This window comes from Rhinatrema bivittatum, unplaced genomic scaffold, assembly GCF_901001135.1.
Source record: "Rhinatrema bivittatum unplaced genomic scaffold, aRhiBiv1.1, whole genome shotgun sequence".
Classification (NCBI taxonomy): Eukaryota; Metazoa; Chordata; class Amphibia; order Gymnophiona; family Rhinatrematidae; genus Rhinatrema; species Rhinatrema bivittatum.
This window is the reverse complement of record NW_021820279.1, coordinates 1-52,443: the sequence shown is the minus strand read 5'-3', so window position 1 is coordinate 52,443 and position 52,443 is coordinate 1. Positions and strand designations below refer to the sequence as shown.

General features: G+C 48.6%; 1 protein-coding gene across 1 annotated transcript; it reads right to left on the bottom strand.

Annotated features, from left to right (window-relative positions):
* Positions 1 to 9,558: 9,558 nt before the first annotated feature.
* On the bottom strand, positions 9,559 to 49,989 carry LOC115081331 (tonsoku-like protein; the record flags this gene model as incomplete). Its single annotated transcript, XM_029585813.1, has 7 exons — positions 49,772 to 49,989; positions 47,881 to 47,976; positions 32,619 to 32,761; positions 15,729 to 15,912; positions 11,851 to 11,980; positions 10,003 to 10,174; positions 9,559 to 9,673 (listed from the first exon to the last, which is right to left on the bottom strand). Coding segments are annotated over exons 1-7 (1,024 nt in total), but the record flags the coding sequence as incomplete, so codon positions are not given.
* Between the last annotated feature and the right edge of the window lie 2,454 nt (positions 49,990 to 52,443).

The window sequence follows — 52,443 nt, the reverse complement described above, 5'->3', positions numbered from 1 at the left end:
GTGTATATTTAAGTGTAGACATGAATATGTTTCAATTAAATTATGAGGCGTTATGGGCTCGAATATCTCTTGATCTGGAGGAGTGGAACAGATACCGGATCTCATGGCTGGGACGCATTGCGGCAGTTAAAATGATGGCGTTACCTAGGCTATTGTACTTATTCCAATCTCTACTATTCCAGTACCGAAACAGTTTCTCCTTAAATGGCAAAATCGGATCTTGAAATATATATGGGGAGGTCGGAGACCGAGGGTTGCAAGGTCCACCCTATATCGGTTTAGGGGACAAGGAGGGTTGGGAGTTCCTCATCTGGAACGATATTATTTAGCGGCTAAGTTTAAACTGATTGTAGACTGGCATAGAACACAAGAAATAAAACCTTGGATACAACTTAGTCAGCAACTTTTAGCTGATATCCCCTCACTAGCTTTATATGGCAACCATCCACCACATGGCGGCTGCGCCCGGGAGAGGTGTTACCGCCCTCCATGAGACTTCTGTTGCAGGTATGGGAAGCTAATCGACACTTATTAGTGGGTACCAAGGCTTATCACCAGAGAACCTATTTATATGCGAATAGTACGTTCCCAGCTGGATTTACTAACCCAGCATTTAGGGAGTGGAGACAGAAGGGAATTCTTACTTGGAGTTCCTTATGGGGTGGAAGGGCTTTTTTATCCTTCTCAGAGTTGCAGACTAACTTTGGTTTACCATCGGGGTATCTTTCCATACCTACAATTGCGACACTTCGCACTAACTCATATGTTACCGGCTGTGTTTCTCCAAGGTAAATCAGCTTTTGAGGAATTGTGTGTACAAGCGGACAACGCTCCGCATTTGATGTCTCAGATTTATTCCTTATTGGGTACTCAGCTGTTCAGCAAAACAAAACAAATGCTGGCTTGGGAAACTGATCTCCAATACCCACTTACGCAGAAGGAATGGGAGGGGATTTTTGGGAGATTAGGTAAGGGTTAATAGCGGCCTCCATGAGGGAAAATGCTGTTTAAGTTATTATATCGCTGGCACTACTGTCCGCGTACAATTACATAAGATGAAACGTCTACCCTCTGAGATATGTTGGAGAGGGTTGCCAGCAGAGGGGTGATTATTTGCACATTGTGGTGGACCTGTCCGAGGATTTGTCGATTACTGGCGAGAGATTGAGAGTGGCTAGGGAAGCTTTTCTCGGTGCCGATACGACTGACCCCGGGCCATGCGCTTTTGGGGCAGGAGGTGTGGATACTGGGTGGGCTAAGACAATCGCCTGCTCTCCTTCATTTAACTGCAGCTAGATTACATCTTGCACAATTGTGGAGGGCAGAGCACCTTCCCACGCTTCGGGGAGTACAAGACAAACTGCAAAAAATATATACCCTAGCTAATAACGGCGTTTATACACAAAACATATGGGACATTCCTACGAATATGGCGTAACTACAGGCGTGGCAATTATCTACTTCGAATACCATAGTACTAGGTGGCTATTTAGACTTTTGCTCAACAGAGAACTTTATGTGGTCACAGACGATGGAGTGGTGTGGGGACAGGGGGGATATCATGGGTAAGGGGGGGGGGGACGGAGGTGGGGGGGGAGGGAGGGAACAGATCAGTAAAGAGACGCATAGCTGGTGTTAAAAAGTTTTATTGATTGTTTACTCTCGAGTACAACTTATAAAAGTCTGAATTGTATGTAATGATTACACCTACTGTTGTCATTTTTCAAGCATTGCTCTGTAATTATCATATATACAATAAAATTTAAATTAAAAAAAAATAAATAAATAAATAAACAGAGAGGGAAGAGAGAGCTGCAAGTGTCCCCTTCGGAAAGCAGGATAATAAACAGAGAGAGAAGAGAGAGCTGCAAGTGTCCCCTTCAGAAAGCAGGATCATAAACAAGAGGGAAGAGAGAGCTGACAAGTGTCCCCTTCGGAAAGCAGGATAATAAGTAGAGAGGGAAGAGAGAGCTGCAAGTGTCCCCTTCAGAAAGCAGGATAATAAGTAGAGAGGGAAGAGAGAGCTGCAAGTGTCCCCTTCAGAAAGCAGAATCATAAACAGAGAGGGAAGAGAGAGCTGCAAATGTCCCCTTCGGAAAGCAGGATCATAAACAGAGAGGGAAGGGAGAGCTGCAAGTGTCCCCTTCAGAAAGCAGGATCATAAACAGAGAGGGAAGAGAGAGCTGCAAGTGTCCCCTTCAGAAAGCAGGATCATAAACAGAGAGGGAAGAGAGAGCTGCAAGTGTCCCCCATCAGAAAGCAGGATCATAAACAGAGAGGGAAGAGAGAGCTGCAAGTGTCCCCTTCAGAAAGCAGAATCATAAACAGAGAGGGAAGATAGAGCTGCAAATGTCCCCTTCGGAAAGCAGGATCATAAACAGAGAGGGAAGGGAGAGCTGCAAGTGTCCCCTTCAGAAAGCAGGATCATAAACAGAGAGGGAAAGAGAGAGCTGCAAGTGTCCCCTTCGGAAAGCAGGATCATAAACAGAGAGGGAAGAGAGAGCTGCAAGTGTCCCCTTCGGAAAGCAGGATCATAAACAGAGAGGGAAGAGAGAGCTGCAAGTGTCCCCTTCGGAAAGCAGGATAATAAGTAGAGAGGGAAGAGAGAGCTGCAAGTGTCCCCTTCAGAAAGCAGGATCATAAACAGAGAGGGAAGAGAGAGCTGCAAGTGGTCCCCTGCGGAAAGCAGGATCATAAACAGAGAGGGAAGAGAGAGCTGCAAGTGGTCCCCTTCGGAAAAGCAGGATAATAAGTAGAGAGGGAAGAGAGAGCTGCAAGTGTCCCCTTCGGAAAGCAGGATAATAAGTAGAGAGGGAAGAGAGAGCTGCAAGTGTCCCCTTCAGAAAGCAGAATCATAAACAGAGAGGGAAGAGAGAGCTGCAAATGTCCCCTTCGGAAAGCAGGATCATAAACAGAGAGGGAAGGGAGAGCTGCAAGTGTCCCCTTCAGAAAGCAGGATCATAAACAGAGAGGGAAGAGAGAGCTGCAAGTGTCCCCTTCAGAAAGCAGGATCATAAACAGAGAGGGAAGAGAGAGCTGCAAGTGTCCCCTTCAGAAAGCAGGATAATAAGTAGAGAGGGAAGAGAGAGCTGCAAGTGTCCCCTTCGGAAAGCAGGATAATAAGTAGAGAGGGAAGAGAGAGCTGCAAGTGTCCCCTTCAGAAAGCAGGATAATAAGTAGAGAGGGAAGAGAGAGCTGCAAGTGTCCCTTCAGAAAGCAGAATCATAAACAGAGAGGGAAGAGAGAGCTGCAAATGTCCCCTTCGGAAAGCAGGATCATAAACAGAGAGGGAAGGGAGAGCTGCAAGTGTCCCCTTCAGAAAGCAGGATCATAAACAGAGAGGGAAGAGAGAGCTGCAAGTGTCCCCTTCAGAAAGCAGGATCATAAACAGAGAGGGAAGAGAGAGCTGCAAGTGTCCCCTTCAGAAAGCAGGATCATAAACAGAGAGGGAAGAGAGAGCTGCAAGTGTCCCCTTCAGAAAGCAGAATCATAAACAGAGAGGGAAGAGAGAGCTGCAAATGTCCTCTTCGGAAAGCAGGATCATAAACAGAGAGGGAAGGGAGAGCTGCAAGTGTCCCCTTCAGAAAGCAGGATCATAAACAGAGAGGGAAGAGAGAGCTGCAAGTGTCCCCTTCAGAAAGCAGGATCATAAACAGAGAGGGAAGAGAGAGCTGCAAGTGTCCCCTTCAGAAAGCAGGATAATAAGTAGAGAGGGAAGAGAGAGCTGCAAGTGTCCCCTTCGGAAAGCAGTATAATAAGTAGAGAGGGAAGAGAGAGCTGCAAGTGTCCCCTTCGGAAAGCAGGATCATAAACAGAGAGGGAAGAGAGAGCTGCAAGTGTCCCCTTCGGACAGCAGGATAATAAGTAGAGAGGGAAGAGAGAGCTGCAAGTGTCCCCTTCGGAAAGCAGGATCATAAACAGAGAGGGAAGAGAGAGCTGCAAGTGTCCCCTTCGGAAAGCAGGATAATAAATAGAGAGGGAAGAGAGAGCTGCAAGTGTCCCCTTCAGAAAGCAGGATAATAAGTAGAGAGGGAAGAGAGAGCTGCAAGTGTCCCTTCAGAAAGCAGGATAATAAGTAGAGAGGGAAGAGAGAGCTGCAAGTGTCCCCTTCAGAAAGCAGGATAATAAGTAGAGAGGGAAGAGAGAGCTGCAAGTGTCCCCTTCAGAAAGCAGGATAATAAACAGAGAGAGAAGAGAGAGCAGGATCATAAACAGAGAGGGAAGAGAGAGCTGCAAGTGTCCCCTTCAGAAAGCAGGATCTTAAACAGAAAGGGAAGAGAGAGCTGCAAGTGTCCCCTTCAGAAAGCAGGATCATAAACAAGAGGGAAGAGAGAGCAGGATCATAAACAGAGAGGGAAGAGAGAGCTGCAAGCGTCCCCTTCAGAAAGCAGGATAATAAGTAGAGAGGGAAGAGAGAGCTGCAAGCGTCCCCTTCAGAAAGCAGGATCATAAACAGAGAGGGAAGAGAGAGCTGCAAGTGTCCCCTTCAGAAAGCAGGATCTTAAACAGAAAGGGAAGAGAGAGCTGCAAGTGTCCCCTTCAGAAAGCAGGATCATAAACAGAGAGGGAAGAGAGAGCAGGATCATAAACAGAGAGGGAAGAGAGAGCTGCAAGTGTCCCCTTCAGAAAGCAGGATCTTAAACAGAAAGGGAAGAGAGAGCTGCAAGCGTCCCCTTCAGAAAGCAGGATCATAAACAGAGAGGGAAGAGAGAGCTGCAAGCGTCCCCTTCAGAAAGCAGGATCATAAACAGAGAGGGAAGAGAGAGCAGGATCATAAACAGAGAGGGAAGAGAGAGCTGCAAGTGTCCCCTTCAGAAGCAGGATCTTAAACAGAAAGGGAAGAGAGAGCTGCAAGTGTCCCCTTCAGAAAGCAGGATCATAAACAGAGAGGGAAGAGAGAGCTGCAAGTGTCCCCTTCAGAAAGCAGGATCTTAAACAGAAAGGGAAGAGAGAGCTGCAAGTGTCCCCTTCAGAAAGCAGGATCATAAACAGAGAGGGAAGAGAGAGCAGGATCATAAACAGAGAGGGAAGAGAGAGCTGCAAGTGTCCCCTTCAGAAAGCAGGATCTTAAACAGAAAGGGAAGAGAGAGCTGCAAGTGTCCCCTTCAGAAAGCAGGATCATAAACAGAGAGGGAAGAGAGAGCTGCAAGCGTCCCCTTCAGAAAGCAGGATCATAAACAGAGAGGGAAGAGAGAGCTGCAAGCGTCCCCTTCAGAAAGCAGGATCATAAACAGAGAGAGAAGAGAGAGCTGCAAGCGTCCCCTTCAGAAAGCAGGATCTTAAACAGAGAGAGAAGAGAGAGCTGCAAGCGTCCCCTTCAGAAAGCAGGATCTTAAACAGAAAGGGAAGAGAGAGCTGCAAGCGTTCCCTTCAGAAAGCAGGATCATAAACAGAGAGGGAAGAGAGAGCTGCAAGCGTCCCCTTCAGAAAGCAGGATCATAAACAGAGAGAGAAGAGAGAGCTTCAAGCGTCCCCTTCAGAAAGCAGGATCTTAAACAGAAAGGGAAGAGAGAGCTGCAAGCGTCCCCTTCAGAAAGCAGGATCATAAACAGAGAGGGAAGAGAGAGCTGCAAGCGTCCCCTTCAGAAAGCAGGATCATAAACAGAGAGGGAAGAGAGAGCAGGATCATAAACAGAGAGGGAAGAGAGAGCTGCAAGCGTCCCCTTCAGAAAGCAGGATCATAAACAGAAAGGGAAGAGAGAGCTGCAAGCGTCCCCTTCAGAAAGCAGGATCATAAACAGAGAGGGAAGAGAGAGCAGGATCATAAACAGAGAGGGAAGAGAGAGCTGCAAGCGTCCCCTCAGAAAGCAGGATCATAAACAGAAAGGGAAGAGAGAGCTGCAAGCGTCCCCTTCAGAAGCAGGATCATAAACAGAGAGGGAAGAGAGAGCTGCAAGCGTCCCCTTCAGAAAGCAGGATCATAAACAGAGAGGGAAGAGAGAGCTGCAAGCGTCCCCTTCAGAAAGCAGGATCATAAACAGAGAGGGAAGAGAGAGCTGCAAGCGTCCCCTTCAGAAAGCAGGATCATAAACAGAAAGGGAAGAGAGAGCTGCAAGCGTCCCCTTCAGAAAGCAGGATCATAAACAGAGAGGGAAGAGAGAGCTGCAAGCGTCCCCTTCAGAAAGCAGGATCATAAACAGAGAGGGAAGAGAGAGCAGGATCATAAACAGAGAGGGAAGAGAGAGCTGCAAGCGTCCCCTTCAGAAAGCAGGATCATAAACAGAGAAGGAAGAGAGAGCTGCAAGCGTCCCCTTCAGAAAGCAGGATCATAAACAGAAAGGGAAGAGAGAGCTGCAAGCGTCCCCTTCAGAAAGCAGGATCATAAACAGAGAGGGAAGAGAGAGCTGCAAGCGTCCCCTTCAGAAAGCAGGATCATAAACAGAGAGGGAAGAGAGAGCTGCAAGTGTCCCCTTCGGAAAGCAGTATAATAAGTAGAGAGGGAAGAGAGAGCTGCAAGTGTCCCCTTCAGAAAGCAGGATAATAAGTAGAGAGGGAAGAGAGAGCTGCAAGTGTCCCCTTCAGAAAGCAGGATCATAAACAGAGAGGGAAGAGAGAGCTGCAAGTGTCCCCTTCAGAAAGCAGGATCTTAAACAGAGAGGGAAGAGAGAGCTGCAAGTGTCCCCTTCAGAAAGCAGGATCATAAACAGAGAGGGAAGAGAGAGCTGCAAGTGTCCCCTTCAGAAAGCAGGATCATAAACAGAGAGGGAAGAGAGAGCTGCAAGTGTCCCCTTCAGAAAGCAGGATCATAAACAGAGAGGGAAGAGAGAGCTGCAAGTGTCCCCTTCAGAAAGCAGGATCATAAACAGAGAGGGAAGAGAGAGCAGGATCATAAACAGAGAGGGAAGAGAGAGCTGCAAGTGTCCCCTTCAGAAAGCAGGATCATAAACAGAGAGGGAAGAGAGAGCTGCAAGCGTCCCCTTCAGAAAGCAGGATCATAAACAGAGAGGGAAGAGAGAGCTGCAAGCGTCCCCTTCAGAAAGCAGGATCTTAAACAGAGAGGGAAGAGAGAGCAGGATCATAAACAGAGAGGGAAGAGAGAGCTGCAAGCGTCCCCTTCAGAAAGCAGGATCTTAAACAGAGAGGGAAGAGAGAGCTGCAAGTGTCCCCTTCAGAAAGCAGGATCATAAACAGAGAGGGAAGAGAGAGCTGCAAGTGTCCCCTTCAGAAAGCAGGATCATAAACAGAGAGGGAAGAGAGAGCTGCAAGTGTCCCCTTCAGAAAGCAGGATCTTAAACAGAAAGGGAAGAGAGAGCTGCAAGTGTCCCCTTCAGAAAGCAGGATCATAAACAGAGAGGGAAGAGAGAGCTGCAAGTGTCCCCTTCAGAAAGCAGGATCATAAACAGAGAGGGAAGAGAGAGCTGCAAGTGTCCCCTTCAGAAAGCAGGATCATAAACAGAGAGGGAAGAGAGAGCTGCAAGCGTCCCCTTCAGAAAGCAGGATAATAAGTAGAGAGGGAAGAGAGAGCTGCAAGCGTCCCCTTCAGAAAGCAGGATAATAAGTAGAGAGGGAAGAGAGAGCTGCAAGTGTCCCCTTCAGAAAGCAGGATCATAAACAGAGAGGGAAGAGAGAGCTGCAAGTGTCCCCTTCAGAAAGCAGGATCATAAACAGAGAGGGAAGAGAGAGCTGCAAGCGTCCCCTTCAGAAAGCAGAATCATAAACAGAGAGGGAAGAGAGAGCTGCAAATGTCCTCTTCGGAAAGCAGGATCATAAACAGAGAGGGAAGAGAGAGCTGCAAGTGTCCCCTTCAGAAAGCAGGATCATAAACAGAGAGGGAAGAGAGAGCTGCAAGCGTCCCCTTCAGAAAGCAGGATCATAAACAGAGAGGGAAGAGAGAGCTGCAAGTGTCCCCTTCAGAAAGCAGAATCATAAACAGAGAGGGAAGAGAGAGCTGCAAGTGTCCCCTTCAGAAAGCAGGATCATAAACAGAGAGGGAAGAGAGAGCTGCAAGTGTCCCCTTCAGAAAGCAGGATCATAAACAGAGAGGGAAGAGAGAGCTGCAAGTGTCCCCTTCAGAAAGCAGGATCATAAACAGAGAGGGAAGAGAGAGCTGCAAGTGTCCCCTTCAGAAAGCAGGATCATAAACAGAGAGGGAAGAGAGAGCTGCAAGTGTCCCCTTCAGAAAGCAGGATCATAAACAGAGAGGGAAGAGAGAGCTGCAAGTGTCCCCTTCAGAAAGCAGGATCATAAACAGAGAGGGAAGAGAGAGCTGCAAGTGTCCCCTTCAGAAAGCAGGATCATAAACAGAGAGGGAAGAGAGAGCTGCAAGTGTCCCCTTCAGAAAGCAGGATCATAAACAGAGAGGGAAGAGAGAGCTGCAAGCGTCCCCTTCAGAAAGCAGGATCATAAACAGAGAGGGAAGAGAGAGCTGCAAGTGTCCCCTTCAGAAAGCAGGATCATAAACAGAGAGGGAAGAGAGAGCTGCAAGTGTCCCCTTCAGAAAGCAGGATCATAAACAGAGAGGGAAGAGAGAGCTGCAAGTGTCCCCTTCAGAAAGCAGGATCATAAACAGAGAGGGAAGAGAGAGCTGCAAGTGTCCCCTTCAGAAAGCAGGATCATAAACAGAGAGGGAAGAGAGAGCTGCAAGCGTCCCCTTCAGAAAGCAGGATAATAAGTAGAGAGGGAAGAGAGAGCTGCAAGCGTCCCCTTCAGAAAGCAGGATAATAAGTAGAGAGGGAAGAGAGAGCTGCAAGTGTCCCCTTCAGAAAGCAGGATCATAAACAGAGAGGGGAAGAGAGAGCTGCAAGTGTCCCCTTCAGAAAGCAGGATCATAAACAGAGAGGGAAGAGAGAGCTGCAAGCGTCCCCTTCAGAAAGCAGAATCATAAACAGAGAGGGAAGAGAGAGCTGCAAGTGTCCCCTTCAGAAAGCAGGATCATAAACAGAGAGGGAAGAGAGAGCTGCAAGCGTCCCCTTCAGAAAGCAGAATCATAAACAGAGAGGGAAGAGAGAGCTGCAAATGTCCTCTTCGGAAAGCAGGATCATAAACAGAGAGGGAAGAGAGAGCTGCAAGTGTCCCCTTCAGAAAGCAGGATCATAAACAGAGAGGGAAGAGAGAGCTGCAAGTGTCCCCTTCAGAAAGCAGGATCATAAACAGAGAGGGAAGAGAGAGCTGCAAGCGTCCCCTTCAGAAAGCAGAATCATAAACAGAGAGGGAAGAGAGAGCTGCAAATGTCCTCTTCGGAAAGCAGGATCATAAACAGAGAGGGAAGAGAGAGCTGCAAATGTCCTCTTCGGAAAGCAGGATCATAAACAGAGAGGGAAGAGAGAGCTGCAAGCGTCCCCTTCAGAAAGCAGGATCATAAACAGAGAGGGAAGAGAGAGCTGCAAGTGTCCCCTTCAGAAAGCAGGATAATAAGTAGAGAGGGAAGAGAGAGCTGCAAGCGTCCCCTTCAGAAAGCAGGATAATAAACAGAGAGGGAAGAGAGAGCTGCAAGTGGCAGCTTACAAAGGCTGTGACCTCAGGGTCAATGAGCGGTGCCATTAGAGCTCGGGGGCTGGGTACGTAGGTAACTGACCGCATGCCCTGATGTTCACGGGGGTCGGCGGTGGCGATTCCTACCGTATTTCAGGTTCCTGCGCACGACCTGCCGCTCCTCGGTCCGCTGAGATCCCAGCAGGTGCGCCTTCTTCAGGGAGCGCTTCGCTGCCACCAAGTCTCCCAGGCTGAGCAGCACCTGAGGAAAAGCAGGAATTCCCCAGAGCTCAACTACAGCGTCCATGGAAGAGAGAAATCCCCATCCCAAGAGGCAGACAGGCAAAGAGGAACTCCCCGGGTCACGGTAACCTTTTCATGACATTCCCGTCTCCACAAAACCTCTCTCTCCTCTGCCTTCACACACCCACGGCTCCCCCACTATTTCTGCACCATGCCAAATCCCCCCTCTCAGCCCTGCTTGCCTCACCCTGGCTCCCTCTCGCTCGTCCTTCGCCGAATCAGGCGACACAGCCAATCAAGCCAGCAAAGGCCACTGAGCTGCAACACTGACTTCCCGGAGCCTCTCACCTGTCCTATCACGGCAAAGCACTCGCTCTCCATCAGCTTCTCCTTCATCTTGCGGGCGCTCTCCTTCGCCGCCTCCAGGCAGCGGATAGCTCGGGAGGGCTCCCCTTGGCGCAGGTGAATGCAGCCCAAGTTAAAGTTGGCACGGTAGAGGTCCTCATACAGGTGAGTCTTTCTGAGAGGAAAAACACAATCCCCCCCCCACACTGCCTTCAGCACCCAGGAAGCTTTAACCCCCCGTCGGGGGGTAAGGAATACCTTGCACCACTCTCACACCGAACAACGCCAGCACGTCTGGAACGTTTTACAGACCCAGAACCACTGGGATTAAGGGCACTGCCCACCAGTCACATCCACCACCTCCAGGACCCTCAAGAGCCTTTCCAGACCTACACGTAACCTAGAGAGACAAACTAAGCCAGAAAATGCAGAGCGAGGACTATTCCATCAGGGCAGCACATTAACAGATACAGCAGGCAGGGGATTAATCACAGGACAGGGACACATTATATGGATGCAGGAAGGAGAGGGCCAGGATCAGCCAGCGAGAGAGCAGAGGAGGAAGGAAAGGGCCAAGATCAGCCAGCGAGAGAGCAGAGGAGGAAGGAGAGGGCCAGGATCAGCCAGCGAGAGAGCAGAGGCGGAAGGAGAGGGCCAGGATCAGCCAGCGAGAGACCAGAGGCGGAAGGAGAGGGCCAGGATCAGCCAGCGAGAGAGCAGAGGCGGAAGGAGAGGGCCAGGATCAGCCAGCGAGAGAGCAGAGGCGGAAGGAGAGGGCCAGGAGCAGCCAGCGAGAGAGCAGAGGCGGAAGGAGAGGGCCAGGATCAGCCAGCGAGAGAGCAGAGGCGGAAGGAGAGGGCCAGGATCAGCCAGCGAGAGAGCAGAGGCGGAAGGAGAGGGCCAGGAGCAGCCAGCGAGAGAGCAGAGGCGGAAGGAGAGGGCCAGGAGCAGCCAGCGAGAGAGCAGAGGCGGAAGGAGAGGGCCAGGATCAGCCAGCGAGAGAGCAGAGGCGGAAGGAGAGGGCCAGGATCAGCCAGCGAGAGAGCAGAGGCGGAAGGAGAGGGCCAGGATCAGCCAGCGAGAGAGCAGAGGCGGAAGGAGAGGGCCAGGATCAGCCAGCGAGAGAGCAGAGGCGGAAGGAGAGGGCCAGGATCAGCCAGCGAGAGAGCAGAGGAGGAAGGAGAGGGCCAGGATCAGCCAGCGAGAGACCAGAGGCGGAAGGAGAGGGCCAGGATCAGCCAGCGAGAGACCAGAGGCAGAAGGAGAGGGCCAGGATTAGTCAGCGAGAGACCAGAGGAGGAAGGACAGGGCCAGGATCAGCCAGCGAGAGACCAGAGGAGGAAGGAGAGGGCCAGGATCAGCCAGCGAGAGACCAGAGGCGGAAGGAGAGGGCCAGGATCAGCCAGCGAGAGACCAGAGGCGGAAGGAGAGGGCCAGGATCAGCCAGCGAGAGACCAGAGGCAGAAGGACAGGGCCAGGATCAGCCAGCGAGAGACCAGAGGCAGAAGGACAGGGCCAGGATCAGCCAGCGAGAGACCAGAGGCAGAAGGACAGGGCCAGGATCAGCCAGCGAGAGACCAGAAGAGGAAGGACAGGGCCAGGATCAGCCAGCGAGAGACCAGAGGCAGAAGGACAGGGCCAGGATCAGCCAGCGAGAGACCAGAGGCAGAAGGACAGGGCCAGGATCAGCCAGCGAGAGACCAGAAGCAGAAGGACAGGGCCAGGATCAGCCAGCGAGAGACCAGAAGAGGAAGGACAGGGCCGGCCTTAGCCAGCGAGAGACCAGAGGAGGAAGGACAGGGCCGGCCTTAGCCAGCAAGCCATGGAAGGTGGAGACAGGGCTGGAATTACTCAGCAATGAAGATGCTCTTCCGGATATAGGAGCTGCACTTGGCTGGATCCTTCTTGCTGTCAGACAGGAAGCCCAGGTTCAGGAACAGCCTGGCTCTCATTTCACTCAGCTCCCGTGAGGACACCTTCCCTGCAACCAAACCAAAACTAGAACAGACAACAATCCCCAGAAACAAGAGAAACCCAGATTCACACCCACATCACCTGCTGGGTCCCTCCTGTGGCCTGTGATCTAGCATGGCTGGAAAAGTCTCTCTCACTTGTAAATTCAGAAATCGAACAGGGCCAACAGCAGGATCAACCCACGTACGGAAACAAGAGCCTGGCATGCCCAGGACCAGAGATAAAACACGCCAAACAGCGGCAGCCTGGGCTCACCGGTTCTGCTGCTTTAGAAATGCATCATGTACTATCACCTGCTCTCAGCACCAAGCAGCACCTCCACCTCCCAGCCGTACCTCCTCCTGCTCTCAGCACATCCACCTCCCAGCCGTACCTCCTCCCGCTCTCAGCACCAAGCAGCTCATCCACCTCCCAGCCGTACCTCCTCCCGCTCTCAGCACCAAGCAGTTCATCCACCTCCCAGCTGTACCTCCTCCTGCTCTCAGCACATCCACCTCCCAGCTGTACCTCCTCCTGCTCTCATCACCAAGCAGCACCTCCCCCTCCCAGCTGTACCTCCTCCTGCTCTCATCACCAAGCAGCACCTCCCCCTCCCAGCTGTACCTCCTCCTGCTCTCAGCACATCCACCTCCCAGCTGTACCTCCTCCTGCTCTCATCACCAAGCAGCACCTCCCCCTCCCAGCTGTACCTCCTCCTGCTCTCATCACCAAGCAGCACCTCCCCCTCCCAGCTGTACCTCCTCCTGCTCTCAGCTCATCCACCTCCCAGCCGTACCTCCTCCCGCTCTCAGCACCAAGCAGTTCATCCACCTCCCAGCTGTACCTCCTCTTGCTCTCAGCACCAAGCAGTTCATCCACCTCCCAGCTGTACCTCCTCCCGCTCTCAGCACCAAGCAGCTCATCCACCTCCCAGCTGTACCTCCTCCCGCTCTCAGCACCAAGCAGTTCATCCACCTCCCAGCTGTACCTCCTCCTGCTCTCAGCACATCCACCTCCCAGCTGTACCTCCTCCTGCTCTCATCACCAAGCAGCACCTCCCCCTCCCAGCTGTACCTCCTCCTGCTCTCATCACCAAGCAGCACCTCCCCCTCCCAGCTGTACCTCCTCCTGCTCTCAGCACATCCACCTCCCAGCTGTACCTCCTCCTGCTCTCAGCACATCCACCTCCCAGCCTTACCTCCTCCCGCTCTCAGCACCAAGCAGCACATCCACCTCCCAGCTGTACCTCCTCCTGCTCTCAGCACCAAGCAGCCCATCCACCTCCCAGCCGTACCTCCTCCTGCTCTCAGCACCAAGCAGCACATCCACCTCCCAGCTGTACCTCCTCCCGCTCTCAGCACCAAGCAGCACATCCACCTCCCAGCTGTACCTCCTCCTGCTCTCAGCACCAAGCAGCACATCAACCTCCCAGCCGTACCTCCTCCTGCTCTCAGCACATCCACCTTCCAGCCGTACCTCCTCCCACTCTCAGCTCATCCACCTCCCAGCCGTACCTCCTCCTGCTCTCAGCACCAAGCAGCACATCCACCTCCCAGCCGTACCTCCTCCCGCTCTCAGCACCAAACAGCTCATCCACCTCCCAGCTGTACCTCCTCCCGCTCTCATCACCAAGCAGCACATCCACCTCCCAGCTGTACCTCCTCCTGCTCTCAGCACATCCCCCTCCCAGCTGTACCTCCTCCTGCTCTCAGCACATCCACCTCCCAGCCGTACCTCCTCCCGCTCTCAGCACCAAGCAGCACCTCCACCTCCCAGCTGTACCTCCTCCCGCTCTCAGCACCAAGCAGCACCTCCACCTCCCAGCTGTACCTCCTCCTGCTCTCAGCACCAAGCAGCACATCCACCTCCCAGCCGTACCTCCTCCTGCTCTCAGCACATCCACCTCCCAGCTGTACCTCCTCCTGCTCTCAGCACATCCACCTCCCAGCCGTACCTCCTCCTGCTCTCAGCACATCCACCTCCCAGCTGTACCTCCTCCTGCTCTCAGCACATCCACCTCCCAGCCGTACCTCCTCCCGCTCTCAGCACCAAGCAGCACATCCACCTCCCAGCTGTACCTCCTCCTGCTCTCAGCACCAAGCAGCCCATCCACCTCCCAGCCGTACCTCCTCCTGCTGCTCTCAGCACATCCACCTCCCAGCTGTACCTCCTCCTGCTCTCAGCACCAAGCAGCACATCAACCTCCCAGCCGTACCTCCTCCTGCTCTCAGCACATCCACCTTCCAGGGGTACCTCCTCCTGCTCTCAGCTCATCCACCTCCCAGCCGTACCTCCTCCCGCTCTCAGCTCATCCACCTCCCAGCCGTACCTCCTCCTGCTCTCAGCACCAAGCAGCACATCCACCTCCCAGCCGTACCTCCTCCCGCTCTCAGCACCAAACAGCTCATCCACCTCCCAGCTGTACCTCCTCCCGCTCTCATCACCAAGCAGCACATCCACCTCCCAGCTGTACCTCCTCCTGCTCTCAGCACATCCCCCTCCCAGCTGTACCTCCTCCTGCTCTCAGCACATCCACCTCCCAGCCGTACCTCCTCCCGCTCTCAGCACCAAGCAGCACCTCCACCTCCCAGCTGTACCTCCTCCCGCTCTCAGCACCAAGCAGCACCTCCACCTCCCAGCTGTACCTCCTCCTGCTCTCAGCACCAAGCAGCTCATCCACCTCCCAGCTGTACCTCCTCCTGCTCTCAGCACCAAGCAGCACATCCCCCTCCCAGCTGTACCTCCTCCCACTCTCAGCACCAAGCAGCACATCCACCTCCCAGCTGTACCTCCTCCTGCTCTCAGCACATCCACCTCCCAGCTGTACCTCCTCCTGCTCTCAGCACCAAGCAGCACATCCACCTCCCAGCTGTACCTCCTCCCGCTCTCAGCACCAAGCAGCACATCCACCTCCCAGCCGTACCTCCTCCTGCTCTCAGCACCAAGCAGCACATCCACCTCCCAGCTGTACCTCCTCCTGCTCTCAGCACCAAGCAGCACATCCACCTCCCAGCTGTACCTCTTCCCGCTCTCAGCACATCCACCTCCCAGGGGTACCTCCTCCTGCTCTCAGCACATCCACCTCCCAGCCGTACCTCCTCCCGCTCTCAGCTCATCCACCTCCCCAGCTGTACCTCCTCCTGCTCTCAGCACCAAGCAGCACATCCCCCTCCCAGCTGTACCTCCTCCTGCTCTCAGCACCAAGCAGCACCTCCACCTCCCAACCGTACCTCCTCCTGCTCTCAGCACATCCACCTCCCAGCTTAACCTCCTGCTCTCAAGCACATCCCCCTCCCAGCTGTACCTCCTCCTGCTCTCAGCACCAAGCAGCACATCCACCTCCCAGCTGTACCTCTTCCCGCTCTCAGCACATCCACCTCCCAGGGTACCTCCTTCTGCTCTCAGCACATCCACCTCCCAGCCGTACCTCCTCCCGCTCTCAGCACATCCACCTCCCAGCTGTACCTCCTCCCGCTCTCAGCACCACGCAGCACATCCACCTCCCAGCTGTACCTCCTCCTGCTCTCAGCACCAAGCAGCACATCCCCCTCCCAGCTGTACCTCCTCCTGCTCTCAGCACCAAGCAGCACATCCCCCTCCCAGCTGTACCTCCTCCTGCTCTCAGCACCAAGCAGCACATCCCCCTCCCAGCCGTACCTCCTCCTGCTCTCAGGACATCCACCTCCCAGCTGTACCTCCTCCTGTCTCAGCACCAAGCAGCACATCCACCTCCCAGCCGTACTACCTCCTGTCTCAGCAAACAGCAGGACGCCCACCTTCCAGTTTGTCATCCACAATAGCCAGACTCTTGAGGAAGGCGCTCTCTGCCTGCTCCAATGTCCCATCGGCTTGGCTGCTTTCATGCATGTACAGGTAGGTGCGGCCAATGGTGGCCAAGGCCCTCTGCTCCTCGATGTCATCTGAAACAGAGCGAGCGAGGTCCAGGTGTCTGCGCTGATGCTACAGAGAGAGAGAGAGAGAAGAATCGCACGTGAGTCTGAGGAAGGGCATGCATGGGACACGGGCCGCTGACTCTCTGGGACAGAGGAAGGGGACAGAACTCTACTGAGCTCTGAGAAGGGAAGCAGTAACACGGGGCCATGGCTCTGAAGAAAGATAAGGTCATAAAGAGATGCTTTCAAGACCCTAGGAACACAATCCAATATTAGCTCTCAAAATGAAGCTGATGAAACGGTACGGAAAGGCTTAAATGAATCGGTGAAGCAGCACGAAAAAGCTTGGATGAATCGAGGGAGGAAGACCATGGATGTCTGAAACGTGGCCTCATTGGGAGGGCAGAAAGGTTTTTATTCAAGTCGAACATTACATTTGGAGTTATGAGTTTGAGACATTTTGAGAGCTAGTTTTGTCTTTAGCATGAATATATAACATTTTTGATAGCGTGTTTAAAAGTTAAGGTTTTAAAATTATGTGCACATTTTTTAGTGCCTAAAAAAAAAATACTTTAAAAAAATTTTTTTTTTCACAAAAAATGGATTACCATGCTCACAGATATTAAAATGGACGGAGGTTGGGTGGTTGATGTATAAAGCCATTACTGGGTAGCAATGCTTACAATTACATGAAACCTACCACCTCATCCACACACACTTGTTAATAATCAACTTTATTGACTGTTAGAGCACAGTTTGCAACTTTAGTTTTTTGAATCCTAGAGAAGACAGTTACTGTAGGTGTTGTAATACTGGGTTGTACACCTTATACTGGGAAAACGGCGGTGTTTCAAGACTCTAGAAGGGAAGGGAATGAGAAGGCAGCCGGAGGACTGCAGAGTTGCCCATCCCCTAACCAAGGCCTTTGCAACCTCCACCGAACAAGGACTGGTAGCAATTAAGTGTTAAATTGCATCCATTGATTTTTTTTCTGCATACGCACCTATGAAATTTCTTTTTTTTTTTGGCAGAATCAGAATTTTCCCACTGATGTATGGATATCTGGTCACTTTTAGAGCTCATCTCTATAACCAGACAATTTTATGGACCTACAGCATTTCCCAGTAACAAGAGAAGTCTATAAAATCATGAGTGGTGGGCAGCGGATAAAACAATTTGGTTGTTTACTCTTTCAAAAAAAAATAAAAAATACAAAGAGACTAGGGGACACTCCTTGAAGGTGGTAAATACCACAATCAAAATAAGTCAGAGAGAATTCTCTCTCACTCAATGCACTATTAATTCATTGCCGAAGGATGTGGTAAAGGCAGTCACTGCTTTTGTGCCCTGAACAAAAGAGGCTTCTCACCACAGGATATGGTTTTGAAAAGCTTCCCCGACAATTCCCCCTCATTTGAAGCATTAAAATCCCCCCTCAGCCGTCTCCTCTCCAAGCTGAACAGCCCTAACCTCTTCAGCCTTTCCTCATAGGGGAGCTGTTCCAGCCCCTTTAACATTCTGGTCGCCCTTCTCTGTACTTTTTCTAGTTCTACTATATTTTGTTTTGAGATATGGGTGACCAGAATTAAACAAAACAGTACACTAGGTGTACTCACATCATTGAGCAATATTCTCTGTTTTATTCTCCGTTCCCTTCCTAATAGTTCCTAACATTCTGCTTACTTTTTTGACTGCCACTGCATACCGAGCCGACGATTTCAATGTATTATCCATGATGACACCCAAAAGTTCTTCCTGGGAACTAATCCTAATATGAAACCTAACATTGTGTAACTAGTTTAGATTATTAGAACATAAGAATATAAGAACATGCCATCCTGGGTCAGACCAAAGGTCCATCAAGCCCAGCATCCTGTTTCCAACAGTGGCCAATCCAGGCCACAAGTACCCAGCAGGATCCCAAGGGGTAGAGAGATTCCAAGCTGCTTATCCCAGGGATAAACAGTGGATTTATCCAAGTCCACCTTAATAATGGTTTATGAACTTTTCCTCCAGGAACTCCAAAACCTTATTTAAACCCAACTACATTAACAGCTTTCACCATATCCTCTGACAAATTCCAGAGTTTAATTATGCTTAAGTAAAAATATTTTCTCCTATTTGACTTAAATATATCATTAGTGGGGGGAAGTGACGTCAGCCTTCCAGTATGGACGCTTGAAGCGTTAGCTCCCTCCACGCTCTCACAAAAAATATTCATTACAGCGGTATTACAGAGCGGACGACGTTCAAAACTGTAGCGATCCATTGTCTAACAGACTACAATGACCTCCAGGAAAAAAATCAGTGGATAAAATATCTCTCTCTTATGAAGCGGGCGGATCGTGATTCACGGCCCTGAGGGAAGAGCCACGTACGGAGCCTGACAAAATGGACACCGCGAGCTGCCTGCACAACCACGAGGCAGGTAACATAATTGGGACAGACACATCACCGACAAATGGGGAACCTACAAAAGGAGGACTTTCGAGTGTGGTTTCAAGAGATAAAACAGGATATTAAAACCATGAAAAATGATGTGCAGGCGGCGCTAGCAGAGTTCCGCTCGGAGATAGGAGATTTTGGCCGCCGTGTAGAAGACGTGGAAAACATTGTTGAAGGTCATGTTATAGAGCAATCGAGGGTAGAAACGGAAATAGCGGCGCTTCAGAGTAAAAATGAGGACATTATGTTGAAATTGGAGGGCATGGAAAATAGGTTGCGGCGCTCAAATAAATATCAGAGTACGAGGAGTGCCAGAAACAGAGGCCTATTCGAATGTCTTTGAAGTGGTTCAAAAATTGTGCCGGGAGATACTTAAATCGGGAAACGACGGAGATCAGAGCAAGGAGGCGATTCTTGAGCTGGATCGGGCACATAGGGCTCTGGGAAACCCGAGAAACAATGTTCCGAGGGACATCATTGCCTGCATTCACCATTATAGGCAAAAAGAGGAGATCATGCAAAAAGCGCGCCAAATGGGCACCATTACCTGGGATGGGCACAAAATTGCCTTATATAACGACTTAGCTTCCGCCACCTTACAAAAGCGGCAAGACCTTCAAGTGGTGACCAATTTGCTTCGTAAAGAAAATGTCAGATACAGGTGGCTGTATCCCAGCGGCTTGGCCTTCACGGTAGATGGCGTCACCCATCGCCTTAAAAAGCGGGAGGAGGCGGCATCCATATTGGCAGGAGCGGGTTTCACATTACCGGAGGAAGACAACATGGCGGATACTGTTCGTGGGATGGAACGGCCTAGATGGCAGAGAGTCGGGAAAGCAGGCTCTAGACTACGCCGCAACTCGAAGGATATGCACGCTCCGAGAGAGGGAGTAGAGTGACCGATGAGAAGCACCTTCATGGAGAGCATTAACTTTGTTTTTCTTCCTTTCCGGAAGATGGCTTAAATAGATCCTGGAAACAAGATGCTACTTTATATTTCTTTATCTTACTATGTGCATCTACAGTTCTGTTCTCAAGTATTTACTGTGTTCATGTTTTGAACTAACGCTGATATATGAATATTTGTTTCTCATTGCTGTTTAGAGTTACAATGGCAATATTTCACCGAGTTTGGTGGGGCGTGGGGGGAGAATAGGGAGGTTGACTGCTTCTCCGAGAAGCACTACTGATGTATCAGTGGTGGGTACATAGGGGAGGGGAGGGGGGAGGGGGGGAATAGAAGGGCTTACGGAGATTCAGGCACGAGTATGGAGCCGGATTGTGACACCTAACAACAAAGGAGAAAGAATGGTGGGAGAACAACTGACTGGACGCTATAGAGCGGTAGGGGCATATTTTGGCTGGATAGATGGCATGTAGGGTGGTCTCCCTAAACGTTAAGGGGTTAAATATGCCGCTCAAAAGGAAGTTACTGTTTAAGGAAGCTATTCTTTCAAAGGCTTCCATTCTTTTAATACAAGAAACTCATTTAAGGAAAAAGTATGAGAGGTTGATGAGCTCTCCACATTATCCGCATATGAGGTTTGCTGCGTGCACTCCAAAACATAAATACACAGGGGTGGGGATCTTGTTCTCCAGGGATTTATTGGTGCAAGTCGACTCAGTCTATAGAGTTGACGAAGGAAGGTTCTTGATTGTCTCTGTGTATATTAATAAGATATTATACACCTTGATTAATGTCTACTGTCCTAACACTTTACAAAGAGAGACTTTTCAGAGATTGGATGAGAAACTTTTGCTGTGTAAGAGTGGTATTGTAATTGCAGGGGGGGATTTTAACCTGGTCAGGGACCCAACGATAGACTGTTCTAAAGGGGGTGGTCATTACTCTAAAACAGATAGCAGAGCATTTCAGAGCTTTATGAACCGATGGAATATGGTGGATATATGGCGGGAAAGATATCCTGTAGGTCGAAATTTTTCCTATTATTCGGCGGCGCATGACACATATACCAGAATTGACTTTCTCTTAATTGATAACACACTGGTGTCTAGCACCGTGGATGCTGGCATAGGTAATATCGCCTGGTCGGATCATGCACCTGTGTGGTGGGAATTTAATAGCTTGAACTCAGATAGTGGGCGCAGATTTTGGAAACTAAACGACTCCCTAATAAAGGATAAAGAGGTAGAATTACAAATGCGTAAGACAATTACAGAGTATTTGACAATTAATAACACAGCAGAAGTCTCACCAGGGATTATATGGGACTGTATGAAGGCCGTGTTAAGAGGCAGGTTTATTGCAATAGCCGTACACAAAAAGAAAGAGAAAGCTCAACAACATGAACGGTTAAGAGGGCAATTGGCGAAGGCAGAATTAGCCCATAAGCAGAATCCATCTAGGGCGTTACTAAAAGAATTGGGGGATATACGATATCAACTGCGCATGCTGGAAGCGGAGGAACTAGCACACAGATTAGATTTGACCAAACAGCAATATTATGAGCATGGAAATAAGGCTGGGAAACTTCTAGCGCACAAGCTGAAAGCGAAGGTGGCGCAAACGCAGATCACTAAAATTAAGGCGGCTGATGGATCTTTAGTGATGGACGGGGAGGGGATTAGGGATCAATTTAATCAGTTTTTTGCTAATCTTTATGCTCATGAAGAGGGGGTATCTGAGGAGGGTATAACTTCCTACTTGAATGATGTTCAGCTACCCAGTTTAGACTCAAGCATAACAGAAGGGTTGGGACAGCCTATTACTTCGGCCGAGGTGCTAGCTGCGATTACGGAGTTGAAACCAGGAAAAGCCCCTGGGCTAGGAGAATTGTATGGTTGACGGTGTTGAAAGCCGCGGACAGATCTAGAAGAGCCAGTAGATAGGGTTGTCTTTTTTCCATGTTCATGATGATGGAGTCTGTGAGAGAAGTAAGAAGGGATTCTGTGTTAAGAGATTTACGGAATCCAAACTGGGAAGGAGCTAGAATCTTGTGTTCCTCCAAGTATTCCGAGTGTTGTTTATTGACAATTTTCTCCATAATTTTGGCAATGAGAGGTAAGTTGGCAATAGGGCGGAAGTTCGCAGGGTCATCTGTTGGCAAGTTGGGTTTTTTTAGCTGAGGTTTTAGGATGGCAAGCTTTAAAGTGTCTGGAACTAGTCCTTGAGTTAGGGAGCAGTTGATAATTTCTGCGATAGGTTTAGCAATGATGTTCGGGATGGAGATGAGGAGGATTGATGGGATGGTGTCAAAGGGGTGGGAAGAGGGTTTGGAGTTTCTTTAGGATGTTTTCTATCTCCAATGAAGAAGTAGTTTCTAAGACTTTTAGAGTTGCGGATCGTTGAGGGGAAGAGGTGAGGGGGGGGGCAGGGGAGCTGGGCTGGATGCAGAAAGAGGGTTGATGAGATTGATGATTTTGTTCTCGAAGTATTTTGCAAGTTCCGTTGCTTTACTGCGAGCTTGGTTGTCCGGAAAAATTGGTGGAGTATGTTTGGTGAGGGCTGAGACGTAAGAGAAAAGAGCTTTGGTGTCAAAGATGAAGTGGTGGACTTTTTTGGCGAAGAAATCTCTTTGTTTTGTGAATGGTGTTTCTGTAGGTGTTTAGTGATGCTTTGTAAGCTGCTAGAGTGGTAGAGGAGGGGTTTTTTCGCCATCTGTGTTCTTTATTTCTGAGGTCTTGTTTGAGGGACTTTAATTCAGGTGTGAACCACGGTTTTCTGTTGTCCGGGGAGGGTGAAGCACTTTTGCGGGTGAGAGGGCATGTTACTTCTGCTTCTTTGTTGATTATTTTGAACCAGGACGAGTGGGCAGCAGTAGCGTCTGAGACATCCAGTTGTGTCAGTTCCTTAGAGAGATGGTTACCTAGGAGATCCACAGAGCAGGGTTTTCTGAATTGTATAGTGGTTTTTGGGAAGGCGAGAGGAGGAAGGTTTAAAGTCTCTAGGGCGGTAGTGATGATCTGATGGTCCAACCAAGGGACTGAAGAACATGTGGGATTGGAAGAAAGAGAGAAACCTTCATTAATGAAGATTAGGTCCAATGTATGGCCTGCTTTGTGAGTGGGGGTGTTAACGATCTGTTTGAATCCCACTACTGCCCTACTCCTAACCTGTTGACGTCACCTCTGTGACCAGACTGGTCACAAGAGGCCTGCCATAGACAGAAGGGAGGAAGCCCCGAAGACAACACAAGGGGGAACCTGGGGAGGAGAGCTCATCAGCTTGGGCCCTGCTTGAGCGGCTTCAGCACTAGGAGCTGTGCATCACCAAGGCCCTGTCCCCAAGTTACTGATATCACAAGAGGCATGCTGCAGATGGTAGGTTGCCACTGAAGAGGCAAACCAAAAGGGTCTGCCCCTTTGGTGGCTCCTTCTACAACAACACAAAGCAACACTGAACAATTTTCTGTAAAATGTGCTCAGCTTTTTAGATTCATTTTGAGGTAGGGGATTCTTTGCTTGCTGCTTAATTTTGGGGGTGTTTATATTTTTCCCTGACCCATTTTGTAAGTGGGGATGTTATAGTACATTTCGTAGGTTTGGATGGGTTGGTTTTGACACACTTCATGTTATTATGCATGGAACCTATCCGTTTGAATTTTTTGTAAGCTGCTTTAGCTCCTTTGGGAAGAAGTGGGATAAAAACTGAAGAACAGACGAGAAACTGGAAAAGAAAATTATTCCTTACCTGCTAATTTTCGTTCATGTAATACCACGGATCAGTCCAGACTGTGGGTTGTGTCCCCCTTCCAGCAGATGGAGTCAGAGAAAAACTCGAAGGGTGTCCTCATATAAGCTAGTGCACTCTCTCCGTCCCTTCAGTATTAAGAATATCTAAGCATGAAGAAAACCCGTTGGATGGATTAAGGAAACTAAACTTCAAACTTGAAACATGTTCATGACGTACAAACTTTTTTTTTTTTGTTTCAAGAAAAAACTTGCAAAATGAACTATTAGACAGCCACAGAGTGTCCTGAATCACTTAAGCATTTGAGCTGAGAGACAATCCCAATCTCATAAATCCTTAGAGAGAGCGTCTGGAGTGATCCGTGGTACTACAGGAACGAAAATTAGCAGTAAGGAATAGTTTTCTTTTCCCTGTACGTACCCGGATCAGTCCAGACAGTGGGATGTACCAAAGCTTCCCTACATAGGGTGGGCCATGGATAGCCCTGCTCAAATGACCTGATCGCCAAAGAAGCCAAAAACCAGTGGTTGCAGATTTAGGCGATAGTGTTATGCAAAGGTGTGCAGCGATTTCCAGGTAGCTGCTCGGCATATCTCCTGCAGCAAGACTGCTGGGCTCTCTGCCCAGGAAGCTGCTTGAGCTCGGAGTGAATGAGCTTTGATGCCCTCTGGAGGCTGTCGACCGGCCCCAATATATGCTGAAGAGATTGCTTCCTTTAACCAGCGAGCAATTGTGGTATTTGAAGCCTTGGTCCCCCTTCTTGGGACCGCTCCATAGGACAAAAAGATGGTCCGACAAGCGGAAGTCATTAGTACCCTCCAAATATCGAATGAGGATGCACTTGACATCGAGCCTGTGAAGGTCTCTGGAATTCTCATCAGGGAAGGATGGGAGTTCCACCGATTGATTCACATGAAAAGAAGAGACCACCTTTGGCAGGAAAGATGGTTCTGTAGGCAAGGATACTTCCGAATTCGTGAAACGGAGGTAGGGCTCTCTGCACGATAGAGCTTGAAGTTCTGAGATCCTGCGGGCAGAACAAATAGCCACCAGGAAGACTGTCTTGAGAGTGAAATCCTTGAGGGTAGCTGTCCACAGCGGCTCGAAAGGGGCGGCCGCCCAGAATCCGAAGAACTAAATTTAGGCTCCAAGAGGGGCACAGAGACCGGTGGCTTCACATGTTTTACTCCCCTCAAAAACCAGATGATGTCAGGATGAGACAAAAGAGGGGCTCCATCCAAGTGAGGATAAGAGAACCAAGGGCTGCACCTGCACCCTCAAGGAATTGTAGGCCAATCCCTTCTCCAGGCCACGCTATAAGAAGGATAGTATCTGGGCTACTGAAGGGCAACGCGGAGATACACCTATGGATGCACACCAGACCTCAAAAACTTTCCATACCCGGACATAACAGATGGACATAGAAGTCTTCCTAGCCTTGAGGAGGGTCGAAATAACATTCTCTGGGTAACCTGCGCCTCTCAAAAGCCAGGCTGCAAGAGAGAAGCGATTTGCCCAGTCGAAAAATACCGGATCCTGACGCAGCAGGTTTGGCAGATGTCCCAGGCGAAGAGAGCCGTTCACTGCGAGGTTGACCAAGTCTGCAAACCACGGTCTTCGTAGCCGTTCCGGCGCACTAGGATTACTGGCCCTTGGTGGATTTCCACTCTCCAAAGCACCTTTCCCACCAGGGGCCATGGAAGGAACACGTAGAGTAGGAGATTTCACGGCCATGGGAGGACTAGCGCACCCACTCCTTTCGCGCAGTGTTCCTTCTGCGACTGAAGAAGCGCGGAGCCTTCGCATTCCTTTGAGTGGCCATCCCATCTGCTTCTTCGGAGAGTTTCCACTCCCCGGGATCTATGTGTTGACGACTTAAGAAATCTACTTGAACGTTGTCCACCCCTGCTATGTGGGATGCCGCTAGACAGGAGAGGTGGCGTTCCGCCCATGCCATCAACTTGTCCATCTCCCGAGACACGTGTCAGCTCTTTGTTCCCCCTTGACGATTGATGTATGCTACCGTAGTTGCGTTTTTGGAGAGTATCCTCACGGCTTGACAAAGCACCAGGGGAAGGAAACGCTTCAACGCCAGACGAATCGCTCTGGTTTCCAGACGATTCCAATCGGTTTCCACTGACGTCCATCGCCCCTGGGCCGATTTCATTTGACACACCGCTCCCCAGCCGGAGAGGCTGGCATCCGTGGTGATTATCACCCACTGTGGGATCTCAAAGTCCACACCCTGCAGCAAGTGATCCAGACTGAGCCACCAGTACAGGCTGTCCTTGGCCACATCAGACAGCGGCAGGAGGGCTTGAAACTCCCGAGACATTAACTTCCAGCGGGAGAGTAAGGCTCTCTGCAAAGGACATATATGTGCAAAGGCCCAAGGAACTAAATTGATAGTTGAAGCCATAGAGCCCAGAACCTGGAGATAGTCCCATGCTGTGGGGAGGAGAGAGGCAACTGAAGCGCTGTACTTGAGAGATAAGAGACCGAGCATGGTCCGGACGAAGAAAGACTTTGCCCACAGTGGTATCGAAGCGTGCTCCTAAGAAGAAGTCTAACAACTGAGAGGGAATAAGAATGCTTTTGGCAAAATTGACGACCCATCCGAGAGATTGGAGAAGCTGTAAGAATCCCCTCCCTCCATAGGGCTGCTGCCAAGAGCAGTTGCCAGGCCGAAAGGCAGGGCCTGAAATTGAAAATGCTGACAGAGGATTTTGAAACGAAGAAAGTGTTGATGTGCCTTGAGGATGGGAATGTGAAGATAAGCTTCCGACAAGTCAAGGAGGCTAGAAATTCTCCACGGTGTACCGCCGCTATTACGGAGCGTAACGTTTCCATCCTGAAGTGTGGAATCTTGAGAGCCTTGTTGACCATTTTGAGATCTAGAATCGGACGGAAGGAGTCTTCCTTCTTGGAAACAATGAAGTAGACGGAATAATGACCTGACCCTTGCTCTGTCGGGGACACCGGAAGAATGGCCCCTAAGGCCAAGAGCCGGGTCGAGCGTCTGATGCACTATGCGTTGCTTCTTCACTGGGCTGCAGGGAGAGAAACCTGTCTCTTAGGGATCGAGCAAATTCTAAAGCGTAGCCGTGCTGTAGAATATCTAGAACCCATTGATCTGAGGTAATTGTGATCCACTCCTCGTAGAAGAGGGAGAGACGTCCCCCTATCCTGGGGGTCAAAGAGTGGGCTGGCAAGCCTTCATGGGAAGATTTGGAAGGTGCCCCCTGAGGAGAAGCTATCCCGAGCTGGCTCCGGCCCTGAAAGGAATGAGACCAGGACTGGGAACGAGAAGAAGGCGGTCTCTGAGAAGCCGGTCTTGACTGTCAAAACGCCGCTGACCCCTTAAATGGCTTCTGGTGGAGCTGAACGCCCTGGAACTCCGTGGACAATCCTCCGGCAACTTATGCACCTTATTTCTCTTCGAGGGATTTGATGATCTGCTCCAGATCTTCTCCAAAAAGCAATTTTCCCTTGAAGGGCAGGGCCTCCTACTGAGTCTTGGAAGAAGAATCCGCCGACCAGTTACGAAGCCAGAGAAGGCGTCTAGCAGAGGACTGCTGAAACTATTGATCTGGCCAGCACACAGAGAAGGTCATATAAGCATCTGCTCCATAAGCTATCACAAGCTTCCAGATGCTCTGCCTGTTGCGCTTCCTCTGGAGGCAGCTCTTGAGTACTGAGCAATGGTTGAACCCCCCGGAGACCTGCCCATTGCGTGAAGGAGCTACAGACAGCAGCTCTGACCCCCAAGCAGATACCTCAAAGACTCTCTTGAGGTATACTTTGAGCTTCCGGTCCTGTAGGTCTCGCAGAGCAGCTCCTCCAGTACCAGAATAGTAGTCCTTTTCGTAACCGCCAACACTGACGCGTCCACTTTAGGGACTTTGAGGAGATCTAGGAATTAGTCTGGAAGAGGGTATAGCTTTCCATAGCTCTGCCTATCCTCAGGAAAAGCCTCAGGGGAATCCCATTCTCTGGACAACAATTGAAGAAGCATAGGATTGAAAAGGAACGGTTTTCGCTGGTGGACGTAGGCCGGCAAGGACGGGGTGCCCCTTCTTTGTCACCGTACTAGGCCTGGGGGATCCTATGGAGCCTCAATATCCAACTCTTGCAGAACATGGAGGATGAGAGTGTCTAACTCATCCCTCTGAAATAGGCGTAAAAAGTCTGGGGTCATCTCCTTCCATTTGTACTATGGACAGGGATCATCCAGGTCTGGATCAGGAAGAGGACCCTGAGGAAGAGAATCAGGTTAACCGTATGAGGGACCACCTGGTAGATCCTTCAGGAATCCCTGCTCCTTGAGGGACCTCTGTAGAACCTAGGGGATGTGTTGATAAAACAAGAAGGAAGGCGATCTAAAAAGCCGTGGAGGCCAACAGAAACAATAGATGCCGGTAGTCCTTCTCATTCCATTGAGAAGGAGACCGGTGCGCCGTTCTGTACAGTTTTCTGATTTTATATCCTCACAGCCTTGAGTGCCAGCCCAGCCTCGGCGGCATACAATAGCGCTCTGTCTAAATTTGTCTTCAAAATAAACTCCTAGTCACGCCCTGCAGGACACCTTTACTATTGTTGTTCCAATGACTACAATTTACAGCTTTCCAGAAAAATCATTGGCAAAAATTTATCTTCAGATTCACTTATGACATTTTTACAAAGCCCCTGAGGCAGCCCCCCAAGAGAGGGGGGCGAAACTCGGCCTGAGTCGGGCATTTTTATTGGATTTACAAGTCTCCTAATAAAGCCATCTTAACGGACATTACCCTGGCATCTATTGTTTTCTGTTGCCTGAACCTAGGGGATGTGTCATCTTGCTCACCTTAGGGGGAGGAGGCCCTGATGCTGGATCCTGTGCTGGCCTAATCTGGCTAAATAGGCATTATGAAGCAAAAGATAAAGTCCATAGAAAAAAGCCCAGGAGGAGGTCCCAAAGAAGGAACAGTAGGGAGGTCCCCGAAGGTGGCTCTGGGTCCAGAGGGTTAATGGGAGTTAGAATCGGCGGCGAAGGAGAAAATACGGGGTCTGAATCGCCATCTGGCTGCATTGGAGCAGCCGGCTCCAAAAACAATATGGCCACAGTTCCCGTGCTATGATGGGATCGGGGCCGACCTCTTAACAGTGAGTTGCGCTTGCGAGTGCGAAGCAGGACGCCCAGCCGGTCTCGAGGGACCCCCCCACCAGGGAGGAACTTCGCACAGATGCTTCACTTTTTTTAAGGAGTTGTTTATTTATTTTTATTTAATTCTTTTCTATACTGACCTTCATGGTCATAACCATATCAGATCAGTTTACATAGAACAAGGGGGTATAACTTTAACAAATCATTTAACTAGAGCAAAAAAAAAAAAAAAAGAGCAAAAAAAAGTTACAATCAACAGGGTGGAATAACTTGGAGGCTAGAACAGCCGGAAAATAGGATAGGGGACAGAGGTTAACAAAGAACACTTGGGAATAAGAGTTAGGAGATTAAACGTATTAGATACTTATTAGGGTTCCTGGTTGCATTATTAGCGAGGTATGGCTAAAGGCCATTGTATGTTTCTGAGGGTTACGGGAAGGCTTGACGGAATAGCCAAGTCTTGAGTTTTTTCCTGAATGTTAGATGGCAGGGCTCCAGTCTAAGGTCTGTAGGGATGTTATTCCAGATGGCTGGGCCTGCTATCGAGAACGCCCGGTCTTTAGTCGTAGTATGACGGGTAGCTTTGGTTGGGGGGGCTTGCAGGGTTCCTTTGTACGTTTCTCTGATGGGTCTGGTAGAGGTGTGGATCTTCTTGATTATTATACGGCATTGTTCATTGTATAATATACACCACGTTCTTAGAGGTACAACTGGAATGCCTCTTCCTTTTCACTCTGTATCCCGTAATGGGATCATGCCACTCTACTCCATCTATTGTGGTTGCACATGTCACACCGTTTTACACGGTCTATGTTGGCCCTGCTGTGGCTCGCCATTTGCATTAGGAGATGAAACCCGACAGTGAGGAGAGAGGATACAACGAGGACTCCCCTGATGAAGAAAAATTTGCTTTTCGAAACATGGCCATGTTGGGAGAACTTGACAGCTAAGTGTTTTTGGGACATTTGACGTTAATAGGAATTTTAAGAGGCGTACAGCCTGTTTGTGATAGAGTTAAATATTCCCTAGGCGTTCTTTGAAAGTATTTAAGTGGCGCGCTCAGGAGGTTTAAGGGAGATTTAAAGCACAGATGAATTTGAAGCAGCACTTGGCGCAAAGCCCTTTAGGTTGGCATATATAGCAGGGATATAAGTGTCAAATTAAAAAATGATGTATTTAGCATTGTAATTGCATTGTATGCAGGGGAATTTCTAGCACTTATATATTTTTATGTATAGAATGAGTGGGGAATGAATGAGATGTGTATGGTACGAATGAATGTATTTAAGGGTAAAGCATGAGTGTGATTTTAGAGTGTTCAGGTTAGGGTCCGAGTAGGTTACATTAATGAACAGCCATATTGAATGTATTTAAGAGAAATATTTGGTTAATAAATGATAATTAAATGCAGAGATTGACTTTAGGAACTCTGATTTTGTGGTGTGATGTATATAGCAGAGAGACTTTGATATTTAAGCGCTTTTGGGACACCTAAAGTGAACTAGGAATTCAAGCGGCGTGCTCAGTCGGTTTGAGAGACATTCAAAGTCTGTAAGAAGTTGAAGCAGTGCTGAACGCTAAGCCAGTTAAGATTGTTGTTCAAGACACAAAAAGTTTCTTCAAAAACATTACTGATTTTATAAAAATGTATTGAGAAAAATTGAAAATTTTATTAAATATTTTTAAACTGAGAGTGGGAGGGAGGTAGGTTCATGATTACAATTGAAAAATGGATGTAGCAAGGCCATGGAGGCATACAACAGATAACCAGGTAACTAGGGCCTGTAATTTACTAACTCTGCGAGTGGATGTGATCGCAAAAGGAAAAATCACTTTCCATGTGAGATAGCGAAGATCACAGGATTGGAGAGGCTCGAATGGTGGTTTTATGAGCCTACCCCATCCCATATTAAAATGTATTATATCAATAGTGGGTGGGGTATTGTGGAGAAACATATTGGCAATAAGAACATAAGACACAAGTCACTGGCCACATCTGATGCGCAGCAGAAAAGAGTAAGAACATAAGAACATGCCATGCTGGGTCAGACCAAGGGTCCATCAAGCCCAGCATCCTGTTTCCAACAGTGGCCAAACCAGGCCACAAGAACCTGGCAAGTACCCAAACACTAAGAAGATCCCATGCTACTGATGCCAGAAATAGCAGTGGCTATTCCCTAAGTAAACTTGATTAATAGCCGTTAATGGACTTCTCCTCCAAGAACTTATCCAACCTTTTTTAAACCCAGCTACACTAACTGCACTAACCACATCCTCTGGCAACAATTCCAGAGCTTAATTCTGCATTGAGTGAAAAAGAATTTTCTCCAATTAGTCTTAAATGTGCTACTTGCTAACTTCATGGAATGCCCCCTAATCCTTCTATTTTCCCGAAAGGGTAAATAACCAATTCACATCTGCTCGTTCACGAGCTCTCATGATCTTAAAGACCTCTATTATATCCCCCTCAGCCGTCTCTTCTCCAAGCTGAACAGCCCTAACCTCTTTAGTTTCTCCTTATTGAGGGGCTGTTCCCCAGTGCCTTATTTTCCCCCAGTCTGAGCATGTGAAAGATGGGGAGGAGGGCTCTTCCTGCTGATTGTGCCTGCTTCTCCTCCCATCTATCTCCTGCCAAGTAACAGCTGAGCAATGAGGCTGACTCACATTTTCGCATATGTTCTCCTATGGATGCTGTTTGGCCCTGTAATTGTTTCCTGCTCTTTTGGGCTGCCGGCTCTATCAGAACCCACCCAGACTAGAACAACAGTGCCAACAACCTGGATTTCCCTTCCCTGCCTCCAAGCTCCTCATTTTCATTCCCCTCCTAACTAGCCCAGCCATCACAGTGACAATCCTTAGCCAGGATGCTGGCTACGGATTTGACTACCACAGTGGGCTGTGGCGGTCAAAAAAGCAAACAATGTCAGGACTAGGAAGGGAATGGTTAATAAAATGGAAATGTCATAATGCCTCTGTATCGCTCCATGGTGAGACCGCACCTTGAATTACTGTACAATTCTGGTCGCTGCATCTCAAAAAAGATATAATTGCGAAGGAGAAGGTACAGAGAAGGGCAACCAAAATGATAAAGGGGATGGAACAGCTCCCCTATGAGGAAAGGCTGAAGAGTTAGGGCTGTTCAGCTTGGAGAAGAGATGGCACAAGAGGGATACGATAGAAGTCTACAAAATCATGAAAGGACTTGAATGGATAAATGGGAATCAGTTATTTTCTCTTTCGGATAATAAAAGGACTAGGGGCACTCCATGAAGTTAGCAAATCGGAGAAAATTCTTTCATTAAATGCCCAATTAAGCTCTGGAATTCATTGCCAGAGGATGTGGTTAGTGCAATTAGTGTAGCTGGGTTTAAAAAAGGTTTGGATAAATTTCTAGAGCAGAAGTCCATAAAATGCTATTAATCAATAAGGATTAGTAGCTTGGGATCTATACATTTAATGTTTGGGTACTTGCCAGGTTCTTGTGGCCTGGATTGGCCACTGTTGGAAACAGGATGCTGGGCTTGAGGGACCCTTGGTCTGACCCAGTATGGCAATTTCTTATGTTCTTACCTAGGGGCCACAGGCCTGGTATATAGGAGCCCCTGAATCTGGCTAATAGATGTTGTTGTTGCAACCAATGGGGGGGCCGTGAATGCAGCCTGGGCAGCATCTCCTGCCCTGAGCGCCAGGAGCCAGGCTCGGGAATAGATTACTTGCCTAGTTATGTATTTGCTTTGGGCTGTATGGGGATTTTTTCTAATTATAACGGTGCTAATGTATCATTGTGCTCTCTGCATTTGTAACTGGCCTTGAACGCAGCACCGTACAGAGACGCATAGGAGATGGGCCCTGCTCCTCAGATCTTACACTCTAGTCAAGATCCACCCAAGAAACAAATAAGAGGCTTTGATTTACAGCAACGAGGCCACAATTAGGAAGAATCGAACCAGGTGGTTATAGGTGGCATGAGACCTCATAAGAAACAGGCAGTAGTGTGGGTGGGTGGGAATCTAAATCTTTCCCAAAACGTTTCAGCACTGCTACAGACACCCGGACTCCAGCGGTCAAGCTAGCTCAAGCCAGTCCTCTTCAATCCTAAAGAATCCATTAGAGGAAACCGCTTAAATCGCTAAACCCCACACACAGAGTGCACCCACCAAGGACAACACATGCAAGCTCCTGATCCCAGCTTTCTGCACAGGTCCCATGAAAAGAAGGCTGCAGAATTCATCTTTCACCGAAAGTTTAAGCTAGTGGGATGCTACCGATGTTAATAGGGCAGTAGCACAACACTGCTACTGCCCCATTAACTCAGGCCCTCCCAGAAATCCCTTTTATATCTCTACAAAGACGTGGTTTGTACCCAGAAACCTACCTCGGTCTTCGATTCGCTTGTCCCACACCCCCTCCTCCATCCCTGCACCTGCAGGTACTTCTTCTGGATCTCTCCTCACCCTTTCCCCTCCCCTTCATTTCCTTACATCCTCCCACCAGCTATTCCTTTCCCCCTGCATCCCTTCACCCTCCCTCTTACCTTCAGAGCAGCTTCGTAGTTTCCCAGCTCGGCAAAGCATTCTCCGATCCTCCTGTTGGCCACGGCACAGCCAATGAGATCGCAGAGGCCCTCAAAGATGTGCAGCTCCTGCCGATGCTCCTCTATCGCCTCCCGAAAATGACCTGAGGCGAGAGCAGGGAGAGACACGGCGTCCATGATTACAAGAAACAGCTGGCGCAGATGGTGCAGGGTCCGAAGCTGCAGAAAGCAAATGTTGCTTACCTGTAACAGGTGTTCTCACAGGACAGCAGGATGTTAGTCCTCACATATAGGTGATATCATAGGATGGAGCCCAATCACGGAACACTTTTGTCAAAGTTTCTAGACCTTTGACTGGCCCCTACTGGGCATGCCCAGGATGGCACTAACCCTGCAGCCAGCAGGGGTCCCCCTTCAGTCTTGTTTAAAACTACAGGAGGTGCCGAAAAATAAAATAGGAAAACGTTACGAACCCAACACAGCGGGGTGGCAGGCGGGTTTTGTGAGGACTAACAACCTGCTGTCCTGTGAGAACACCTGTTACAGGTAAGCAACATAAGAAAATGCCATACTGGGTCAGACCAAGGGTCCATCAAGCCAGCATCCTGTTTCTAACAGTGGCCAATCCAGGCCACAAGAACCTGGCAAGTACCCAAAAACTAAGTCTATTCCTTGTTACCGTTGCTAATGGCAGTGGCTATTCTCTAAGTGAACTTAATAGCAGGTAATGGACTTCTCCAAGAACTTATCCAATCCTTTTTTAAACACAGCTATACTAACTGCACTAACCACATCCTCTGGCAACAAATTCCAGAGTTTAATTGTGCGTTGAGTAAAAAAGAACTTTCTCCGATTAGTTTTAAATGTGCCACATGCTAACTTCATGGAGTGCCCCTAGTCTTTCTACTATCCGAAAGAGTAAATAACCGATTCACATCTACCCGTTCTAGATCTCTCATGATTTTAAACACCTCTATCATATCCCCCCTCAGTCGTCTCTTCTCCAAGCTGAAACGACCTAACCTATTTAGTCTTTCCTCATAGGGGAGCTGTTCCATTCCCCTTATTTTGGTAGCCCTTCTCTGTACCTTCTCCATCACAATTATATCTTTTTTGAGATGCAGCGACGAGAATTGTACACAGTATTCAAGGTGCGGTCTCACCATGGAGCGATACAGAGGCATTTTGACATTTTACGTTTTATTCACCATTCCCTTCCTAATAATTCCCAACATTCTGTTTGCTTTTTTGACTGCTGCAGCACACTGAACCGACGATTTCAATGTGTTGTCCACTATGACGCCTAGATCTCTTTCTTGGGTTGTAGCACCTAATATGGAACCCAACATCGTGTAATTATAGCATGGGTTATTTTTCCCTATATGCATCACCTTGCACTTATCCACATTAAATTTCATCTGCCATTTGGATGCCCAATTTTCCAGTCTCACAAGGTCTTCCTGCAATTTATCACAATCTGCTTGTGATTTAACTACTCTGAACAATTTTGTGTCATCTGCAAATTTGATTATCTCACTCGTCGTGTTTCTTTCCAGATCATTTATAAATATATTGAAAAGTAAGGGTCCCAATACAGATCCCTGAGGCACTCCACTGCCCACTCCCTTCCACTGAGAAAATTGTCCATTTAATCCTACTCTCTGTTTCCTGTCTTTTAGCCAGTTTGTAATCCATGAAAGGACATCGCCACCTATCCCATGACTTTTTATTTTTCCTAGAAGCCTCTCATGAGGAACTTGTCAAACGCCTTCTGAAAATCCAAGTATACTACATCTACCGGTTCACCTTTATCCACATGTTTATTAACTCCTAAAAAAGTGAAGCAGATTTGTGAGGCAAGACTTGCCCTGGGTAAAGCCATGCTGACTTTGTTCCATTAAACCATGTCTTTCTAAATGTTCTGTGATTTTGATGTTTAGAACACTTTCCACTATTTTTCCTGGCACTGAAGTCAGGTTAACCGGTCTGTAGTTTCCCGGATCGCCCCTGGAGCCCTTTTTAAATATTGGGGTTACATTTGCTATCCTCCAGTCTTCAGGTACAATGGATGATTTTAATGATAAGTTACAAATATTTACTAATAGGTCTGAAATTTCATTTTTTAGTTCCTTCAGAACTCTGGGGCGTATACCATCCGGTCCAGGTGATTTACTCTTCAGTTTGTCAATCAAGCCTACCACATCTTCTAGGTTCACCGTGATTTGATTCAGTCCATCTGAATCATTACCCATGAAAACCTTCTCCATTACGGGTACCTCCCTAACATCCTCTTCAGTAAACACCGAAGCAAAGAAATCATTTAATCTTTCCGCGATGGCCTTATCTTCTCTAAGTGCCCCTTTAACCCCTTGAGCATCTAACAGTCCAACTGACTCCCTCACAGGCTTTCTGCTTCGGATATATTTAAAAATGTTTTTACTGTGAGTTTTTGCCTCTACAGCCAACTTTTTTCAAATTCTCACTTAACCTGTCTTATCAATGTCTTACATTTAACTGCCAATGTTTATGCTTTATCCTATTTTCTTCTGTTGGATCCTTCTTCCAATTTTGATTGAAGATCTTTTGGCTAAAATAGCTTCTTTCACCTCCCCTTTTAACCATGGGTAATCGTTTTGCCTTCTTTCCACCTTTCTTAATGTGTGGAATACATCTGGACTGTGCTTCTAGAATGGTATTTTTTAACAATGACCACGCCTCTTGGACATTTTTTACTTTTGTAGCTGCTCCTTTCAGTTTTTTCTAACAATTTTCTCATTTTATCAAAATTTCCCTTTTGAAAGTTTAGCACGAGAACTGTGGATTTGCACACTGTTCCTCTTCCAGTCTTAAATCAAATTTGATCATATTATGATCACTATTGCCAAGTGGCCCCACCACCGTTACGTTACCTCTCTCACCAAGTCCTGTGCTCCACTGAGAATTAGATCTAAAATTGCTCCCTCTCTCGTCGGTTCCTGAACCAATTGCTCCATAAAGCTATCATTTATTCCATCCAGGAACATTATCTCTCAAGTGTGACCCGATGATACATTTACCCAGTCAATATTGGGGTAATTGAAGTCTCCCATTATTACAGCACTACCAATTTGGTTAGCTTCCCTAATTTCTCTTAGCATTTCACTGTCCGTCTCACCATCTTGACAAGGTGGATGGTAGTATACCCCTATCACTATAGTCTTCCCCGACACACAAGGGATTTCACCCATAAAGATTCAATTTTGTATTTACCCTGCCTCCCAACCTTCAGGAAGAGACTTAAGACTTGGCTCTTCAAACAAGCTTTCCCGGACTCCAGCTAATGTCCTTCAACTTCAAGTTCTATAACACAACCAGCTCATTTAACTGTTCGTTGTAAATATTTAAAATGCTATTAACCTTTTCTTTTTCCTTCCTCTCCCAGTTTAAGCATCCCTGTTTTTGTAACTGCTTTCTTCCGCACTACATTCCAGTTTGTTTTTCTTTCTATGCACCACTGTTTTAATGTAAACCAGCATGATGTGATTTTATCATGGATGCCGGTATATAAAAACCTAAATAAATAAATAAATAAATAAATAAAATAAATTAAATTAAATTTGTCTCATGCAGGATGTTTATCCTGTTGGACTCTATGCCATCCCGGACAGCGCCACACCGCCTCCCGGGTGCTCCTCTCTGTCATTGCGATATAATTTGTACCCCGGTATAGCACTGTCCCATTGGTTATCCTCCTTCCACCATGTCTCTGAGATGCCAATTAAGTCTATGTCATCATTACTGCTATACATTCTAATTCTCCCATCTTACTTCTTAGACTTCTGGCATTAGCATACAAACATTTCAAAGTTTGTTTTTTGTTTGTATTTTCATTCTGCTTTTTAATTGATAGGGATAAGTTAGAATTTTTCAGCTCAGGTGAGTTTTAGTTACAGGCACTTGGACTACTTTTCTAATTATTGGAACCTCACTGTCGGGATGCCCTAATTCTAATGCATCATTAGTATCCTTTAAAGATACTCTCTCCGAACCATGCGCTGCTGAGCGACTGTCGGCTTTCCCCTTTGTTCTAGTTTAAAAGCTGCTCTATCTCCTTTTTAAAGGTAAGCAACATTTGCTTTCTCACAGGACAAGCAGGATGGTAGTCCTCACATATGGGTGAGTACCGAGCTGAGGATGTCCGAGAAATGCACCAAATGTACCCAAGATGTGCAATAGGCACAAGGACTGGGGTGGAATTTGGTAGAGGGCATCCTGAACCCCACGGGCAGGCGGAAGGGTGTTGGTACATCAAGTTGTAAATAGGTTACGAAGGACAGACTGGCCGAAGATGGAATCTCGTCTTCCGGCCTTGTCTAAGCAATAATGGGCTGTAAAGGTGTGGAGAGAACTCCAGGTAGCAGCCCTGCAGATGTCAGGAAGCGGCACCGAGCGTAGTGTGCTACTGAAGTCGCCATGGCCTCACAGAGTGTGCTTTAACACGGTCTTGAAGTGGAATGCCTGCTTTCTGATAGCAAAAGGATATGCAGTCGCCAACCAGGAGGAGAGAGTCTGCTTACCCACAGGCTGCCCCAATTTGATAGGATGGAAAGAGACAAACAGTTGAGTGCTTTCCCTGTGGGCAGCTGTATGGTCTAGGTAGAACGCTAGAGCCCGTTTACAGTCGAGGGTGCAGAGCCTGTTCTCCTGGTTGGAGTGGGGCCTGGGAAAAAAAGGTAGGTAAATGATGGATTGATTAATGTGAAACTCCGATACTACCTTAGGTAAGAACTTAGGGTGAGTGCGGAGTACTGCCCGGTCCTGCAGAATTTTAGTGTAAGGCGGATAGGTAACTAGGGCCTGTAACTCACTAACTCTGCGAGCCGAAGTGATGCCAAAAGGAAAATCACTTTCCATGTGAGATAACGAAGTCACAGGATTGGAGAGGCTTGAATGGTGGTTTCATGAGCCGACTCAAAACCAGATTGAGGTCCAAGAAGGGGCTAGAGGACACAGTGGAGGCTTCAGGTGAAGCAAGCCTTTCAGAAAACGTGTTACGAGGGGTTTGCACCGAAATAGGAACGTCCCTGACACCTTTATGGAAGGCGGCCACCGCACTGACATGCATTCTGATGGAGAAGTTTTTAGACCTGATTCTGACAGTGCCAGAGATAGTCTAGAAACTTCGTGGTGAACAGGTAAAGGGATCAAGGGATTGAGAAGAACATCATGACTTAAACCTGTTCCATTTGTATAGGTAAGATTTTCTCGTGGAAGGCTTCCGTGAAGCAATCAGGACATGGGAAACTGGCTCCTAAAGGTTAAGTGGCTGAAGAATCAACCTTTCAACATCCAGGCCGTCAAGGACAAAGCCTGAAGACTGGGGTGGCGTCACCCGCCGTTCTGAGTGATCAGAAGCGGGTCATTTCCTAAGGGAATGTGCCTGCGAATGGAGAGATCCTGAAAATTGGAAACCACACTTGGTGAGGCCAGTGAGGTGCTATCAGGATCATGCATCCTTTGTCCTGATATAACTTCATGAGAGTCTTCGAGAGAAGTGGAAGTGGAGGGAATGCATATAGGAGACCGGTTGCCCATGAGAGGGAGAACGCATCTCTTGGCTGTGAGTGTTGGCTGCGAGTGAGAGAGCAAAAGTTCTCTACCTCGTGGTTTTGAGGTGACGCAAAGAGGTCTATGCGAGGATGACCCCAACGTTGGAATATTGCGTCCGCTACTGTGGGGTTGAGGGACCATTTGTGCGGAGGAAAGCACAACTTAGGTTGTCCGCCAACACATTGTCCCCCCCGGCAAATAGGTGGCCTTGAGGTACATCGAGTGGGAGAGGGCCTCCGCCCATATCTGCGCAGCTTCCTGACACAGTAGGTAGAAGCCCATTCCTCCCTGTTTGTTGATGTACCACATGGCCACCTGGTTGTCAGTCTGAATCAGGATGACCTGATTGGAAAGGCGATCCTGAAATACCCAGAGAGCATATCTGATTGCTCGAAGCTCCAGGAAATTGATTCGGGTTTGGCTTCCTCTGGAGACCAAGTTCCTTGTGTTTTCAAATTGGCCACATGGGCTCCCCAGCCGAGGTTGGAAGAATCGGTGGTGAGAATTATCTGAGGGTCTGAACCCTGGAAGAGAAGGCCTTGGAGGAGATTGATCTGATTTTTCCACCAGGCTAGAGACTGATGGAGTGAGTTAGTGATGTGGATAATGGTTGATAGAGGTTGGACGGACTGAGTCCATTGTGACCTCAGAATCCACTGCATGACTCTCATGGCCAAGCGGGCCATTGGGGTAACCTGTACTGAGGACGCCATGTGTCCCAGTAGGATGAGGAAGTGGCGTGCCGTCGTGCGGCGCTGAGACTATAGCTGGTGTGCGAGGGAGATGAGTGAGAGCTCGCTGTCGTGGCAGAAATGCCTTTGCCTGCAAGGTGTCCACATCTGCCCCTATGAATGATAAAGTTTGAGATGGGACTAAGCAGGATTTTGCGTAGTTGACGAGAAATCCTAGCAAAGTCAGAGTGTGTAAAGTAAGACGTAGGGACGACAGAGCAGCTTGCTGAGTGGGAGCCCTGATCAACCAATCGTCTAGATAAGGGTAACATGAATATGTTAGTTCTGAGGAAGGCTGCTATTACTACGAGGCATTTGGTGAAGACTCGTGGTGCAGATGCCAGGCCGCATGGGAGCACTCGGTATTGATAGTGCTTGGGGCCTACTAGAAATCTCAGGAACCTGCGATGAGATGGATTTATCGCAATGTGCGTGTACGAATCTTGGAGATTGAGAGAGCAGAGCCAGTCTACTCTTTGCAGAAGAGGAAGGAGGGAACCCAAGGTTACCATCTTGAACTTTTCTCGTTGGAGGTACTTGTTGAGGGCACGTAGGTCCAGAATTGGACGAACGCCTCCTGATTTTTCGGGATTAGAAAGTATCGGGAATAGAATCCTAGGCTTTGTTGAGAGTAAGGTACTGGTTCTATTGCTCTGGCCTGGAGGAGGGAGACCTCCTGCTCCAGGAGTAGCGAGTGGTCGGATGCTCTCCACGCCAGTAGAGGGGGGAGTTGGTGGAATGGAGAGAAAGTTCAGGCGATAACCTTGAGAGATTATGGTAAGGACCCACTAGTCTGAGGTGATTGTGTGCCACCTGTTGTAGAAATGGCACAATCAACCTCCACTGGTATTTGAGGCAGTGGAAACTGGCTGCTGCTCTCTATGCAGGAGTCAAAAACGGAAGCAGGGCCCGGCTGAGGAGCTGCTTGCGGCTTTTGTTTACGAGGTTGACGAGACTGGGCCTTTTGGAAAGGCTCGTGGAACGAGTCCTAGACTGTGGTGGATAGGACTTCTTTGGACGGAAGAATGACTTCTTAGTATCCTTCCTGAAAGGCTGTTTGGAGGAATACTCAGAGGGCATCAGAGAGATGCTCAATCTGTTCCCCAAACAGATTGTCTCCTATGCAGGGCAGATCAGATAATGTCTTGTACTTCAGGGGCAAGTCCGAAGACTTAAGCCAGGCCCATCTTCTTGCCGAAATAGCAGTTTCAGATACCCTGGAAGCGGTGTCAAAGATGTCATAAGAAGATCTTATTTCATGCTTCCCTGCCTCAAAACCCTTGTGCACTAGGGTTAGAAGTTGTTCTTGGAATTGCTGAGGCAGGGACTCTGCAAAGTCCTGTATCTGCTTGAATAAGACCCTGTTGTACTGGGTCATATACAGCTGGTAGGAGGCGATCCGAGAGATAAGCATCGATCCCTGGAAGACACCGGCCAATGGCATCCAGGAATTTCTGTTCCTTACCTGGGGAAAGGAAGAGTGGGGTTTTGATCTTTTTGCCCTTTTTGGGCAGATTCTACAACCACAGATTGGTGATCCAGCTGAGGTTTCTGGAATCCTGGGGCTGACTGGACCAAATAAGTGGTATCAGCTTTTCTGTTGACTGGAGCAACAGAACCAGGGTGTTCCCAGTTCTTTTTGAGGAGATCAAAAGAACCTGGTGAATAGGGATGGAGGTTATTTCCTTGGGAGCATCCAGGAATTGTAACAGCTCCATCATTTGATGTCTGTCATCTTGTTCAGTCTGCAATTGGAAGGGAACCAATTCAGACATTTCCTTCACAAATTTATGAAGGATAGGTCCTCTGGAGGAGAACATTCCTGCGTTCAGTAGGAGAAGGTGGCGATGGCAAGTCATCGGTGTCTTGAGAAGAATCGTCTGTCCAGGTGTCATAGGAATCAGGACCTGCCACTCTAGAGCCTGAGAAGGACAGGACGATGATATTCCTGAAGGTCCCGGTCTAGGCTCCGAAGCACTGAGAGAAGTGCTGGAGGTACCGATGCAGGCATCGAGGACATCGATGGATGGATTAGTGGCGCTGATGGGCGCAACGGCATCGATGGTTGCAGCATCATCAGGACTCCTGATGGAGGAATGCGGAACGGTGTTTCCCCTCCCGATGACAGGGTAAGCGGGGAGGGGCACCGGAACCATCGGTGGAAAAGCGGCTATAAGCGCTTCCATCTTCGAGAGCAGCGGTTGCCAGTGCTGCCGGAATCTGATCGGTGGTCGGTTCCACAATCGGCACCGGTTTCGAAGGAACTTGGAGTCCGTGCATCGCCTTATCGATGGCCTCCTGAACCATCCGGTTCAGTTCTTCACAGAGACCTGGAGCAAGCAGCCCCAGCTCCAGAAAGGAGGAAGGAGAGAGGCATAGCCGGAGAGACCACCGATAAAGGTGGAGTTGCGGCTTCCGATACCCATCCGGGTGAGGGTTGCCTCGGTGACCCGGTCGCAGAAAGGGTTGGTGCCTTTTCTGGATGGGGTTTCTTCAATGGCGGCTCGGACGATGGCGAGGTCGAAGATTTTCCTTCCTCGATGGTCCGAGACTTGCGGTATTGATGCCAATGTTTCTCGCTACGATCCCCTTGGTCCTGAGGGGGAGCAGAGGTAGTTGAAGGCTGAGAAGTTGTCGACGCCGGACGGTCACCAGCCGGTGGCCGATACTGGCGCAAAGTGGACGGTGCCGGTTCAGACGATGACGGAGTTTGAGAACGGAAGAGAAGTTCCATTTTCTACATTCTGGCCTTGCGACCTTTTGGTGTCATTAAGGCACATTTGGTGCAAGTCAGGACATCATGCTCGCACCCAAGACACATTACACAGACTTTATGGGGGTCTGTAATGGACAGGGTACGAATACAGTCTGGGCACAGACGGAACCCTGACGCCATGGCCTTTGAAAAATGTAGCCGCGGTACAGTCGACGGCCAGAAGGCCAAACTCAACGGGAATCGATCAAAACCGGGTAAAAAACTTACCGCGGAGTAAAAAAAAATCGAAGGAGGGACCCCTGTGGGGAATGAAAGTTTTTAGTAATTCCGTGAGGAAATTTCCTGTCAGGAATCTCTGTGGAGCTCCTTAACCCGCGTGGCTACTGCTGCGCGGAAAAAAGAAGACTGAAGGGGGACCCCTGCTGGCTGCAGGGTCAGTGCCATGCTGGGCATGCCCAGTAGGTGCCAGTCAAGGTTCTAGAAACTTTGACAAAAAGTGTTCCGTGATTGGGCTCCATCCTGTGATGTCACCCATATGTGAGGACTAACATCCTGCTGTCCTGTGAGAAACCGGGATCATCCCAGAGGAGCAGACAGATGTAGGCAGGTGCAGAGCCCAGCATTAGATCCCAGGTCTGCATCTCAGGAAGGGCTGGTTTGGCCCTGCAGAACAGTGGCATTTGGACAATTCATCCCAAAAGAATAAATTCTGACGTCCTCTGCACAACAATGAAAGCCATGCACTGGAAGAAGGGAGGGATGGTGGTAGGGATGTAAAATATTAAATGGATACATGATAAGAAAACCTTACAGATACATTTTAAAAGTCCTGCACGCACCAAAAGCAGGAGATAACGCGCACAAGTTGGGCTGGCACGCGCAGAGCGGATTTATAAGCCGCCCATGGATGTGAAAAGCTTCTAAAAAGGACTAGAGCATAGGCGTGTCAGGACCGGCCAAAAGATTATGCGGACAGGCGCTCACCGGGGTCCCCTGCTGTGTACATTTAATTCTGCTAGGGAGGACGGGTAAGCAGAAAAATAAAAACATTTAGGCCAGGCAGTGGAGTTTTAAGGGTCGGGCTAATGGGGTTTTGGCTATAAGATTAGGGAGGGTGTTTGCAATTCCTATCCCTAAACTGGGTGAACTGGGAACAAACTGGGAAAACAGGGTATGGCATCAGTGAGCGTCCCTTGTAAAATTTCCACAAGTTACATGGGAGATGCGGGATTTGAGCACATGTGACATCCACATAAAATTGTGCACACAAGTACGAGCATTCATCCTATTCTATAATATGCACACATATATGCGCAGCTAAGGATCCTCCAGGCTTATCCCAGGCTTTACCCCTCACTCCCCCCACAGCTAAGGATCCTCTGTGCTTATCCCAGGCTTTACCTCTCACTCCCTCACAGCTAAGGATCCTCTGTGCTTATCCCAGACTTTACCCCTCACTCCCCACAACTAAAGATCCTCTGTGCTTATCCCAGGCTTTATCCCTCACTCCCCCCACAGCTAAGGATCCTCTGTGCTTATCCCAGGCTTTACCTCTCACTCCCTCACAGCTAAGGATCCTCTGTGCTTATCCCAGACTTTACCCCTCACTCCCCCACAGCTAAGGATCCTCTGTGCTTATCCCAGGCTTTACCCCTCACTCCCCCACAGCTAAGGATCCTCTGTGCTTATCCCAGGCTTTACCCCTCACTCCCTCACAGCTAAGGATCCTCTGAGCTTATCCCAGGCTTTACCCCTCACTCCCTCACAGCTAAGGATCCTCTGTGCTTATCCCAGGCTTTATCCCTCACTCCCCCACAGCTAAGGATCCTCTGTGCTTATCCCAGGCTTTACCTCTCTCCCTCACAGCTAAGGATCCTCTGTGCTTATCCCAGGCTTTACCTCTCACTCCCCCACAGCTAAGGATCCTCTGTGCTTATCCCAGGCTTTACCCTCACTCCCCCACAGCTAAGGATCCCCTGTGCTTATCCCCGGCTTTACCCTCACTCCCCCACAGCTAAGGATCCTCTGTGCTTATCCCAGGCTTTACCCCTCACTCCCCCCACAGCTAAGGATCCTCTGAGCTTATCCCAGACTTTACTCCTCACTTAAAGAACATAAGCAATGCCATGCCGGGTCAACACAAGGTCTAGCAAGGTCAGCATTCTGTCTCCTCCTACAGTGGCCAGTCCGGGTCACTAGGACCCAGCAGATTCCCCCCCCCCCCCAAAAAAAAATAGATCTGTTATTCACTCCCAGAGATAGCAATTGTGCTTCCTAATCTAACTGGCTAATAATGTTTTATGAATTTATCCTACAGAATCCTAGTTACTTGAGAACAGCACTTTTTGGTTGGGTCATCTGTGTCCCCCTTGGATTATGTTTATCTATCAGCCACGAAGGGAAGGAAAGGGAGATGTTGCTACTATTTTTCAGTTTACCGTTAGGTTTCCTCCAGTTTCATAATATAAAAGATTATTGGTCTATCGTGCCACTAGAGAGCCAGTAGAATCCCTCCCAGATTTATTAGAGTTTATTAAACAATTACCTCTTCATTATTTTAAGCGATTTTAATGTCCATTTTGACAGCCTGGCTAGTATTTATGAGTGATTTTTCGATAGCTGTACAGAATATAGATCTGAATCGAGCAGTCAATGAGGCTAGCCATGAGACGGACCACAGATTGCACCAAATATTTTATTAGACTCCGATTCCATTAACCCTTTACTTCAATCTTTATTATTCTCGGATCATAAATGAACAACTTTAATTTGCATTTGGCTGCCTGCCCTAAGACTAAAGATAGAGAAGTGCAGAAACGTCATCCACCAACTCATCTGATGCCCGATAAATTTATTAATTCACGGGGTGATACGTTTTCCGTATTAGCTGCAGGCCCAATCTGGCCTTAACCAGTAAGCCTTCATACTGTTAATGCAAATCCATCATTTCTCTCTGCTTCAACGGCAGGGGGAAAAGGAGAATTGGATTCGGTCAGCAACCGAGGGCTCCCGACTTTTTTGGTCAGGGGAAACAAGAATGGGGGTAACTTACTGGTGCGGCAGTAACTACCCTTAATCAATAAGCCTACATACTGTTAATGCATCTCCATCACTGCTCTCTGCTTCAACGGCAGAGGGAAAAGGGGAATTGGATTCAGACAGCAACCAACGAGGGTCCTGACTTTTACAGTTTGGGTAACTAAGTAAGGGGGTGACATGTATGGCACAGCTGGTGCTACCGAAAGCTTGCTGGGCAGACTGGATGGACTGTTGGTCCTTTTCTGTCGTCATTTCTATGGTTCTACGGATGGAGGAGAGTAGATTTTTTTTTTTGTATTTTAATAAATGAGTGTAACCATGGTAAGATTACCATTTAAATTACCATTAACACTACAACCAAAGAATGCTTCTTCAAGCTACAGGTCTTGAAGCAACTAAGACCGCTCTTACACTTCCAGGATTTCCGTTCTGTGCTTCAAGCAATACTGTTTTCAAAGATCAACTATTGTAATGCTCTACTACTCTGTCTCCCCGCTTCTTCGACCAAACCTCTACAGATGCTGCAAAACGCAGCGGCCAGGATCCTTACAAACACACGGCGCAAGGACCATATCACACCAATCCTAAAAATCTTACACTGGCTTCCCATCCAATACAGAATACTTTTCAAAGCTCTCACTATCATCCACAAATCTGTCTACCAGCAATCCACTCTCCAACTCACCTTCCCTCTCGAACTACATACTTCCGCAAGGCCAATAAGAACTGCCTACAAAAGTTCGCTCAAGGCCCCTCCCAACAAATCATCAGTCCACAACTCTATTCACAAGCGAGCACTTTCGACAGCAGGTCCGCTACATTGGAATTCGCTTCCTCAAGACTTACACCAGGAACAATGCCATCTAACATTCAGAAAAAAACTTAAAACCTGGCTGTTCGCACAAGCCTACCGTTGAAGGAACCCCTTTCGACCAACACTGTCTCTCACCCTTCAACCTCTCCCTATCCCTCCCCCCTACTCCCCTCCCCTCCACTCCTCCCACCGGACATACCATGTTAATAACCGCTGAGGATAAATCTCTGTTTATGTAGTACTAATTTATTGTTTTTGTTGATTATATTTATCACTCCTTATTGTTATAGTTTAATTCTGCCCTATCTTCCATGTTTTACGCTCCCTGTTTTAATGTAACTTTTCATTTCTACTTAGTTGTTAATTGGTTTCCCCCTGTTCTATTGTAAACCGGTACGATAAGACCTGGTCTTGAGTATCGGTATAGTAAAAGAAGTTAAATAAAATAAAAATAAATTAAATAAATAAATAAATAAATGTATTGAAGGAATTGAAGGATTATCAGTCCAAATGCATTCATGGACTTTTTAAATACTTTCTATCCCTCAAGGTCAAATGGTTTCTGCCATTAATTCTGTTCTTTCTATGCTTTCCTCATTATATTTGCAACTGCGTAAGCTTATTGTTCTAAGGGATTTTAATTTACATTCTGATGATGCACGTTCAGCTACGGTTAGGGTAATAACCGCTGCTCCATGCAGGTTACCCCCATGCCTTCTGTTAAGGGTAGTAACTGCCGCTCCATGCAGGTTACCCCCACGCGCCTTCTGTTAGGGGCAGTAACTGCCGCTCCATGCAGGTTACCCCCACGCGCCTTCTGTTAAGGGCAGTAACTGCCGCACACTCCCCTTTTTTCATTTCTAACATCTAGCATTTAGGGATCTGCAGTCTCTATCCCATGCGCTTTTGATCTCATTTACCGTTTTCATCCTTACCACCTTCTCTGGGAGGTTATTCCAAGCATTCATTACCCTTTCCATGAAGAAACATTTCCTAATGTTGGTTCTGAGGTGTCCCCCCTGGACTAAGCTGAGATCCTAAGAAGAAACCGGAATTCTCAACAGAGGCCTAATGGGCTTTACTCCTTTTAAGAAAAACAACATATCTGGGCGAGAGGACAAGGGCTTACTTATTATGTGGCCCCCCTGTAGCAAATGATAGCTGCAACCTGAACGTTCAAGGAATTAAGTGTCAAACCCTAAGAAAGTCCATCCTGCAAACCATGGGCACCAACACTTTCCATTACTCAACAACTCTCCAGATGCGCACGAATGCTAGAGAAGTGGAAGACTTCCTAGCCTTTAAGAAGATTATTCACCATCTCATGGGAATAATCCTATTTTCCCAGACTTATCCCCTCAAGGGCCAGGCCGTATGACAAAACCCGATCCGGATCCTCATGCAGAACCAGATCCTGAGACAGTAACTCTCTGTGTGGAGGGAATCTTATTTATATTCTGTTTTTCGGCGCTTCAAAGTGGATTACATTCAGGTATTGTAAATATTTCCCTGTCCCCAGGGGCTCAATCTAAGTTTGTACCCAAGGAATTTCCCCAATTTTAGCTTCCACCTCCAACCACAACACTAACTTCTGGACAAAACCAGTTAATTATGTATTTTTTATATTATGATTTTACAGTAAATCACTGTGGACTTGGCATTATCAGCGAGAAATAAGTGTAAATTATAAATAACAGTGTCCCATCATGAATTATTCTGCAGCAGAGACTAACCTGCAGATATCCCAGGGCTCCGATAAAGCAGTGTGGCTGCCACATTAGTCCACTTGAAAACACAGAAGGTTAACTAATACAATTAAGTGTATATTTACGTTCTCTCTATTTAATTTAGTTGGCATTTACGTTCTCTCTATTTAATCCCCAGCTTCTTTTCTATGCTCCAAGTTGTATTACTCCCTTGTTTATTGTAACTGCATACCTTAACCTTCTCTTGTTTAATGTTTTTATCATTATTATTACTACAACTATTATTATTATTATTATTATTAAGATAAATGTTAGTTTTTTACCTTGTTTGTTACCTATCCACTTGTTAATTGTAAACCGACATGATGCGATATCTATTGCGAATGCCGGTATAGAAAAACTTAAAATAAATAAAATAAATAAATATATTTAGATAAATAAATAAAAGGAGTGTCCTTTTTATTAGATTAACTTGACATATTTCTTGACTAGCTTTTAAGTGCTCTCTTCCTCATGTACCCCTTATACATTTATTGTTGATCTTTATTTCTGTGCCTTCAAGACTCCAATAAATTGAGGACTGTCATTCAACAGGCCCTTCACAATGCCTTAAGAAAGCAAGCACCCATTGACTTCAATTCTAATAACAAAACTGTACAGAACTCACCATTCTTGGCCAATATTTCCCCCAGCTGGTTACAGATTGTGGCCTCCTCCTTCAGGTTCCTAGTTTTCTGGGCTTTGCTCTTTGCTTTCTCCAGCTCTATGAAGAGGAGAATAAAATAGCATCTTCCGCTCTTACATGCTGACGCTCTCATGCAAGATTGAGGAACAAAGATTCCATCCAACTTCAGACTCCAGCCTGATCACATCATAGGGTGCTAGGCAAAGGGCAAGGGGGTGGATAGGATATGAAGTGAACAGACCTGGGGGAGATGGCAGGGAACTACCCAATTCGCCAAGGCTGTAGGAAAGGATGGACTCCAGAGATGACTAGGGGATGTTGGAGGGGTGCAAAGGACAGTGCCAGATTACACAATAGGCACAGTAGGCATGTGCCTGAAGAACCCCTAAGGTTAGGGGGTCCCTCTACCCAGGGTCGGATTTATGATTATGGTGCCCATAGGCGGAAGACTAGAGCTGGGGGCTTTTCCCCCAAAAATCAATGACAAGCGGGGCAGTCCCAGGTTTTAGGTACCTTCAGAACTTGGCACCCTAGGCACTTGCTTATATTGCCTATGCCTAAATCCAGCCCTGCCCCCCTACACCCAGTGGGAGCACTGAGAGAAGAGGATCACCTTGCTGTTGGCTGAAAGGAATCAGTAAGTTTTGCTTGGGTAATTTTCTTTTTTTAAAAAGTATTGGGGCCAAGTTAACTATTGGGAAATATTTAGTGTGTTTGTGCTTTTAATAGTCAGTAAGGCAGCGAATAAACAGAAGTCAGACTGTTAGTAAATGTGAATTGGTTATTTACTCTTTCGGATAATAGAAGGACTAGGGGGCATTCCATGAAGTTAGCATGGGGCACATTTAAAACTAATCAGAGAAAGTTCTTTTTCACTCAACGCACAATTAACTCTGGAATTTGTTCCAGGGGATGTGGTTAGTGCAGTTAGTATAGCTGTGTTTAAAAAAGGATTGGATAAGTTCTTGGAGGAGAAGTCCATTACCTGCTATTAATTAAGTTGACTTAGAAAATAGCCACTGCTATTACTAACAACAGTAGCATTGGATAGACTTAGTTTTTGGGTACTTGCCAGGTTGTCATGGCCTGGATTGGCCACTGTTGGAAACAGGATGCTGGGCTTGATGGACCCTAAGTCTGACCCAGTATGGCATGTTCTTATATAGCCCCTAAGGGGGCCCCATATTCTTGAAGTCTAGAGGCCCCAGAGGGTCTTAACTTTCCACTGGCAGGGAATGCTGGGGATTGGTAAAGGAGATAATCTGAGATTTTATACATAGGGAACTGGTGTTGGGGTGGGGAGTGAAATGCTAGGATCTGACAGATGCCAGGGATGGTGAGGTGAAAAGAGCCGGGGCATGAGTCACTCTGAAGACAGCTGGAGAGGAGGGAGTGAAATCTCACAGACCAGAATCCGGAACGGGGAGAGGAGGGATGGTGCAAAGCTGTGGTGTGAAAGACCATAAGGAAAGTAGGATGGGGGGGGAGAGGTGGGGGCTGGGATCTAACAGACCCCCAAGATGATGGGGTGAGCTTGTATCTGACAGACTTCCCCCCCCCCCCCCCGAAACTGCTGGGCAAACAGACTGCACGCAGCTCACCTCGACTAGCAGAAAGAAGTGGTCCTACCTGCATCCCACATCCACCTGCATCCCACATCCACCCCTCTCCTGCATATCCGAAAGGGCAAAGACCCCGATCCACTGAAGTCTCTCTCTGCAAGCTCCTCAGAGCTCCTGATCAGCGCTGCCTGCATCGAGTAACGTTATAGCAAGGCTTGAGAGGGGGGAGGGGGAGGCGCAGGGGCTGGGATTGAATAGACCGCGCTGATAGTGGGGTGGGGAGAGCTCGCGGCTCCTCCCTCCGTACTCACGCCGGAGCTCGCGGCTTCCACTCATCTCTTCTCTCTCCCCCGCCGGACCACGGATCCACCGAGCACTTCCCGCCTTACGGGCGCAGACCGAGGAAAGCCCGCGCTTCCTTAGAAATATTCGCCCCGCCCACCACCAATAGCCCACCACTTCCATTGGCCACGCTAATAAACACATTCCGCCCATCTCGTGTGACCATTGGATAACGGGAACGTCCGTTACTCTCCACTCTGACTGGAGCTATCCCGTGCCTGAGGCCCGAGCTTTCCCATTGGCCCAGGAAAGTCTAGCATGCGCCTGCTCAGAGGGTTTCCATTCTCCCCGCTCTGATAGGTTGCGCCGGTGGCCAATTGGCTGTGCGCGCAGCACAAGCTCCTCCTTAGCAGTGTTGCCAACCTCGCTTATTTACCGCGAGATTGGGCTTCTTTTTGTAGTCATTCGCGGGGTTTTTTTTCCGATTCGCGGGTTGCTTTTAATTGGGCTATTTTTTCTGCCAGTCGCGTTTTTTTTGGGCTTGTTGGGCGGGACTTGTGCTCTGAATCATGTTACAGTGATTGGCTGCTGCTGCGATGAAGCCTGTCCATAGCAGGCGCACCCTATCCCTATATTGCAGCAGTAAGCCAATCAGAGCAGGAGCTGCAAGCCTTGTTGATGCACACGTCAGGAGCACATTTTGTGGGCGGAACGCAGCATTGGAGCGCAACGGCAAAGGAATCCAGAGTGTGCAGCTACAGCCAGGTATCAGGAGGGGAGGGATTAGTATGTTGGGAGGGGGAATGAGAATGTGGGGGCCAGAGATGTGCTTGGAGGGGGCTGGGGAGGGGAAATGAGCGTGTGGGGGCCAGAGATGTGCCGGGAGGGGGGAAGGAGCGTGTGGGGGGCCAGAGATGTGCCGGGAGGGGGGGAATGAGCGTGGGGGGGGGCCAGAGATGTGCCGGGAGGGGGGGAATGAGCGTGTGGGGGGGCCAGAGATGTGCCGGGAGGGGGGGAATGAGCGTGTGGGGGGGCCAGAGATGTGCCGGGTGGGGGGGCCAGAGACGTGCCGGGAAGGGGGGAAATGAGCGTGTGGGGGGGCCAGAGATGTGCCGGGAGGGGGCTGAGGAGAGGGGAATGAGTAAGTGGGGGCCAAAGATGTGCTAGGAGGGGAATCTGTGTGTGTGGGGGGGGCCAGAGATTTGCTTGTAGGGGGGTGGGGAGAGGGGTATGAGTATGTGAGGGCATTAACTGCTATAAAAAAATAAAATGTTTCAATCTCATGTGTTTTGGGCTTGTTTTTTTGGGGAAAAAAGTGCTTGTTCTTTCATGAAAACCTGGCAACACTGGTAACGCGGTCCCCAGGCAGAAGCTCCGCCTCTCGCCTGCTGGTCCACGTTGCCCCGTTCGGATTTCATTTCTGGACGGGATCAGGAGCCCGTGTATCTTACTGCTGTTTCTCCTTTGTACCCCCGAGCTTTTCCTGCTCCTGCTGTTGTGGGAAGTCTTTGATTTTCCCTCTCGGCTTTGGGGAATGTGCGACTCTGACCTCTTTGTATTTGGCGCAGTCCCGGAGGAGATGCATTTCTGTTCCTGTTTTCCCAGTGTTGCATTGCCCACCGAGTCTGGCTTCTTGGGTTTTTAAATCATTATTATTATTATTTGCCTGCGTTTTTCCGTTTCCAGTCTGAGATCCTTTATTCTGTAGTTGGTGACTGAGTCGAGGGATTCTGCAAGCTTCTGTTTTCCCTATGGGGGGGGGGGGGGTGCGGTACCAGTGCCCCTTGGTGTTTTCACTGTAGGATTCTTACTGGTGCTCTTAGAGCCCAGTGTAATATATAGGGCACTGTCTTTCATAGGCTGGGGTGCAGCTGAGATCCAAGTGTTAGTATCATTTAGTATGAGGTTTGCTGCATGCATTCAGCGTTTTGTGTCGTTTCACAGAATGACTGGTAGTGGAGGGTGTTTGTGTTATTGTGGTGAGTACTAAGGGAAAGCATCTTAATTCTGCTCGGCATCCTTTATTAACAGAGCCTAACATACAGGCCGATACAGTAAGGACGCGGCAGTGCCGGGCGCCCGCTCGTTTGCCGCGCGCACAGTTCAGATCACATACCGCTCGATACAGTATTTAAATGGCACGCAAATGCAAGCCGCGTCCAAGAAGCGTCCATGAAGCGCAATCCATTTTACTGTATAGAGCGCTATACAGCGCCTGTACAGTATCCTGGGTGCGCTGGTACCTGTCATTTGAAATGACAGGTACCAGGAAGTGGAGCCCAACTTTCAGCAAAAGAAAAGGATGTGCTTGATAAAACCTGCAAACTTTCCCCCAGCCCCCGCTCACCTGCCCTGGCCGCGTCCATGGGTGTCGGTCCCCGGAGCAGCCCCAGTCCTCTCTCCCCTCCTCCCGGGGGCAGCCGGCGGCGAGAGCGGCTTCAGCAGTCCGGGGCGGATCGGGCGTTCCCCGTGCGAGGCGCGGCTTCCAGCAGCCCTCGCCGGCGATGGTGAATGAGCGCACACTGTGACCTCGGACGTCCAGAAAGAGTGGCTTTCCCGGTGCGTTGGATTTTAGGTTGGGCAGGCAAGAGTTTAGGTTATGCTTGGAAACAACAGGTGCTTTCTTCCTGCTCCGGAGCTGTCAGCACGCCCGCACGGGAGACCGGCACCCATGGTCGCGACCAGGGCTGGTGAGCGGGGG